This window comes from Scyliorhinus canicula, chromosome 12 (assembly GCF_902713615.1).
Source record: "Scyliorhinus canicula chromosome 12, sScyCan1.1, whole genome shotgun sequence".
NCBI classification, from domain to species: domain Eukaryota; kingdom Metazoa; phylum Chordata; class Chondrichthyes; order Carcharhiniformes; family Scyliorhinidae; genus Scyliorhinus; species Scyliorhinus canicula.
This window is the reverse complement of record NC_052157.1, coordinates 5,437,716-5,509,804: the sequence shown is the minus strand read 5'-3', so window position 1 is coordinate 5,509,804 and position 72,089 is coordinate 5,437,716. Positions and strand designations below refer to the sequence as shown.

Here is a 72,089-nt window from a genome sequence, read left to right as displayed (position 1 = left end):
TGACCCAACACCATGTAACCGCCTTTGTCTCATATCCCTTAATGCCTGGAGATTTGTCATTTTTTTAATCATGATTCTTATTTTGCTTATGGAGTCTTTGATTTAATTAGTTCCTTTGGGATGTCTGGCTGCTATTCTCTTTCTCCATTGCAAATGGTGATGAAGTAATTATCCAATATGTTTCATTGCCTTATTTTCAATATTGACTAAGGAGCTTCCAATGCTCCCCATAACCCTTTACCCAAATTAAAGCTGCATTGATATCTTTTGCAAATTTCTTCTTGTATTCTTTTTGTAGTCCTTACAACATGCTTTGTCATTCTTTGCATTTCTCTCTGTTGTCGGGATCTGCGCAAATGTTTCTTTTTTTTAAAAATAAATTTAGAGTACCCAATTCATTTTTTCCAATTAAGGGGCAATTAATTCCAATTAGCGTGGCCAATCCACCTACTCTGCACATCTTTGGGTTGTGGGGGTGAAACCCACGCAGACACGGGGAAAATGTGCAAACGCCACATGGACAGTGACCCAGAGCCAGGATCGAATCTGGGACCTCGGTGCCGTGAGACTTCAGTGCTAACCACTGCGCCACCATGCTGCCCTATTTTTCTATTTTTGTGTGGTTTTTCTCCTTTCAGTTTATAAAATATTCTCCAGAGATGGGGACAGGGGTGTAGGGGATGTGTGGAGCGGTAACACCTTTGGTAGTGCAGCGACCATCCCTGGGCTTTGGGTACTGCCACTGGCACGCACACGCAGCACTTAACTGTTACATGGTTCCAAGTAATTGCGAGGCATGACAGCGGCTTGGGTCACTGTCTGTGCAGAGTTTGCATGTTCTCCTCGTGTATGCTTTTCCTCCGGGTGCTCCGGTTTCCTCCCACAAGTTCTGAAAGACGTGCTTGTTAAGTGAATTGGACATTCTGAACTCTCCCTCTGTGACCCGAACAGGCGCCGAAGTGTGGCGACTCGGGGCTTTTCATAGTAACTTCATTGCAGTGTTAATGTAAGCCTACTTGTGGCAATAATAAAGATTCTTAACCATTTGTCACCCTCCATGAAATGGAAGAAACCAAGAGCTCTTTGGATCAGGAATCTAGAATTTTAATACCCGTTTCATGTTTCTCTCTGAAATCACTACATTGTACCTACTTGCATTATGCTGGCTATTAGATAAATAGTTGTGCACCAATAGAATTAACTAAAACTGGCTTATTACTAAATCTAGCCAAATCTATTGTTGGTTCTAGTACATGTAGGCATCTCCACCAGTCTGACATAAGTCAGTCTGTGCATCCCAAACTAAATCAAAACCGTAATGAAAAAAAAAATGAAAATCGCTTATTGTCACGAGTAGGCTTCAATGAAGTTACTGTGAAAAGCCCCTAGTCGCCACATTCCGGCGCCTGTTCGGAGAGGCTGGTACGGGAATCAAACCGTGCTGCTGGCCTGCTGTAAAAGCCAGCGATTCGCCCTGTGAGCTAAACCAGCCCCTTTAAATAGCCCTAACTATCTTAATTTAATAGCCCCTTAATTTAATAGAATTATTTATCGTGGTGGATAATGAGGTAGTTGATTCTAAGACTAGGGTGCTGAATCTCAATAAATGTAACTATGATGGTATGAAGCATGGGTTGGCTATGATGGACTGGGAAACATGAATGAAAGGAAGGACAGTGGACAGGCAATGGCATGCATTCAAGGAACGAACGGGTTGTTTATTCCTATTTGGCGCAAGAGTAGAAAGGGAACGGTGGCCAAACCATGGCTTACAACAGAAATTAGAGAGAGTATTAGATTCAAAGATGAGGGATACAAGTTAGCAAGAAAATGCAATCGACCTGAGGATTGGGAACAGTTTAAAATTCAGCAAAAGCAGACCAAGGGATTGATTAAGGGGAAAATACAATATGAATGCAAGCTAGCAGGGAACATAAAAACAGATTGTAAAAGTTTCTATAGGTATGTAAAGAGAAAAAGATTGATAAAACCTACCGTCAGAAACGGTGGAATTCATAACAGGGAGCAAAGAAATGGCTGAGGAACTAAATTCATACTATGCTTCTGTCTTCACAATGGAAGACAAGAAAAATGTACCAGAGGTTCTGAGAAACACATGTTTTAGTGAGGAGCTGAAAGAAATTAGTTTTAATAAAGAAATGGTTTTCGGAAAATTAATGGGATTGATGGCAAATAAATCTCCACGGCCTGATAATCGGCACAGTAGCACAGTTCCTTCACAACTCCAGGGTCCCAGGTTCGATTCCCGGCTTGGGTCACTGTCTGTGCGGAGTCTGCACCTTCTCCCCGTGTATGCTTAGGTTTCCTCTAGGCGCTCCGGTTTCCTCCCAGTCCAAAGATAGTTAGGTGGATTGGCTATGCTAAAATTGCCCTTGGTGTCCAAAAAAGGTTAGGTGAGATTACTGGGTTACGGGTATAGGGTGGAGGTGTGGGCTTAGGTAGGGTACTCTTTCTAAGGGCCAGTGCAGACTCGGTAGGCTGAATGGCCTCCTTCTGCACTGTAGATTCTATGATAACTATGAATCTTCATTCCAGAGTACTTAAGGAAGTAGCCCTAGAAATAGTAGATCCATTGGCGGTCATTTTCCAAAATTCTTTGGACTCTGTAATGGCTCCTACAGATTGGAGGGTAGCTCACACAACTACGCTATTCAAAAAGGGATGTAGAGAGAAAACAGGGAACTACTGACAAGGGAGCTGACGTCGTTAGTAGGGAAGTTGCTACAGTCCATCATCAAGGATTTCATAGCACAGCATTTGGAAAGCAGTGGTATAATCAGACAAAGTTAGCATGGATTTCTGAGGGGGGAAATCATGCTTGACAAATCTATTGGAATTCTTTCAAGATGTAACTAGGGAAAGTTGACCAAGGAGACCGGGTGGATGTGGTTTGTTTACACTTTCAGAACGCTTTCAACACCGTCTCACGTAGCAGATATTACTACACCTATATAGGTCACTTATTTTTGGTGTCCTTATCTGAGGAAGGATACACAGAAGATAGGAGGCGGCCTTTTGGCCCTTCAAGCCTGCTCCGCCATTCATCACAATCATCCAACTCAATAGCCTAATCCTGCTTTCTCCCCAAAGCCTTTGATCCCATTCTTTTCAAGTGCTATATCCAGCCACCTCTTGAATATATTCAAAGTTTTAGCATCAACTATGTCCTGTGGCAATGAATTCAACAGGCTCACCACTCTGTGTGAAGAGGCGTTTCCTTATCTCTGTCCAAAATGGTTTACCCTGAATCCTCGGACTGTGATCCTGGTTCTGAACACACCCACCATTGGTAGCATCTTTCCTGCATCTACCGGGTCTAGTCCTGTTAGAATTTTATAAGTTTCTATGAGACCCCCCTCATTGTTCTGAACTCCAGCGAGAACAATCCCAACCTAGTCACTTTCTCCTCATAAGACAGTCCCGCCATCCCTGGAATCAATCTGGTAAACCTTTGCTGCACTCCCTCGAGAGCAAGAACATCCTTCCTCAGAGAAGGAGACCAAAACTGCACACAATACTCCAGGTGTGGCCTCACCAAGGCCCTGTACAATTGCAGCAAAACATCCGTGCTTCTGTACTCGAAACCTCTCGCAATGAAGGCCAACATACCATTAGCCTTCTTTACCGCCTGCTGCACCTGCATGCTTACCGTCAGCAAGTGGTGCACAAGGACACCCAGGTCCCACTGCACACTCCCCTCCCCCAATTTACACCATTCAGGTAGTAATCTGTTTTTGCTTCCAAAGCGAATAATCTCACACGTATCCAAATTATACTGCATCTGCCATTGATTTGCCCACTTGCTCAACCTGTCCATATCTTGCTGTCGGATCCCTGCAGCCTCGTCACAATTCACCCTCCCACCTAATTTGGTATCATCTGCAAACTTTGAGATGTTACATTTTGTTCCCTCATCCAAATCATTAATATATATTGTGAATAGCTGTAGTCCGAGCACCGATCCCTGCATTACCCCTCTAGTTACTGCCTGCCAATTTGAAAAGGACCCATTAATGCCTACTCTTTGTTTCCTCTCTGCCAACCAGTTTTCTATCCACCTCAGTACATTTCCCCCAATCCCATGCGCTTTAATTTTGCACAATAATCTCTTATGCAGGACTTTTGTCAAACGCCTTCTGAAAGTCCAAATATACCACATCAACTGGCTCCCCCTTGTCAACTGTACTGGTTACCTCTTCAAAGAATTCCAACAGATTTGTCAAGCCTGATTTTCCTTTCATTAATCCATGCTGACTCTGACTGATCCTGCCACTGCTTTCTAAATGCTCAGCTATAAAGCCCTTGATAATGGATTCAAGCATTTTCTCCACTACCGATGTTAGGCTTACTGGTCTATAATTCCCTGCTTTCTCTCTACCTCTCTTTTTGAATATTGGAGCGACGTGAGCTACCCTCCAATCTGCAGGGACAGTTCCAGAGTCTATAGAATCCCAGAAGATGTTCTTGCTATGGAGAGAATGGAGCAAAGGTTTCGCAGATTTATTCCTGGGATGACGGGACTGTCATATGAGGAGACACTAAATCGGTTCGGATTATATTCATTGGAGTTTAGAAGTGAGGGGGGATCTCATAGAAACTTGCAAAATTCTAACAGGATTAGGTGGGCAGATTAAGAAAGAATATTTCCAATGGTGGGAGAGTACAGAACCAGGGGTAATAGTTTGAGGCTATGGGGTAAACCTTTTAGGACTGAGGAGAGGAGAGTGGTGAATCTGTGGAATTCACTACCACAAAAGTAGTTGAGGCGAAAACATTGTGTAGTTTCAAGATGGAATTATATTTGCTCTTGGGGTGGCAGTACTGCTGCCCATGGTGCTGAAGACCCGGGTTCGATCCCAGCCCCGGGTCACTCTATGTAGATATGGTGAGGGAGAGAAAAGGCTAGATCAGAGTATTGAAATTGATGATCAGCCACGATTGCAACGAATGGCGGAGCAGAATTGAAGGGCCGAATGGCCTCCTCCTGCTTCTATTTATATGTATGTTTAATGTAAAAGCAAAAAATTTCCATTAAAACCACTTTGCTTTTACTACATGCTCATCTTATCTCTGCATTGTACAATTGACTGCTTCATAGCTGCTAACACACAACCCATAATCTTAAATCCTTTTTCTATTTTATTTGATCCGTATAGTCTCCATTACCTGCTTACACCATCCTTAAATTAGTACGGCTACTAAATGCCGATCCCTAAATGCCATTTCCTTTATCCCCATTGCCTGTAAACCTGGTATATTTAGTTCCCAGGCCTGATCATCTCGCGCTACCACGAATACACACCAAACTGAATTTGTTTGTTATACTGTGTAAACAATGCTTATTTGGCCGTCACCCAAGCCTGCCCTCTCGCTCTAATATTTTATTTGCATATTTCTTATTTTTCTTTCCTAGTTTAAATACTTTTCACTTTACATGTAGTACCCAAGGTATAATTCTGATTGTTTTTGTAACCATCCTATATTTTTATAATTATATATAGTAACTCCCACCTGCAAATCTCCACACACCCCTCCCCCACTTACAGGTTTAAAGTCATCACGACCACCCTAATTATCCTTTTTGCCCAGTACAGTAGGTGCCAGCCCAATCGTAAACTTCCTTCCAAACCCAAAAGTGGTGTCAGCATCCCAGATAATGGAACTCCTCCTTTCCTACACCATCCTTTCGCCACGTGTTCACCTCTCAAACACCTTACCCCAATTTGTGTATGACTCAGGTCAGAATCTAGAGTCCATGAAATCAGGTTTAAGTTAGCCCCTAGCACTTTGCAAACAGAGTATTTTGCCCACGCTTTCCTATCTTGTCGGTCCCAACAATATCCTTTCAAGCCTGTTCAAGATATCCCACTCTGGCATTGGGTAGTTAACATGCCAACTTTTGATCTTATTTAGAAAGACTGCCCTCTGTTACAAGAGTGCTATCTAATTATTGAATCCCTTATGTTACACCCCTCCCCCCTCACTTGGATTCAGTTTACTCTGGATGTTATCAATCACATCAACCCTATTCTGATCCTGTACCTCTCAATGAAGTGTGATCAATATTTGGGGAAAATAACAGCTCAATGACAGAGCTGGAAAACATCTAATGCAGGTGCATATTTCAGGACATCATGTCATATTGCACATATCTCTCATATTGCATTCCAGACACAATACACGCTGTTGCATTTGAGTCCCTAATATTTATAATCTTTATTAGTGTCACAAGTAGGCTTACATTAACACTGCAACAAAGTTACTATGAAAATCCCCTCGTCGCCACATTCCAGTGCCTGTTCGGGTACACAGAGGGAGAATTTAGAATGTCTAATTCACCTAACAAGCCTGCAATAAGCATACAATTTTAAATACTTATTGTCTCAAGCTTATTCGAGCTATTAAAAATTATGGAAGCAAAATGCAGCAAACCAAATTTGCAACTCAATCTACCATTAGGTAACATGGCGAGTGGGAGCAGCACCTCAATGCTGTATACAAGGTTATTTCCGCTGGTGGACAGGTGGGGAACAAGGGGAACGATACTGAGGATTCGCTTTGCATGCCCAATTTCACACAAACTCCAATACATGGAGGAATGAGACACAGCGGGTAGGAGTTCATGTTGGCAGCAAGCAGAGGGCACTCCATGCTCCAAAGAGGAAATCACAGACTGGCTACACCAGTTCTTGCAAATGAGCAACTAAACTAGTGCCATTTACCTGTTTTCACCCTCTAACTCTTCTAACTCTGCAAAGTTTATCTCCCTTTTGATAGCCTTGATTGATTGTGCCTCCACCACATTTTCAGGAAGTGCATTCCAGACCGTGACCACTTGGCATGAGAAAAAGTTTTCCCTCATGTCACTGAACTGAAAAATCAGGTTACAGTTCAAGGTGCAGGCACCATCTAGTTTACACACATTTAACAGAATTCTTTAGCATACTTAAATCGATCCAAAGCAGTTATCAGGTACGCCTGAAGGCCAGTGCGCTTTTGTACCAATTAGATTTGTTCTGTTGCAGTTTATACGGACCACATATAGTATATATCAATGCACCAGTTACCCCCAATAAATAGGCATAGTGGTCTCTTCCAAATGTATCCCAAGTAACTTCAGATGTATGTGGCCCACACCAAGTGCCAGAATACTTTACCACTGTAAATTGAGTTTGATACCCTGACTCAAGAGCTATACAAGACCAGGTTGAAATACATTATTGATCAGAGCAATTCAAGATATAGAAAAAAAAAAATTTCCTCTGTTCTTTTGGAATGAATACACTAAGTAAACCCAGCAATGATAGAACTATTTAACAAAACATTTAAACCGCCCAAATAAACCTTGCATCTGGTTTAAAGAAATTCTATAAATTAATTTAATTACATTCCTCCTTTTCAAGGCTTTGTTTTTTTTCTCAGCTATAATTGCCCTGGGCAAATAAACCTCTGACCCTTACATAGATTAACTAAGTTACCACACATTCTTCACCCCTATAAACAAATAGAGTGACGTAATTTAGATCTGTACGTGCCTCCCTTTGCTCCATCATAAACTTAATTATCGGAGGGCAGTGTGTGCTGATAGAAGGACAGCAACACCCAAAGACCTCACCACAAACATTCAACAAGCACAACGATCACTGTGACTAAAAATTACATCACAGGAGCAAACTAGCCCAAAAATCTGGTCTCCTCTAGAGGACCGATAAATAATTGGTATTTATATAGCAAATTTGATCATCCTCAGCTATAAGTCAGACAAAAGATTGACACCGAGTCAGGAAAGAAAACATTAAAAAAGTGACCAAAAGTTTGGCCAGTGGCAGGTTTTAAACAGTATTCGAAAAAAAAAGAGAAAGGGAGAGCAAGACGGGGCAATTTAGGGGGAAAATCCCAGAGGTCGCAGCGCTGGTAATTGAAAACACAGCTGCCAAAGGTGGAGTGAAGGGTTTGGAGGATGAACGAAAGGTCAGAATGAAAGGAACGCTGAATTTGGGAGGTCATAGGGCTGGAGATGATTACAGAGGAAGAGTAGAGATGAAGCCTTGGAGAGATTTGAACACGAAGATAAGAATTTTTTTCTTTACAGGCAGCACCAGTGCAGAGAATCAATTTTGGTTAGCGAGCACAAGGATGATGGTGAGTGAACACACACAACATGCGATAAGTTAAATGGTGAAGCATGGCACTGCCACTCAACTGAACAGCAGGAACAAAGTGGAAGCTAGGATGACACCTAGCTAGGGAGATTTTCCCTCCCTCCCCCGAAAGACACAGTCCCACCAGAACCAACATGCTTCAGGGGAAGGCAAGTGCCTCGCCCTGGATTGGTGTCTGCACCAAGGAGGAGGTTATGTCCGGCCCCAGCGGAGGGGTTAGTGGTCTTGCTTGGCCCCTGTTGGTGTGGCCGGGGGGGGGGGGGGGGGGGGGGGGGTCCGGGGGGGGGGGGGGGGGGAACCGGCCCCTGTTGGTGTGGAGGGGGGGAACCCGGCCCCTGTTGGTGTGGAGGGGGGGGAACCCGGCCCCTGTTGGTGTGGAGGGGGGGAACCCGGCCCCTGTTGGTGTGGAGGGGGGGAACCCGGCCCCTGTTGGTGTGGAGGGGGGGGTACCCGGCCCCTGTTGGTGTGGAGGGGGGGGTACCCGGCCCCTGTTGGTGTGGAGGGGGGGTACCCGGCCCCTGTTGGTGTGGAGGGGGGGTGCCCGGCCCCTGTTGGTGTGGAGGGGGGGTGCCCGGCCCCTGTTGGTGTGGAGGGGGGGTGCCCGGCCTCTGTTGGTGTGGAGGGGGGGTGCCCGGCCCCTATTGGTGTGGGGGAGTGGTGCCCAGCCCCTATTGGTGTGGGGGGGGGGGGGGGGTGCCCAGCCCCTGTTGGTGTGGGGTGCCCAGCCCCTGTTGGTGGGGGGGGGGGGGGGGTGGTGCCAGCCTGCTGGTGTGGGGGGTGCCCCGCCCCTGTTGGTGTGTGGTGGGGGGGGGGGGGGGGGTGCCCAGCCCCTGTTGGTGTGGGAGGGGGTGCCTGGCCCCTGTTGTGTGTGTGGTGTGGGAGGGGTGCCCAACCCCGTTGGTGGGGGGGGGGTGGGGGGGGGGTGCCCGGCCCCTGTTTGTGTGTGGGGGTTGACGCCCGGACCCTGTTGGTGTGGCGGGGGGAGTGCCCGGCACCTGCCTGGTGCCCGTCTCATGGGGGGGGGCAGTCCGCCCGTTCCGTGGGGGGGGGGGGGGGGTTGCTAGGCCCTTGTTGGTGCGGGGGGGGGGGGGGGCTTGTCCAGTGCCGGGGTGGGTCCGTGGCTTCGTTACCTTTACATCCTCCTCCTCGTCCTCGCCTTCCCATTTGTACTCGGTCAACCGGATTGGCCACCGGCGCCTGGGTCTGGAGATCGTCTTCTGTAAAGAGAGAGCGGGCAGTCAGCCACCAGCGGGGAGGGCAGGGCCGAGAATAAATAAATAATAAAACAACAGCCAGCCGTCGCGCGCGCCGTGAAGGTCGAGGCCAACACAACATGCTCACCCCAGCCGGCCGATTCCGCCATCACCGCCGCCACCGCCTGCCCGCTCAGTCACTCCGCGCGGATTGTGGGATGGCTGGAGGACTGGGCATTGTGGGAGGCGGAGGATCGGGGATGTGGGGATACTGGAGGAGCGGAGAGTGCGGGGAGGCCGGGGTTTGTGGGATGGCTGAGGACCGGGCATTGTGGGAGGCTGGAGGAGCGGAGATTATGGGAGGCTGGAGGACCAGGAGTTGTGGGAGGCTGGAGGAGCGGAGATTGTGGGAGGCTGGAGGACCGGGATTTATGGGAATCGCGGAGGTCCTAATCTGGGAGGACCAGGGGGTCTGCCAGTTGCTGCTGCTAACCTGGTAGCAATGTCCAGGGCAATGTGACCCACTCTCTCAATGTTTTTCTGCTTTTGCATTTAAATAGTTTGTGCATTTCGTATATTACACTGAGCGTTTTATGAATTATTTATTTATGTGAAAACCTGGTGACGTTAGCAACCTGCATTTATAAGCGCCTTTAACAATCCTATCACAAGCGGGTGCAATTTGAGGCGGAGGGCATAGCCGCAGACAGGGGGGGCCAGAGTACCTGATGGTACGGGGCAGACTGGAGGGGAGAAGAGTGGTGCTGGTGAATATATATGCCCCGAACTGGGATCACGTGGACCTCATTAAAAGTGTGCTGGGGAAGATCCCGGACCTGGACTCTCGCAGGCTAATAATGGGGGGGGGGGGGGGCACTTTAACATGGTCCTTGACCCGACTTTGGATCGTTCGTGGTCCCAGAACGGGTAGACTCCCAGCAATGGCAAGGGAGTTGAAAGGGTTTAGGGAGCAAATGGGGGCAGTGGACCCCTGGAGAGCCAGACAGCCGACTGGAAAGGGCTACTCGTTTTACTCGCACGTCCATAAAGTATATTCTAGGATAGATTTCTTTGTGCTAAGCAGGATTGTATAGGGGAGGTAAAGAACACGGAATATTCGGCAATTACTATCTCAGACCATGCCCCGCACTGGGTAGACCCTGCAGATTGGGGGGGGCGAACTACCAACTGCTGTCGGAGGAGGGGATCTGTGAGAGGCTTCGGAGGTGTATGCAAAGTTTACCTTGCAGGTGAATGACAACGGGGGAGGTCTCAGTGGCGACCCTGTGGGAGGCGCTAAAGGCAGTAGTACAGGGGGGAGCTGATTTCAATTGGGGCCCACAGAGCCAAGGCAGACAGGGCAGAGATGGATAGATTGGTCAGGGAAATGTGTCGGATAGATGAAAAGCACGCGTAGTCCCCGGGGGAGGTTTTACTCAGGGAGAGACAGAGACTACAGGCGGAAGTGGGGGGCACTATCCACGAGTAGGGCCATGGAACAGCTTAGGAAGGAGAGAGGCGTGGTGTACGAGCATGGGGAAAAGGCTAGCAGACTGTTAGCGGCAGCAACTCAGGAAGAGGGAGGCGGCCAGGGAAATAAGTAGTGCTGGGATGGGGAGGGGCGCAAAGTGTAGGACCAGGCAGGATTGAATAGAGTCACTGATATTTATAAGGTGCTCATGAGGGAGGAAGGGTCCCAGACGGAGGAACTGAAACTTAAATGGGAGGAGGAGCTAGGCGGGGAATGGAGGACGGGCTGTGGCAGAGGCCCTGAGTAGGGTAAGTTCGACCGCAACAAGTGCCAGGCTCGGGCTGATTCAATTTAAGGTCGTTCACCGGGCCCACATGACAGTGGCTCGGATGAGCAAATTCTTTGGGATAGAGGACAAATGCGCTAGGTGCGCGGGAGGACCAGCGAACCACGTTCACATGTTTTGGGCATGCCATAAGCTTAGGGGGTACTGGGAGGGATTTGCGGGCGTCATGCCCCGGGTGCTAAAACAAGGGTGGCGATGGGTCCAGGGGTGGCAATGTTTGGGGTTTCGGAAGACCCGGGAGTCCAGGGGGAGAAAGAGGCCGATGTTTTGGCCTTTGCTTCCCTGATAGCCCGGCGACGAATACTATTGGCGTGGAGGGACTCAAAGACCCGAAGACTGATTGCGGCTTGCGGACATGTCGAGTTTTCCTGGGTATGGAAAAAATTAAGTTCGCTTTGAGGGGATCTGTACTGCGGTTCGCCCGGAGGTGGCAACCATTTATTGACTTCTTTGCGGGAGAGTGAGCGTCAGCAGAGGGGGGGGGGGGGGGGGGGGGGGGGGGGGGGGGGGGGTGGGAGGGTGTGTGGTAGAGTAGAGATAGGAGGGATAAAATGGCGGGTAGTACCGGTGGGAGAGGAGCGGGCTTGTGCAGTATGTTACGATTGAAGTATTGAATGTACGTGGATGTTGCAGATTTTTGCCTTTTTTGCTTTCTTTCTGTTGATCTCTGTAACTGTTTACAAGCCAAAAACTACCTCAATACAATTGTTATTTATTTATTTTTAAACATTGTAACCTTCCTAAGGCCCATCACAGGAGTGATTGTCCAACACAACTTGGCACAAAAGGAAATATTAGGACCCTTGATCAAGATGTAGGTTTTAAAGAGTAGAGGGGTCTAATGAGGGAATTCTAGAGATGCCAATTAACATTCTGCTCGGTGATTCTGAGTTGTCGCACGTCCTGAAGGCCGAGTCAAGCAGAAACTTATGGACAAGTTCCGCACACATGAGTCGGCCTCAACCGGGACCTGGGATTCATGTTGCATTACATTCATCCCCCACCATCTGGCCTGGGCTTGCAAAAAATCCAACCAACTGTCCTGGCTTGAGACAATTCACACCTCTTTAACTTGGGCTACCCCTATCTCTGCATCTGTAAAGATTCAATTACCTGCAAATGCTCGCATTCTAAGCATTGTCTGCATCTTTGAATTTGTCTATATGTAGTTTTCTGGAACATACCTCTTCATTTCACCTGAGGAAGGAGCTGCGCTCCGAAAGCTAGTGTTTTGAACAAATATGTTTGGACTTTTAACCTGGTGTTGTAAGGCTCCTTACTAAGCTTGCTTCAAACAGAGCTGATTAGTCCCATGACAACTAGTTACAAAAATAGCACCATCATTGACTTTCCATTCATCAAAAGGTCAGAGATGGTGATTGCACAATATTCAGTACTATTCACAACTCCTGAACAGCTACTGAAGCAGTCAGTGCCTGGCCTGCAGGACCTGAACAACATTTGGCTTAGACTTATATCCACAATTAACATTCATGCCACGGGTCACTGTCCATGTGGAGTTAGCACATTGTCCCCGTGTCTGCAAGGGTCTCACCCCCACAACCCAAAAAGATGTGCAGGCTGGGTAGATTGGCCACGCTAAATTGGCCCTTAATGGAAAAAAGAATTGGATACTCTAAATTTTTCAGAAAGACAATCTCGGCATTATGATCAGTACCATAGGTTGAATCTCCCATCTTTTATAGACTGAGACATGTGGGATAAATGTCCCCTTTGAGACTTGCAAGCACGGATTGGTTGAGTATGATTAGTGCTCCTCTAGTGAACAGGATGTTGCCAATCACGCCAATCTTATACCGGGTGGAGCTGCACGAATCCCAACTTTTACATTGATCTGTGATGGTGGGTTTGCAAAAGGCAGCAATTCAGAACCCACTGGCAGGTTGCTCAACTAGCAGTGGTCCATTTCAAAGGTGAATTTGAGCACAAGATGGAGCCCATTAAGGTGTTTAAGGATTGAAAGCCAACATATCATCGACGTATCATAAATATGCAAGGGGGTAGGAGGTGAGGGGTCATTCCGTTGAAGATGTGTTTCCCATGGAATCTGATGTAAATGTGAGCAAGCGCTAGGCCTAGAGGGGATCCCATGGCAACACCCATCTGTACATGCACAGTGTGTTCAAACCTGAACAAACTGTGATAGTTGCTGAGATTCATAAGTTTAATGAATACAGATTCAGACAATGGCAAGCGCATCTATATCAAGGCATGGTCGCCAATGATGCAACAATGGCAATCGGGGATGTGCAAGAGGCCAGAACCGGGTTGGAGAATTCAAAATATTCAATTGTTACAGCTGGAGAATTTAATCCAATCAGTAAACAATTCTTTATTAAACCACACAGAATTTCAATAAAATGTACAGGACCATCAAACAAAAACGGGACATGAGCAATACATCTCATATTTGGAATGTTTGTAGTCAGTTCAACACAATTACAAACTCATTTATGTAATGTTCAGCAAGCACACACAAGCAAAGACCAACACAATAAGATGGATTTCAATAGCTACAGATAGGCTTCTCCTCCTGAATGTGAAAGATTACAAACAACACACAGCAATATTCCAATAAAGCTCCCAGAAATAACTCCTCCAGATGATCTTCCTACAAACAGAGAACATTTAATTAATAACCAGCCACAATTGATCCCTAACATAGTTTAATTCATTATTTAATATCAATTTTTCATCGCAGGGCAAGGAAATAAAATAGACACTGAGGTAAAGGAAGAACTTGGGAGGGATAACTAGAAGCTCAGTCAAAGAGGTAGGTTTCAAGGGGAGACCTTAAAGGAGGAAGTAGAGGGAAATAGATGGGAGGAGGTTTAGTCCCAGCCCCGGGTCACTGTCCGTGTGGCGTTTGCACATTCTCCCTGTGTTTGTGTGGGTCTCACCCTCCACAACCCAAAGATGTGCAGGGTAAGTGGATTGGCCACGCTAAATTGCCCCTTAATTTGGAAAAATATTTTAAAAGCATTACGACATTGGTGTTTGTGGAAGATGGCTGTGTGTAAATAGGCTGCAGATGCATTTACATTACAAGAGCAATTAAACGTATAAGCAAAAGCATTTAATTGGGTGTAAAGCATTGTCGAACATTACAAGGGCAAGAAAGGATCTATATAAAATTGCAAGTTCCACTTTAATATCCTCCCATGATTTTGTTCATCAAGACTCAGAGGATGTATTGTATTTTTAATGTGAAATCTATTACGGCATACAATGTGCAGGCGGTATAATGCCGGCAGCCTCTTTAAATGTTGTCCACGGTAAACTGGAATTCAACTATCTTCTACTAACCCATTTTTTTCTCAGGAGCTGAAGATTGGAAGACTCTCTCAGTCACTCCACTCAGTATGCAGGATAGCACCACCTCACCACACTTATTCTAATTTTCTTGGTGTCTCCTCTACTCTTCTCAAATTAATGTCCTGTGCCACGGCCCCAGCCTGTTATCTGTGTACAAATTCAGTACAAAATCATTCAGACTGATGTTGATTTACCCCCAGCCAGGGGAGCAAACTCTGCCGGGAACCCTTTCATGGAGGATTCGTCCCCTCCAGCCCCCTCACCCAGTCAAAGAGCACCCTATTCCCTCCCCTCGTTCCGTTCAAGAAAACATGCACTTTTTAGTGCTACAGTGGCTTTCTCCTTAGGTTGCTTGCAGCAGTGACCTAGGGCGGGATTCTCCAGGAATCGGCGAGGCGGGCAGAAACGGCGCAGTGGAGTGGCGGGAAGCACTCAGGCGTCAGGCCGCCCCAAAATGTGCGGAATCCTCCGCATCTTTAGGGGCTAGGACGGCGCCGGTGGTTTGCGCCCTGCCGGCCGGTGTGGAAGGCCTTTGGCGCCGTGCCAGCCAGTGCCGAAGGGACTCCGCCGGCCGGCGTGGGTCCGCGCATGCGCGGGAGCGTCAGCTGACGTTATCCCCGCGCATGCGCAGGGGGGCTTACCTTCGCACCGGCCATTGTGGAGGCTTACACAACCGGCACGTAGGAATAGAGTGCCGCACGGCACAGGCCCGCCCGCGGATCGGTGGACCCCGACCACGGACTAGGCCACCGTGAGGGCAACCCCCCCCCGGGGCCAGATTGCCCCGCGCCCCGCCACCCTGCCCCCCCCCCCCCCCCCCCCCGGGAGGACGGCCACGGAGCTGGGTCACGCCGATAGAGACTTACCTTGATTTACGCCGGCAGGACCCGGCAAACACTGGCGGGAACTCGGCCCATCACGGGCCGGAGTATCGCCGGGGTGAGGCCGCCAACCGGCGCGGTGCGATTCCCGCCCCCACCAAATCTCCAGCGCCGAAACATTCGGCAGCCGGCGGGGGCGGGATTCACGCCGCCCCTCCACGATTCTCCGACCCGGCCGGGGGGGGGGGGGGGGTCAGATAATCCCATCCCCAGAGATTAATCTTTAATTCCTGGAGACTCCAGGCCAGCCCCAGAGAATTGGCAACCCTACTCCCTGCCTATTAAATCACTTCCATGCAGGAAAAGGATAACACATGGCTGGTGTTAGTGCTGTTCATACACTCTGGACGCAAAGGAGCTGACCCCACCCACTAATATGACATTCGGTGATTTGCATCATTTTACATTTTAAAAAAAAATAATTTAGTGTACCCAATTATTTTTTTTTCCAATTAAGGGGCAATTTAGCATGGCCAATCCACCTAACCTGCACATCTTTGGGTTACGCAGACACGGGGAGAATGTGCAAACTCCACACGGACAGTGACCCAGAGCCGGAATCGAACCCGGGTCCTCAGCGCTGTAGGCAGCAGTGCTAACCACTGTGCCGCCAGATTTGCATCATTTTCCGACACTCCAGGAGCATATCAGAACTTTCTTTTTCACTCTGGCCTCCAAGACATCCATTCTAATTGGGTGTCCCAGTTCCATAATAGAAAGCTGAACAGCCTCATTTCCAAAGTCCAATATGGTCACACTGGCAAAAACCCACATTGATAAATAATGTGCCTTTAATGTTGTAAAATGTTGTAAGGAATTCATTATTATTATTTTCAGGAGTGTTAACCACACAGAATTTGACACCAAGCCACATAAGGGGCACGATCGAACGGCCTGAAAAGCAGCTCGCCACGGCGTAACACGGGGGACGCCGCACCCGGATCTACGCAGCTCACAACACTGAGCATGTTTATCCGCTTGTTCTCGCCAGACGTTGCGATGTAAATCCCGCCCATTGTGCGCGGAATCATTTTGTGGCAAATCTGCATATTAGGGCGAGAGAGCTAGTCTCACTTTAATGTGCAAATTCCCGAGGTACCCAACACGTTGGGATCCATCCCCTTTGTCTCGGAATCCTCGGGCGAGCGGCGTTCAGTACTGGACTTCACAAACAGGGTCCAAATGGAACGGCAATCTTGGGGGTCTCCCAGGGGATCGGAGGCCCCCAGGTGCATGTCTTCTGGGCAGGATGGTACCCTGGAACTGCTGGTGCCACCTGGGCACCCTGGAAGAGCCAAGCTGGCATTTTCTGCACAGTGGTGATCGGGCTGGAGGTGTTGGCGGGGGCTGGTGTTGGAGGGGGCCGGTGTTGGAGGGGGCCGGCGACCTTCCCATTGGGGGTCAGGGATCGCGTCGAGGACTCCAGAGTTCGGACACCATTTAAAAATGCATCCCGATCTCTCGTTACACTGAAGAGTTGTGGCGAGCAGAGGTCCTCAGTGTACAGAACTGGGCTGTGCGCGACCTGGGCCGTACATTCCCCGCTGTGAATCTCGATCTAACCGGGATGCCGTTTCATAACGAACTCTGGGAAACAGGCAGATAAACATGCTCATTATGGGACTTTGTTCCCATTTAGTTAAATCCCGCCCAAGGAGATAGTGTTCACAAGTTTAGGCAAAGAGGATGTATTGAGGAGAATTTTTAAATGAGGAAAGAGGAGTTTGGTTATTTTCTACAAATCCTGGGGTGAAGGATTGAACTGGAGCTAATCTTTACACACTAATAGGCATTTATTTACAGAATTATGCATTGTACACATGCATCTTCCCACCAACAACCACAGGTTGTCTGTTCCTTAGTTTTATGGGGCAACAAAGCAAATCCCCAGTTAATGTCCATCACCAATTAAATACAACTAATTTACACTTAACAGGTAGCCAGGCAGAGGAGTTGAAGGAGGTTATTCCAAAGCTTATTATCAGCAAGACAGCTGAACGAATGAGTGCCAGTCTTGCAGCAGCAGAATTTAGGGAGACACTACAGGCCATAATTAGAGGCACACAGAGACCTCAGATGGTGGTGGGACTGAAAGGGGGTTCAGCAGTTAGGAGAGAAGGAGGGTTACGAAGTGATTTGAAAACAAGGATGAGAGAGTTTTAAAACTGAGGCATTGCCAAAAACTATTGCTGAAGGATGTAAGGTTCCGCAGGCACTTTGGACGTCTCAGCTCTGGGTCCATTAATACAAGAGTGCATCAAAGGGTGCCTCGTGTCAAGCTGAGTAGCCTCAACATATTCCAAAATCATTTAAATTTGAAGTTCATCTAATCATTTATCATCTGTTATCCATCGTCCACCATCATTACCAGCTCATTGTAACTTGGCAACACTTCTGGTAACTACACAATTAAATAAAACCAGGAAAAGCAAGTGTGGTAGTAACCACTGCTGTATATATTAGGGTATGTATGGTAAGGCCCTGTACTACAGGTACGGGGGTAGATCCCTGCCTGCTGGCTCTGCCCAGTAGGCGGAGTATAAATATGTGTGCTCCCCGTACAGCAGCCATTTCGCCAGCTGCTGTAGGAGGCCACACATCTTAGTGTAATAAAGCCTCAATTGTATTCAACTCTCGCCTTTGTGCAATTGATCGTGCATCAGCAAGTAGCAAAGAGGCCTTTCAATAAGTACATGTTGGAGAAAGGAATAGAAGAATACGCTGTTAGGGTGATAAAGTAAAGAAAGAGAAGGCTTATGTGGAGCATTAGCATAAACAAGTTGAACCGGAAGTCCTGACTCTGTTGTATATTTTCTATACCGGCAATGGGCCAGTGTTCTACCTCTTATGTCAATTGCTGTTTTGTGCCAAGACGTCAGGACCAGATCTAAAGCTTTCTTCTGAATGTCACCAAGTTCTTTCAACTGTGCCGGAGTCACAGCCACCGCCTGCTGATAATTAAACATATGAATCTGGGTGGGACTGAACACAACCTGCCACAGAAAGGAAAGAGGAAATTAGTAAAACAAAACAAAAAAGGAATCAATTATTCCGGTACATTTGGTGACAAATTGGCTGCCAGAAACCTTTATTTTAAAAAATGACATTTCATAAAATTGATCCTGGAGTTAAGAATAATGAAATGAAAATCGCTTATTGTCACGAGTAGGGCTTCAATGAAGTTACTGTGAAAAGCTCTTAGTCGCCACATTCCGGCGCCTGTTCAGGGAGGCTGGTACGGGAATCGAACCGTGCTGCTGGCCTGCTTGGTCTGCTTTAAAGCTAGCGATTTAGCCCAGTGAGCTAAACCAGCCCCTATAAGAGGGGTGGCGCAGTGGTTAGCACTGCTGCCTCACGGCACTGAGCACCTAGGTTCAATCCCGGCCCCGGGTCACTGTCCGTGTGGAATTTGCTAATTCTCCCAGTGTTTGAGTGGGTTTCACTCCTACAACCCAAAGATGTGCAGGGTAGGTGGATTGGCCACACTAAATTGCCCCTTAATTGGAAAAAAAAAGAATTGGGTACCGTAAATTTATTTTTAAAAAGGATAGAATTATAACCAATGACCCAGGTTTGAGCGTAGACCAGTGCTGAGCTGTTTGAGGCAGTACTCGGGGGCTGTTGCCTTAATGTCATTAGGTTACTTTGCAGAAATTGGCTCAATGTTTCTGTTCCCTGCTCATTAACCCTGCTGGGAATGTGTGTACTTGGCTGTAATATTTCTGGCCTTGGACAGCCTTCTAACTCACCATCTAGGTGAGAATCACCATGATGGATATCTGTAGAATGTAGTGTTCTGGCCAGACCGCACCTTGAACGCTGTGTTCAATTGAGGTCAATGAGACACTTGGAAACATTCAAATTAGTGGAGCAGTGTAGAATAGAGTCACAGGGCTGATCCTTAATGTAAAGGGCTCACTCGGGGGGACAAATTGCAGAAACATGGGCTTTTTAGCCTGGAAAAGGAGTCATCTGATCAGTAAGCTTATAGATGGATGAAAAATGGTATGGATAAGCTAATCAGAAATATTAAATGAAATTGTAAGAGCAGGACAAGGGGGTCATAGGGTCCAAATTAATCAAAGATAATTTAGGATTGCTATAGGAAAGAGATAGCAATGGTTGAAATACATTTCCAGATGGTAGGGTGGAGGAAAACTACAGGGATCACTTGATGAACAATTAGGTTCTGCAGTAGAGGACTGAAAGCTCTTCTGAATAGACAAAATGAGGTGGGCCAAATGGTCTTCAGCACCTGTAGTTATTTTGTAGGCTTGTGAAATCTCTTCCCGGCAAGCAGTCAACATCGTCAGGAAAGGTGGAAGGAAGGGCAAGCGAAGAAAAAGAGATTCTACGTTTTAATTTGCTCCATGGAAGGGACAGAATATCAAATGATAGATCCAGACAGGAGGAAAGTACCTGTGATAATTCCCACTTGATACACTTTGATGGATTCAAGGAGAATGTTAGACACTTACTGAAAATTTCTTTGGCGGGATAGTAGCAATCGCAACAGCGGTGAATCCTTCAATCTGTTCTTTAACCAGAGCTGATAGTACAATATCTGGCAGTCCAGCTGTTGAAGTGAGGAAAAGAGAGAGAATAAAATACGAAATGTAATAAAGTGCATTCATTCAAGCAGCAACTATTATGCCCGATTGCAGGTTTCCTGTTTGTTCTTTCACGATCCCTTCCCGACCCCTCCCTTCCCCCCCTCCCGACCCCTCCCTTCCCCCCCTCCCGACCCCTCCCTTCCCCCCCTCCGACCCCTCCCTTCCCCCCTCCCTTCCCCCCGACCCTTCCCTTCCCCCCCCCCTCCCGTCCCCTCCCTTCCCCCCCTCCGACCCCCCCCTTCCCCCCCTCCTGACCCCCCCTTCCCCCCTCCCGACCCCCCCGACCCCCCCTTCCCGACCCCCCTTCCCCCCTTCCCGACCCCCCCTTCCCCCCTCCCGACCCCTCCCTTCCCCCCCTCCCGACCCCTCCCTTCCCCCCCTCCCGACCCCGTCCTTCCCCCCTCCCGACCCCTCCCTTCCCCCCCTCCCGACCCCTCCCTTCCCCCCCTCCCGACCCCTCCCTTCCCCCCTCCCGACCCCTCCCTTCCCCCCTCCCGACCCCTCCCTTCCCCCCTCTCGACCCTCCCTTCCCCCCTTCCCGACCCCTCCTCCCCCCCCTCCCGACCCCTCCTTCCCCCCCCTCCCGACCCCTCCTTCCCCCCTCCCGACCCCTCCTTCCCCCCCCCCCCGCCCCCTCCTTCCCCCCCCTCCCGCCCCCTCCTTCCCCCCCCTCCCGCCCTCTCCTTCCCCCCTCCCGCCCTCTCCTTCCCCCCTCCCGCCCTCTCCTTCCCCCCTCCCGCCCTCTCCTTCCCCCCCTCCCGCCCTCTCCTTCCCCCCTCCCGCCCTCTCCTTCCCCCCTCCCGCCCTCTCCTTCCCCCCTCCCGACCCCTCCTTCCCCCCCCCTCCCGACCCCTCCTTCCCCCCCCCCTCCCGACCCCCCCTCCCCCCCCCTCCCGACCCCTCCCTCCCCCCCCTCCCGACCCCTCCTTCCCCCCCCTCCCGACCCCTCCTTCCCCCCCCTCCCGACCCCTCCTTCCCCCCCCCTCCCGACCCCTCCTTCCCCCCCCCCCTCCCGACCCCTCCTTGATGCGACCATCAATTCACTTGAGACGGAGAGTTAAAGTGAACAGTGGCTTTAATCAGCTAGAACTGTGCCTGCCTGCGACTGCTCTTCACTGAGAGCTTCCTGCAGGACAGCAGCTCTGTATACCTCCCCGAAAGGGGCGGAGCCCACAAGGGCACCAACATGATACAATGGGGTGTAATACAATACAATGGTCTATAGGTGGGGCCCACAATGGCAACACCATAGTACAATGCAATACAGTGGTGAATGGCTGCCATAATACATTCACCACACTCCTTTCCCCCCTCCCAACCACTCCTTTCCCCCCTCCCAACCACTCCTTTCCCCCCTCCCAACCACTCCTTTCCCCCCTCCCAACCACTCCTTTCCCCCCTCCCAACCACTCCTTTCCCCCCTCCCGACCACTCCTTTCCCCCATCCCGACCACTCCTTTCCCCCATCCCGACCACTCCTTTCCCCCATCCCGACCACTCCTTTCCCCCTCCCAACCACTCCTTTCCCCCTCCCAACCACTCCTTTCCCCCATCCCGACCACTCCTTTCCCCATCCCGACCACTCCTTTCCCCATCCCAACCACTCCTTTCCCCCCTCCCGACCACTCCTTTCCCCATCCCGACCACTCCTTTCCCCATCCCAACCACTCCTTTCCCCCCTCCCGACCACTCCTTTCCCCCTCCCAACCACTCCTTTCCCCCTCCCGACCACTCCTTTCCCCGGCTCTGTACATATTTAGAAACTGTTAAATCGCAAACTTCTTCCCATTCTGATAAAAGGTGATCGATCTGAAACGTTAACTCTGTTTCTCTCTCCACAGATGCTGCCTGACCTGCTGAGCAGTCTCAGCATTTTCTCTTTTTGTTAGATTCCCAGCACCTGCAGTACACATACACACAGACACACACACACACAGACACACACACACAGACACACACACACACACACACACAGACACAAAAGGGTGCGGATACTGAGGGTCAACTGAAACATCAAGACTTGGGATTGATAAACTTTTATTAGGCAAGTGCAGTGGTGAATATGGGTCAAGGACAGGGAAATGTGCTTGGGAGGCAGATCAGTAATTGAATGATGGAAGAGGCTCAAAGGGCTGAGTTAAAGGCATTTAAAGCTATAATTCTGTTCTAGCAATAGTGAGTATGCTGCTCTGTGAAAGGAAATAAAGAAGCTGCATTTATGTAGCATCCTTAAGGATGTTGGTAATTCCCAAAGCACAGTCAAGAAAATACTTTTCCAAAGTGTAGTCATTGTTTTAATGTAGGAAACACGGAACACAAATTGGTCCTGCAGGATCCCACAAATCGCAACATGATTAGGAGGAACTTCTTCACCCAAAGGGTTGTGAATCTATGGAATTCGTTGCCCAGTGAAGCAGTCGAGGCTCCTTCATTGAATGTTTTTAAGATAAAGATAGATAGTTTTTTGAAGAATAAAGGGATTAAGGGTTATGGTGTTCAGGCCGGAAAGTGGAGCTGAGTCCACAAAAGATCAGCCATGATCTCACTGAATGGCGGAGCAGGCTCGAGGGGCCAGATGGCCTACTCCTGCTCCTAGTTCTTATGTTCTTAAATCACCGGATAATCTGTTCTTTCAGACGGGGCAAGTTGCTACCCATGCTAATGCGTGTGAAAATCTGTCTTAGCATTTTATAAAGGCGGAATTTATGGTGTATCCAAGATAACCGAAACGATAGTGACTGCTTACCTGCAACAGAACCAATTTCAGCGAATTCTTCAGCTCTCCATTGGCTGACCTCTCCAAATGTCCGTGGATGAGTGACAAGTTTGGCCAGAGCTGTGAGCTGCTGCTCCTCACAGGATAGGATCAGTCTTCCAATCCACAGAACTGCCATACTGAGATATACCGGCACATTGTGCCAGGGCACATTGTGTGCAATTTAGGAATGAAGATTTTTTTTTAATAATACAAAAAACAGAAAAGATCAGTAAAATTAAAAATAGTTTGATCAAATGGAGGGACCAAAAGAATTCGACACAAACACAATAACGCGCTTGTTACTGATATTCAATAGTTGTTACTTAGGAGTACATAAAACATACAGCACAAAAACAGGTCATTTGGCCCAACTGGTCTCTGCTGGCGTTTACGCAAGCTTCTGCCCAACCCACTTCAACATGCCCTGTGGATTATGCGGAGACAGATCAAAGATAAACCATGATCTGAGTGGAACAGGCTCAAGGGGCTAATGGCCTATCCCTGCACAGACTGGAAATGGAGCCATGATCACAGGCCAGCCCAGCTTCCTTGTGTCTTGAACTGGCAACATGTGAAAACACAGGTAATGTCGGAATTCTGACTCACCTGTGCCAGATTCCCCATGCTATAATGTAACTTTGATGGGGCTTACCTGAATTGCATTGGGTCTATTGCAGATATGTCTGCTGGTTTGATACCACAGATGAGATGCCCCAAAGCCACCAGGCTGACAGAATCCAGCTGGTCGACCGTAAGCCTGTTCGCCCGTAGGAAGGATGTAAACAGTATGGTGAGCTGGAACAGAGATTAGATTATCCTTTAATTCAAAACCATAAGAAGTATTGTGTTTGAAGTGCAGAAATATAGTAATTTTTCGATATTTATCCATTGTGGCTCGAACTCCATGTCGTAGAATGTCACTGCAGAAGGAAGCTATTCAGCACATCATACCTGTGGCAACTCCTCAGGTGAGCTATCCTAATTAGACCCACTCCTCTGCTTTTTTGACAAAGTCGGGCACATTTCTCAATTGCAAGTAGTTATCCAATTCCTATTTGAGCATTCCTATTGAATCACCTCCACCATAGGGCAGCACGGTAGCATGGTGGTTAGCATAAATGCTTTACGGCTCCAGGGTCCCAGGTTTGATTCCTGGCTGGGTCACTGTCTGTGCGGAGTCTGCACGTCCTCCCCGTGTGTGCGTGGGTTTCCTCCGGGTGCTCCGGTTTCCTCCCACAGTCCAAAGATGTGCGGGTTAGGTGGATTGGCCATGCTAAATTGCCCGTAGTGTCCTAAAAAGTAAGGTTAAGGGGGCGGTTGTTGGGTTACGGGTATAGGGTGGATACGTGGGTTTGAGTAGGGTGATCATTGCTCGGCACAACATCGAGGGCCGAAGGGCCTGTTCTGTGCTGTACTGTTCTATCCTTTCAGGCCACGGGCATTCCACATCATAAGGAATATCTGAAAAGAGGAGAGAGTGATGGAGAGGTTAAGGGGGCGAGTCCCAGAGTTTAGGGGCTAGATAGAAGGCTTCCAATGGCAGCCTTTCAACTTAGTCTCAGCTGATGGACGTTGGAGCAGGATCCCAAGATCATCATCTCCCCACTCAGTGGGTTAAATGACAACTGTAACATCAACATTGCCAGAAATGTGCTCACTAAGGACAGGCCATGGATAAAATCTGGGGCCTCTGCTGGTCGATTGAGCTACAAGAGAAACCATACAAATGTAAATGCATGGTATTCAACAGCCTGAGTGCAATAATGGGCAAGAGTGCAGCTGGCACAATTGTCACATCATTTTAGAGACGCACATTAGTTAGCAGGATCCAGCCTGTTTGGGTGCATACCAATGAATTAGTCTTCATCTTGAGCACAGGTATCGGGTGGGATTTTTCGGCCGTGCCTGCCCGAGGTCAACAGACCTTTACACAGTGCCCGTCCTGTCCATGGCGATCTTGCGGCGGGCCCGGCTGAAACTCCAGCCCATTGTGTCAGTACAGAGAGCCACCTTGGCATTGTCAGAATGTCAGCCGTGACTCACTGGGAAGCACTCCTGAGATTTGAACACAGAAAACTAAGCTGACACTCCATTGTAGTACTGAAGGAGTGCAGCACTGTCTCGGATGCTGTCTTTTAGATGAGTTAATAATAATCTTTATTGTCACAAGTAGGCTTACATTAACACTGCAATTACTGTGAAAAGCCCCTAGTCGCCACATTCCGGCGCCTGTTCGGGTACACAGAGGGAGAATTCAGAATGTCCAATTCCTCTAACAGCACGTCTTTCGGGACTTGTGGGAGGAAACGGGAGTGCCCGGAGGAAACCCACGCAAACGCGGGGAGAACGTGAAGACTGCGCACAGACAGTCACCCAAGCCGGGAATCGAACCCAGGACCCCTGGTGCTGTGAAGCAACAGTGCCACCCACTGTGCTATCGTGCCACCCTGTTGTCATACCAACAGCTGCCTCAGGTGGACATAAAAGGCCTCTTGACACTATTTCAGTAAACAGCCTGGTGTCCTGGGAAATATTTATCCCTCAATCAACATCACCAAAACAAATCATCTCACATTGCCGTTCACGGGAGCATGCTGTTCACAAATTGGCTGCTAGAGTTCCTACATTTCAACAGTGACGACTCTTCATTGTAAGCACTTAATTGACTGTAAAGTGATTTGGGATAACTTGAGGACATGAAAGGTGTTACAGAAATGAAAGTCTTTATTTCTCAGTTTCACTGATCCACTGATGCAAGGTACCTCTCTTCTGTTCCACTCGGCAATTTTACCCAGAGCTGCCACTGCTCCCAGGTCTGACAGATGCAACTTTCTCAAATCCTTTTCTGTGAACTGGGTGGCGATGCGTCCAAGCTGCTCGATCACTGTGGGTGGCATCGCCGTCACCGGTCTATAAATCTGATAGAGCAGAATAATGCTGTTACGGTTCTGTAATAAAAGCTGCAAAATTTCCAAAACTGAAGAGCTAATACCTCGCAGAAAGACTGTGGCTCTTTTCTCTAGGAAACAGGGTGACTTGATCAAAGTTTTAAAACTTTACAAGGGGTTTGGTCAGGTAGACATGGGGAAGATGCTTTCACTCGAGACCAAAACACTTGGCCAGAAATATAATATATAAATTCAGTAGAAGTGGTGAGAATGTGGAACTTGCTACCATATCAGGTAGTTGAGTTAAATAGAACAAATGCATTTAAGGGAAAGCTAAGTACACGAGGGAGAAAGGAATAAAGGCTTCTTCTGTCCACACAAACCACATCAGCACCAGCATCAAAGCATTTCGCTTCCCTGATACCCTCGACTTTCATGATTTGGATGGTGTGGAACTATAATGCACGGAGTAAAACATCACCAGATTCAATGCCAGGCACTAGTACTCTGTGTTATCAGATGAAGCAACCCTTGGAAAACTACAACCAGCTTCACTACCTCCAAGGAGGACTAATATCAGCAATGTTTCCAATCCTGGCTGCCATCGATTGGAACTTGTAGATTTTGAGTTGGTCATGGGTGTGATATGGAAGAGCCACATGGTCTGGGTCACATGTGATGAATAGTTACCTGAGCAACTGAAGGACCAATGGGCTCCAAGGTGAGTCAGTATCATCATGAAGAAAGCAAATCACAAAACAACATGTGACCAAAGTGAAGCAGATAAACAGGTGACTCAGCCCAAAAGGTCCGTGCCAGTGCTTACACTCCACACGAGCCTCCTCCGGAACTGCTTCATCTAACCCGACCAGCATAGCCTTCTGTCTCCCTCAATTACATTACCAGCTTATCTTAAATGCGCTGAATTCCCATTTTTGATCTATACAACTAAATACCTCGCTGGGTAATACTGGTACCTGCTTAACCCTTTCCAGTAATTGAAACAGTTCGAATGGTTGGAAGTGGGGATCTTCACCAAACATCTCTAAGCAGCTGATGAAGTCGTCATTAGACATGCCAGTCAACAGGTCAATGGTCCAGGCAGAAGGAAAGGTGTTCCGAATAGCACTGCAGCTGAGGACAGGATCTAGCACAAAATGAGTGGTATTAGTAGCTGATACCTGCCTTAGTTTGATCTTATGCACTGTTTACAAAGAAAAAGGTCACCTGTTAACAAACTCAATCCTGTCCCCCCTTACGTGGCAGCGCAGTGTTGGGTCCAAAGAGACACTCAGACAGCAGAGCAGCCAGCCAGCTGCAAGACATGCATGGCCCCAACAGACAAAACTAGAAACATAGACACCTTTCCTTTAGGATAAATCCTGTTGCAAATTGCTACCCGAGTGCAGGGCCAGGGAGAGATGTCATGAGGTCTGATGCTTCTCCTGTTTGTACCCCCCCCCCCCACACTTAACCATCCCCCTCATATCCCTCCAGTGCCCAGAATTGGGAACCATTGCCACAGTGCGGTCAGAACCCTCACCTTCACATGGTCCATCTCAGACACTTCCCTTCCTTTCTTTGACCTCTCCAACCACATTTCTGGTGATAGGCTGACCACCAACACTCATTACAGGTCCACCGACTCGATGGCAACACATCACTTGCTGCCTCCTGGACAGACTCGTTTCTGCGCCTCCATCGCATCTATTCCGATTATGTCACCTTCAAAAATGGTGCGTCTGACATGTCTGCCTTTTTCCTTCACCGAGGTTTCCACTCCCCCACCCACCCCTGTGGCCCTCAATGGAGTTTAAAGCATTTCCCGCACCTCTGCCCTCACCCCTTCCCTTCCCTCCCACAACCATGTTCGGGTTCCTCTCGTTCTCACTTTTCGCCCCAGCAGCATCCACATTCAAAGGATCATCCTCTTTCGTTTCTGTCAACTCCAGTATGATGCCACCACGAAACACATCTTACCCTCAACCCCCTGTCAGCATTCCACAGGAACCGCTCCCTCCGTGACATCCTGGTCCACTCCTCCATCACCCCAAACCCCTCACCTCCTTCTCCCATGCAATTGCAGAAGGTGCGAAACCTGCCCCTTTAGCTTCTCCCTTCTCACTGTCCAAGGCCCCAAACACTGCCTTCAGGTGAAGCAACATTCCACTTCCACCTCCTTCAATCTACTGTATTGGCTGCTCCCAATGCATTCTCCTCTACTTTGGGGAGACTAAACACAGACTGGTGACCGATTTGTGGAACATTCTCACTCAGCCCACAAGCATGACCACAGCCTACTGGTTGTTTGTCAATTACATCAGTATCTTGCTCTCCTGCCTATATGTCCATCCTTGTCTTGTTGCAATGCTCCAGTGAAACTCAACACAAACTGGAGGAACAGCACCTCATCTTCCGATTAGGCACGACTTCTGGACGACTTAACAATGAGTTCAACAACTTTCGGCTATGGCTGTGCTCCAGTATCTTGACCCCCTCTTTTAATACCAAAACATTTTTGTCTCAAGGCAAAAATCCCTCCCCCACTGGGCCACCTGTCACTTGTTCTTTAGTTTTGATTTTGCTGATCATAGAACGTTACAGCGCAGTACAGGCCCTTCGGCCCTCGATGTTGCGCCGACCTGTGAAACCACTCTAAAGCCCATCTACACTATTCCCTTATCGTCCATATGCCTATCCAATGACCATTTGAATGCGTTTGGTGTTGGCGAGTCCACTACTGTTGCAGGCAGGGCATTCCACGCCCTTACTACTCTCTGAGTAAAGAACCTACCTCTGACATCTGTCCTATATCTATCTCCCCTCAATTTAAAGCTATGTCCCCTCGTGCTGGACATCACCATCCAAGGAAAAAGGCACTCAATGTCCACCCTATGTAACCCTCTGATCATCTTGTATGCCTCAATTAAGTCACCTCTTAACCTTCTTCTCTCTAACGAAAACAGCCTCAAGTCCCTCAGACTTTCCTCGTAAGATCTTCCCTCCATACCAGGCAACATCCTTGCAAATCTCCTCTGTACCCTTTCCAATGCTTCCTATAATGCGGCGACCAGAACTGCACGCAATACTCCAAATGCGGCCGCACCAGAGTTTTGTACAACTGCAACATGACCTCAGGGCTCCAAAACTCAATTCCTCTACCAATAAAAGCTAACACACCGTACGCCTTCTTAACCTGGGTGGCAACTTTCAGGTATCTATGGACATGGACACCGAGATCTCTCTGCTCATCCACACTACCAAGAATCTTACTATTAGCCCAGTACTGTTATTCCTTCCAAAATGAATCACCTCACACTTTTCTGCATTAAACTCCATTTGCCACCTCTCAGCCCAGTTCTGCAGCTTATCTATGTCCCTCTGTAACTTGTAACATCCTTCTGCACTATCCACAACTCCACCGACTTTAGTGTCATCTGCAAATTTACTCACCCATCCTTCTAAGCCCTCCTCCAGGTCATTTATCAATTTATCAATGACAAACAGCAGCAGCCCCAAAACAGATCCTTGTGTTTGATCTTCATCCTCCCATGAACACATTCTGATATCTTAGCGTATACCAGCCCCTCCGCCTGTCGTTAACACTTCCTGTCTCATGACCTATACATCTTTGTCGCAATTTCTCCTAGCTCCTACCAATCACTGTCCTTCTACTCTGTCCCAGTTCCTCCACATCCTCTTATACAATATCCAACATGTCTCCCGCTCCTTAGCTCTGAAGTGGAACCATACGGACCCGAAACATTAACTCTATTCTTTCTCTCCACAGATGCTGCTCGACAAGTTCAGTTTTTCCAGCATTTTCTATTTTCCGCTCCCGGGACTAAGTGCCCGCGCCATCGTGAATGCCGCCACGTTCCACGACGGCGCGAACAGGGCCCGGGCACGACCTATTCTGGCCCCCACAGGGGGCCAGCACAGCACTGGAGCGGTTCACGCCACTCCGACCTGGCGCCGCGCCAACCCGCGCATGCGCAGTTGGGGCAGCTCATTCCTGCGCATGCGCAGTTGGGGCAGCTCATTCCTGCGCATGCGCAGTTGGGGCAGCTCATTCCTGCGCATGCGCAGTTGGGCCGCGCCATCCTGCGCATGCACGGGGAACATTTTACGCGCGCCGGCCCCTCACCAACATGGCGCCGGGTTTCTGGGGCCGGCCGTGGAAGGAGGTAGGCCTGGCGGGGGGGGAGGCCGGCCCACCAATCGGTGGGCCCCAATCGTGGGCCAGACTCCATCGGAGGATCCCCCGGTGAAGGAGCCCCCCTTCCCCTCCCACAGGCCGCCCCCCCAGCGTTCCCGCACTGTTCCCGCCAGCAGCGACCAGGGGTGAACGGCGCCGGCGGGACTGTCATTATTTTCGGTGTGATTCTCGCGCCGCTGGTTTCGGGGGGGGTGGGAGAATCGGGTGCGGGTGTCGGGGCGGTGTGGTGCGACTCACGCGGCACCCCGGCGATTCTCCCACCCGGCGTGGGGGGGGAGTGGAGAATACCGCCCGTACTTTCTGGCTTTTATACTGTATGCCTCTATTTATAAAGCCCATTGAAATCTTAGCTTTTAGTATGATCTACTTTACAACTACGGCTTTGTGAGGCAATTACACACAACTTAGCCATTCATATTTTGCAACTAGTTCCACTTATTTGAACTTATTAACAACAACATCCAGAAGACTTTTTAATAAGGACACGGGGAGTCCATGTTGCATAAATAAAGAACTTTGATATATTTACAATTACGGTATGTACACTTCCCAGTAGCTCCCTACCAGGTCTCTCTCTGATCAGGACTTACTGGCAGACCTTTTATACAATGTTAAATGGAGTTCCCCCACCCTTCAGTGGAGGAGCTTGTACTCCGTGAAAACCACAGGGAAGATAATCACTCCCACACCGTTAATCATGTGCGGGATATTACAGACTTCAACCTCAAGCACCTCAAACAACAATCCCATGTACGAACGAGAATATCTTGAGCTAATAGTGACTTTTTCTATTGGTGCATGATTCCTGGTTTCAATTCCAAGTTTTGAAACCGCAAAACCTTCCAGTAAATTAGCACCAACTCGTTCACCTGCAATAATGCGCTACTGCTTTCTACACATGTGGGCATTGTTAACAGGAACATAACACTTACAAATGTCTAGCATGGAACATATAATAGAAGAGCAAAGTACTGCAGATGCTGGAAATATGAAATATAAACAGAAAATGCTGGAAATACTCTGCAGGCAAGGCAGCATCTGTGGAGAGACAAATAGAGTCAATGCTTCAGATCTACGATCTGCAACAGTTCCGGTAACATTTCCAACAGTTCCTGTTTCGATTGAAGCAAAAAGAACCCCTTCCTCCAGACTTCCAAAGAGCAATCAGACTCTTGTGAGCCTCTCATTCTCCTTCAGTAAAAAGCTACCTGGGATCGGTTTGGCACAATACCAGACACGAGAAAAAAGTTTAAGCTATGATTAAAAACATAAAGAACAATGTCAAACCACAAGCTGATAATTTTTTAAAATGAGCAAATAATAAAGGTGACCATTAAAAAGCGTCAAGCAGCAGAACTAACCAGTAAAAACGTTTTAAAAACTTTTTTCTCAAGAAGCAGAGCTAGAGGCAAACAGGCGATGCTCCAAGTCCTGATTATCAGGGAAGGGGGAGGGGACTGGATGAAGTGAAGGAATTGGTTTGAACTATCTCTGACCTTGCATTTGCCACTGGTGCTGCACACTACAAGCTGACCTTGGCAGAATTCATACTAAAGTCTGGTTTGGAATTCGGCCTGGATTTGTCTCTTCTCAGCCCAGTGTGCGGGCTTTTTTGGGGGAGTTCATATGTGTCCCAGCACTGAGAAATCTCTGGTGTATATACATGGGCGGCACGGTAGCAAAGTGGTTAGCACTGTTGCTTCACAGCGCCAGGGTCCCAGGTTCAATTCCCGGCTTGGGTCACTGTCTGTGCGGAGTCTGCACGTTCTCCCCGTGTCTGGTTGGGTTTCCTCCGGGTGCTCCGGTTTCCTCCCACAAGTCCAGAAAGACGTGCAATTAGGTAATTTGGACATTCTGAATTCTCCCTCTGTGTACCCGAACAGGCGCCGGACTGTGGCGACTAGAGGTTTTCACAATAACTTCATTGCAGTGTTGGCGTAAGCCTACTTGTGACAATAAATTTTTTTTTTAAATATGCGCACTTGGTTCCTCCCTCGGCACTCTCTCCAACTGTCCAAAGATTAGCAAAGTAAGCTTCTTCCCAAACTCGGGCCCTGGTGACTAGCACAATCTGCAGCCCCCTCTCCCAGGCCCTGCCCTAGTGTCCTGGCTAAGTGCAACATTACAGGCGGGATAGATCATTTTAAAGGAGGGAGAAGTGAAGAGGCCGAGAGGTTTAGGGAGGGGATCGCAGAGCAAGGCAGCTGGAGGCACAGCTCCCAAATACAGAGTGACCTGTTCTCACCATTCTTGGCCTTCAGTCGCCTGCTGTTGAGAAGTCCAGCTGAGGTTTGTAATAATATTTTCTGTTTCCGAAAGAGATCACCAAGATCAGAGCTCTCCATTTTCTGCTGGCAGGTAGAACCAAATTCACTTTCTTCCCACTGCTTCTGGCTGTTAAACAACATCTCGATCCTCTCCAAGATCAAAACATCCTGAAAGCACAGAATGGTGAAAGGGTTGGCATTTCCTACATACTCTTTCTGGCTGTTGACTCTTTGTGCCACTGTGATGAGGAAGCTTTAGTCAGTAAATAGGTACATTGGTTACAGACCAAAATGCTTTTGTCCTTCACCGAATACACCCTCTCCCTCCTCTCCGGAATCTCGCCGAATGACTGATTTGGATACACTCTCACTTCTATCCCCATTCTCCCAAACGCCACGATTGCTCTTCCCAAATGATCCAACGTCCTGCCATCCTTTTCTCAGTTTTGGCCGTACTTTTCCCACCACCCCTCATGCCCCCCTCCCCTAAAACTTTAGAAACGTACAATCCCCCATGGCCCCGAAGTTGTCCTCTCAACCAATCGATGTGGTGCTCCCTTCCTGTACTGCTACACGCATCGTCTACAACATACCTCCTATATATTTGCAATATCATGGCTATCACCTTCCTCTATCGTAAGACCATAAGACATAGGAGCGGAATTAGGCCACTCGGCCCATCGAGTCTGCTCCGCCATTCAATCGGGGTAGTACAGTAGCATTGTGGATAGCACAATTGCTTCACAGCTCCAGGGTCCCAGGTTCAATTCCAGCTTGGGTCACTGTCTGTGCGGAGTCTGCACATCCTCCCCGTGTCTGCGTGGGTTTCCTCCGGGTGCCCCGGTTTCCTCCCACAGTCCAAAGATGTGCAGGTTAGGTGGATTGGCCATGATAAATTGCCCTTAGTGTTGGGTGGGGTTACTGGGTTATGGGGATAGGGTGGAGGTGTTGACCTTGGGTAGGGTGCTCTTTCCAAGAGCCGGTGCAGACTCGATGGGCTGAATGGCCTCCTTCTGCACTGTAAATTCTATGATAATCATGGGTGATATTTTTCTCATCCCCGTTCTCCTGCTTTCTCCCCATAACCCCTGATCCCCTTATTAATCAAGATATCCCCTGAGCTTTACTTAGCTTTTTTTTTAATATAATTTTTATTGGAATTTTTTTACAGAAAATATAAAACATAACGACAAACAATGAAATGCAACAAAATAACCCATAATAACTGTAACACCCCCAGACCGTATGTATCACATCCCCCCACCCCCCCCCCCCCAACCCCAATGAACAACAAAAGAACTTAAAAATAAATTAAAATTAAATAAACAAACATAGTCATTGTCCGCCCCCCCCCTTTTCCCTCCCCCTCCCCCCCGGGTTGCTGCTGCTACTGTCCCCGTACCCTATCGTTGAGCCAGAAAGTCGAGAAAAGGTTGCCACCGCCTAAAGAACCCTTGTACCGACCCTCTCAGGGCGAATTTGACCTTCTCTAGCTTAATGAAACCCGCCATGTCATTGATCCAGGTCTCCACGCTTGGGGGCCTCGCATCCTTCCATTGTAGCAAGATCCTCCGCCGGGCTACTAGGGACGCAAAGGCCAGCACACCGGCCTCTTTCGCCTCCTGCACTCCCGGCTCCACCCCAACCCCAAAAATCGCGAGTCCCCATCCTGGCTTGACCCTGGATCCCATCACCCTCGACACCGTCCTCGCCACCCCCTTCCAGAACTCCTCCAGTGCCGGGCATGCCCAGAACATATGGGCATGGTTCGCTGGACTCCCCGAGCACCTGACACACCTGTCTTCACCCCCAAAGAACCTACTCATCCTCGTCCCAGTCATGTGGGCCCGGTGCAGCACCTTGAATTGGATGAGGCTAAGCCGCGCACACGAGGAGGAAGAATTAACCCTCTCCAGGGCATCAGCCCATGTCCCGAGCTTTACTTAGCTAAAACGCTAACTAGTATCTACAGCACTGAGATTTTAACCTTCCTGTAGATTGCAAGACTCAGCCATTCTATAGATTAGCAGCGCAACATCCTCAGGAACATAGGAACAGGAGGAGGCCTTTCACTTGACAATGTTCCACCATCCCAATTAGATTAAGGTTGATCAGTACTTTGACTCAATTTCCAGCCTTTGCTCCCTATTCCTGAATATCCTTCCCGAACAGAATCTATCTTGCTCAATTAAAATTTTTTTAACTGGCCCCAGTGTCCACTGCTTTTTGTGGGAAAAGAGTACCAGGTTTCTATAGTGAAATGTAAAGTGCTTCTTGACGTCACTCTTCTATAGCCCAGCTCTGGTTTTAAGGTTTTGCCCCCTTGTTCTGGACTCCCCATACCAGAGGCAATAGTTTTCCTCTATCTACCCCATCAAACCTTCTGTCTACACCTCCCGCTGCCTCAGGAAGGCAGACAGCATTGTCAGAGACCCCTCCCACCCAGGCATTGCCTTCTTCCCGACCCTTCCATCAGGCAGAAGGTACAGAAGTCTGAAGACCTGCACATCTAGACATCGGAACAGCTTCTTCCCCACAGCTGCCAGACTACTCAATGACTCCCCCTCGGACTGATCTGTTCCCTCGTAAGAACTAGTCACGATGCCCTATGCTGCAACGGGGCTGGTTTAGAACAGAGCTAAATCGCTGGCTTTGAAGGCAGGCCAGCAGCACGGTTCAATTCCCGTATCAGCCACCCGCACAGGTGCCGGAATGTGGTGACTAGGGGCTTTTCACAGTAACTTCATTTGAAGCCGACTTGTGACAATAAGCGATTTTCATTTCAGTTCATTTCATTTCTTGCTCATGTATTTGCTTTGTTTGGCCCTTGTTCCGCACTGTAACTAATCACTGTTTGTCAATGTACTTTGTCGATTATTCTTTTTGTCTACTGTGTGCGTACTGTGTACGTTCCCTTGGCCGCTGAAAAATGCTTTTCACTGTACTTTGGTACATGTGACAATATATCAATCAATACTGTAACTATATCATCACTTAATATTCTATAATCAAGAGGAAACAAACCACATTGATATAATCTGTCCTAATAATTTAACCCTTTAAGCCCCAGTCTAATTTTGATACATCTATGTTGCACCAACCCCAAGGTCGGTATATATCTTTCCTGAGGTCTGGTGTCTCAGCCTATATGCAGTTAGTGCAAATGTTCTTGAACCGGAAATGTATGCAACATTTTAATGATTATTAGGGATGCCTACCTTTGGGAGCTTCTGTATATCATCAATTGAAAGAAAAAATACTAGGCGGTCTACCTTGTCCAAAATCAGCGAGGTCCAATTTGTTGTAACACTGAAAAATTAAAATAAATGTTTGAATCACATTAATTTCAGTGTTACGTGGTTATGAACTTTAGGCAATTTTATGCCAGACAATAACATCAAACCTCTCAGGATTTCTATGAAGCTGGTTCCATTTTCCTAAATTGAAGTTTCAATATGGCTGGCAGAAATTCCATTCCGTAATACCTCAGCTCATCGTCTCCTGGAACCTCTGCCTTGCTTTTGTTACCTCCAGACTTGATTCTTCTAATAATCCTGACTGGCCTCCCATAGCCTACCCTCGATAAACCTGGGATCACCCAAAACTCTGCTGTCCATGTCCTAACTTGAACCAAGTTCTCTTCACCAATCAGCACGGTAGCATAGTGGTTAGCATCAATGCTTCACAGCTCCAGGGTCCCAGGTTCGGTTCCCGGCTGGGTCACTGTCTGTGCGGAGTCTGCACGTCCTCCCCGTGTGTGCGTGGGTTTCCTCCGGGTGCTCCGGTTTCCTCCCACAGTCCAAAGATGTGCGGGTTAGGTGGATTGGCCATGCTAAATTGCCCATAGTGTCCTAAAAAGTAAGGTTAAGGGGGGGTTGTTGGGTTACGGGTATAGGGTGGATACGTGAGTTTGAGTAGGGTGATCATTGCTCGGCACAACATCGAGGGCCGAAGGGCCTGTTCTGTGCTGTACTGTTCTAAATTCTAAATCCTCCCTGTTCTTGCTGACCTACACTGGCTACTTGTTCAGCAATGCCTCAAATTCTCATCCTCATTTTCAAATCCCTCCAGGGCCTTGTCCTTCCCTATCTCTGTAATCTCTTCCGGGCGGCACGATAGCACAGTGGTTAGCACAATTGCTTCACAGCTCTAGGGTCCCAGGTTCGATTCCCCGCTGGGTCACTGTCTGTGCGGAGTTTGCATGCTCTCCCCGTGTCTGCGTGGGTTTCCTCCGGGTGCTCCGGTTTCCTCCCGCAGTCTAAAGACGTGCAGGTTAGGTGGGTTGGCCGTGCTAAATTGTCCTTAATGTCCAAGGAGGGTTACTGGGTTAAGGGGATAAGGTGGAGGAGTAGGCTTGGGTGGGGTGCTCTTTCCAAGGGCCGGTGCAGACTTGATGGGCTGAATGGTCTCCTTGTGCACTGTAAATTCTGATTCTATCGCCACAAGCTCCAATATATCTGTGCTCCTCTAATTCTGGCTTCTTGAGAGTCCCCACCTTTGGCCGTATCTTCAGCTGCTCCGATCCCAAGCTCTATTTCCCTCCATAAATCTCTCCCTTCTCGATGTAGCATTTGTCCTTTCAGATGTCTCTTCAACCTACCTCTGACTAAGCTTTGGGTGGTGTGTCCTAATATGCTTTGGGGCAGCAGGGTAGCATGGTGGTTAGCATAAATGCTTCACAGCTCCAGGGTCCCAGGTTCGATTCCCGGCTGGGTCACTGTCTGTGTGGAGTCTGCACGTCCTCCCCCTGTGTGCGTGGGTTTCCTCCGGGTGCTCCGGTTTCCTCCCACAGTCCAAAGATGTGCGGGTTAGGTGGATTGGCCATGCTAAATTGCCCGTAGTGTCCTAATAAAAGTAAGGTTAAGGGGGGGGTTGTTGGGTTATGGGTATGGGGTGGATACGTGGGTTTGAGTGGGGTGATCATGGCTCGGCACAACATTGAGGGCCGAAGGGCCTGTTCTGTGCTGTACTGTTCTATGTTCTATGCTTAATCTTGTTTTATAAGGCCCCTGTGAAGTGGCATGAAATATTTTATTACTTTAAAGGCATTATATAAACATACTGTTGCTGTAGCAAAGCTGAATGAAGTAAATTCCTTTGCTAATTTAACAACAGCAATAACCCATTTATTATGGGTTCATATACAAAAGACTTCAACTCAAACATACCATCGGATCATCATAAAATCAGACTATTTTTAGTGGTAGAATATCTGGAAGACTATTATGACAGAGCAGCCCTGAATATCATTATACTACAGGTACAGTTTTTATGGTTCTACAATTTATGTAGAATATATTAAAATATTACATCGTCATATTATTCCTGTCAACTTCCATTAGAAGTTCCTCAGTCCATATTTATACCAGAAGTCGCCTACATAAGCGGAGTCTGCAGTAACAGCCTCCGCCAGGTGGTGGTGCTATGCTTCTTAGTTTTGTGCCTCCATTTCTCAAGCTTGTCCCAACCAACTCCACTATCCAAACAGCATGTTTTGCTGTTTAACTACTGTGTTAAATACATATTTCAGTATGATATAAACAATAAGACAGAATGTGTGATTTTAAAATGACCGACCTACGTTTGTGTGCACTGGTTTAATTATTATCCACTCTCACACCTCCTCCACCACTAAATTAGATCATAGCTAATGTGTGCCTTACTCTCTCTGCAATAGCTCCATATCCCACAATATCCTTACCCAACAAATAGGTATCATAAGACCATAAGACATAGGAGCAGAATTAGGCCATTCGGCCCATCGAGTCTGCTCCCCATTCAATCATGGCTGATATTTTTCTCATCCCCATTCTCCTGCCTTCTCCCCATAACCCCTGATCCCCTTATTGATCAAGAACCTATTTATCACCGTCTTAAAGACACTCAGTGATTTGGCCTCCACAGCCTTCTGCAGCAAAGAGTTCCGCAGATTCACCACCCTCTGGCTGAAGAAACTCCTCCTCATCTCTGTTCTAAAGGATCGTCCCTTCAGTCTGAGATTGTGTCCTCTGCTTCTAGCTTCTCCTACAAGTGGAAACATCCTCTCCACTCTATCCAGGCCACACAGTACCCTGTAAGTCTCAATAAGATCCCATCTCATCCATCTAAACTCCAACGAGTACAGACCCAGAGTCCTCAACCGTTCCTCATACGACAAGCTCTTCATTCCAGGGATCATTCTTGTCAACCTCCTCTGGACCCTTTCCAAGGCCAGCACATCCTTCCTTAGATACGGGGCCCAGAACTGCTCACAATACTCCAAATGGGGTCTGACCAGAGCCTTATACAGCCTCAGAAGTACATCCCTGGTCTTGTGTTCTAGTCTTCTCGACAATCTCTACCCAGTGAGCTTCAAGTGAAAAATGAAAATCGTTTATTGTCACGGGTAGGCGTCAATGAAGTTACTGTGAAAAGCCCCTAGTCGCCACATTCCGGCGCCTGTCCGGGGAGGGTGGTACGGGAATCGAACCGTGCTGCTGGCCTGCTTTAAAAGCCAGCGATTTAGCTCAGTGAGCTAAACCAGCCCCTATTAAATCACTTATTGTCACGAGTAGGCTTCAATGAAGTTACTGTGAAAAGCCCCTAGTCGCCACAGTCTGGCGCCTGTTCGGGGAGGCTGTTACGGGAATCAAACCGTGCTGCTGGCCTGCCTTGGTCTGCTTTCAAAGCTAGCGATTTAGCCCAGTGTGCTAAACAGCCCCTGTGACCCCAATCATCAATATTTTAGGAAAGAGTTTTAGATTTCAACTTTGTATTATTTTATTTGAAAAGTTGCTTCATTTTAACATTCCGATTGAACTAGCTCTAATTTTAAGATTATGGTTCCGTTGTTGGTGACTCTCCCATGACAGAAAGCAGTTTTTCCCATATCTACTCCATCAAATGCTTTTAACATGTTAAACACCACAATCAGATCGCTCCTCAATCTCCTCTACTCAAGGGCATACAGTCAAGTTTATGCTTGTTTTAATTTGGCTCTATATTGTATGGACACGTTATTCTGAAACAACTGGGGGGGAACTTCTAAAGTAAATATTCTTAGTCTTAAATATTTTCACCCAAATTGAGTACTGACACTGCTCTGTCAGCCATGGAATTTGTAGCAGGATGGAACTCACATTAAAGTCAATTCAAACACAATCCCTATGAGGCAAAGCAAATAGTCTGCAGAGTCCCTTTACAGACAGTCTCTATGAATTATAGGAAATGTAACTCTTCAAAAACTGCAGCAAAGTCTCCTATTAAAAGTAAGGTGCTTACTCCAGCAAGTTCAGTGATTGGAGGATAGTTGCATAATATAAATATGCATCAAATCAATCCCAGTCACTTACAATAATGCAGTCTGCAGGCGTGGTTTTTATTTATTTAGTAAACTTAGAGTACCCAATTCTTCCCCCCCAATTAAGGTGCAATTTAGCAATCCACCTACCCTGCACATCTTCGGGTTGTGGAGGTGAAACCCACGCAGACACAGTGAGAATGTGCAAACTCCACACGGACAGTGGCCTGGGGCTGGGATAGAACCCGGGTCCTCTGTGTGCAGGCTTGATTTTTTTACACTATTGGTTCTTGGGATTGCTGGCTAGACCAGCATCTACTGTCTACCCCTAACTGTCCTCGAGTCGCTGGTGATGAGTCACCTTCTTGGACCTCTGTAGCCCACTTGATGTAGATACATTCAGGGTGCCTTTTTCTGAAAAGTTTGGTACAACTGAGTGGCTTGCTATGGTGTTTCAGAGGGCAGTTAATAGTCAATTATGTTGTTGAGGGTCACAAAGAGACCTAACAGGCTTTCCTCCCCTGATGGACATTAGTTAACCAGATGAGTTTTAAATGATACAATTTCATTATTAATAAGAATAGCATTTTACTCAGGTTGTGGGATTTGAAGTCAGGCATCCAGAACATTAGTCCAGGTCTCTGGATTACTAGTCCTGTAACATTATCAGCATGTTATCATCCCCCATGGTGGCACAGTGGTTAGCACTGTTGCTTCACAGCGCCAGGGTCCCACGTTCGATTCCCGGCTTGGGTCACCGTGCGGAGTCTGCACGTTCTCTCCGTGTCTGCGTGCGTTTCCTCCGGGTGCTCCGGTTTCCTCCCACAAGTCCCGAAAGACGTGCAGTTAGGTAATTTGGACATTCTGAACCCTCCCTCCGCGTACCCGAACAGGCGCCAGAATGTGGCCACTAGGGGCTTTTCACAGTAACTTCATTGTAATGTAAGCCTACTTGTGACAATAAAGATTATTTATTATTATTTATTTTAATGTAAGCCTACTTGCAACACTAATAAAGATTATTATTATTAATTACTCAATCATCTTCATTCTGGCCGGGACTGTGGTCACTATATGTAGCCTTTTTAAAAATCTGTCCATTTAATACGACATATCCAACATCAGTGACTCTCAGGCTTGTGACGCTACCTACCCAAACATGGTGTCTTTAGTTAACATGTCCCCCAGCAGAAATTTCTTTTGACTGTCAAAGCAGTAATCTTTAATCTTCAACAGATTGGCCTTCATCACTGTTCGAGAGATCGCCATGAATATTTCATCAGAAACAAAAGCTAGCGCAGGCCCCAGAAAATCAAACTCCCCTTCGGAAAGCGTTCTATCATATAAATCCTGAATATTAAAAAAAAGGTATACATTTGAAAATCATCAGCGTCAGCTCGGCCCGATATGAAATTTACACAGCATTTTTTAAGATGTAATTTATCAGAAGGTTAATTCATCTCAATGTACTAGAGAGGCAGTCAGAAATATTGAGGAGTTTTTTTGGGTGTAATGTGTTTAAAATTCAAGTGCATCTTTGATAAATGGCTGGTCGCGCCAAAACTCTCCACCCCAAGAGATGATTTCTTCTCCTTCACTGTGACACTACTTCAAGGGTGGCACAGTGGTTAGCACTGCTGCCGCACAGCATAGGGACCCGGGTTCAATTCTGGACTTGGGTCACTGTCTGTGTGGAGTTTTCACGTTCTCCCCCTGTCTGCGTGGGTTTCCTCCGGGTGCTCCAGTTTCCTCCCACCTGTGCAGGTTAGGTGGATTGGCCACGATCAATCCAGGGATAGGGCGGGGGAGTGGACCTCGGTAGTGCTTTATCGGAGAGTGGGTGCAGACTCGATGGGCTGAACGGACTCCTTCTGCACTGTACTATGGAAGTCTGCTAATTAGATCCATATCGAGACTTCCCTTGGGAGTTTTGAACTTCGCCTAGTGATGCTGTGCGGAAATATCCAATCTTTGAGTGGGTTGTCCGATATAACCCAATTACCAACAGTTTACTTTCTAAAACAGAACTCTTTTTTACCTCTTGTTATTTCTGTAGCTATTGATTATTGAACTGTCAGTCCCCGATCAGTGGGCAGAACATTTGCCTTTAAGCCAATGTTTGTGGCTTCAAGTCTCACTCTAGGGACGTGAACACTAAATCCAAGCTGTGCTAAGGGAGTGGCGCACTGTTGGATGTGCTAGGCTTTGGACAAAACATTAAATAATAATCATCTTTATTATTCTCACAAGTGGGCTTACATTAACACTGCAATGAAGGTACTGTGAAAAGCCCCTCGTCGCCACATTCCAGCGCCTGTTCGGGTACACAGAGGGAGAATTCAGAATGTCCAATTCACCTAACAGCACATCTTTCGGGGCTTGTGGGAGGAAACCGGAGCACCCGGAGGAAACCCACACAGACACGGGGAGAACGTGCAGACTCCGCACAGACAGTGACCCAAGCCGGGAATCGAACCCGGGTCCCTGACGCTGTGAAGCAACAGTGCTAACCGCTATGCTACCGTGAAGTCTGTCCACTCTCTCAGGTGGATGTAATATATCCCATGGCACCATCCTAAAGAGCAGGAAAATGACAGTATTTAACCAATATCACTGTAACAATTATGCTCATTCTTGCATGCCCGCACAGGCACACACACACTCCCTGTTGATCTATTCAGCCCACCCAAGGTATGACTCCCATCAAGAAAGTTGATCTGAGGGCGGACGGTGGTTAGCACTGCTGCCTCACGGCGCCGAGGACCCGGGTACGATCCCGGCATCGGGTCACTGTCCATGTGGAGTTTGCACATTATCCCCGTGTATGTGTGGGTTTCACCCCCACATTCCAAAGATGTGCAGAGTAGGTGGATTGGCCACGCTAAATTGCCCCTTAATTGGAAAAAAAAAATTGGGTCCTCTAAATTTACTTTTAAAAAAGAAAATGGATCTGGGAAAACCCTCCCACACAGGACTTGCAGAAAAATACTTTTCACTGTACCTCGGTACATGTGACAATAAACAAATCCAATCAATGCAAATTTCGCCTGGAAAAATGAATGGGAATCTTTGGGCATGACAATCAAGTTCCTGGTCTCAAATCCAACCCAACAAAAGCCAGATTTTACCCTTCCAAGAAAAGAGTGGTCCACTCTCAACAAGTTCAGGACCAGCCACGGCCCCTGCCTGGCCAACCTCCACACATGGGGCATTCGTGCCAGCTTCCAACGTGCCCATGGGTGATCGCATTTTATGCACCTCATCATTGAAGAATGTCTAATCGGCAGACTTAGCGCACTATCCGTACTCAACACGGCAGGACTAGAGGAAACTGCTTGACTGAAGGACTTTGCATTTGCTAAATAAATATAATAGTTCAATGTGGCACTTGCCTATCTCGGCGGAGCAGTAACAGCTAGATGGTCATAAAGTTCTCCTTTCCTTAAAACCCACTATTTGCCCAAGATTCTGGTCACCTGCCCAAATATCTCCTTCAGCTGTCTCAAATTCAGTCCATGTTCCTATGAAGCTTTACTATGTTACAGGTATTATATATAAACGCAAATCGCTATATATATATTAAAAAAAATAATTCCAATTGAGGGGCAATTTAGCGTGGCCAATCTACCTACCCTGTACATCTTTTGGGTTGTAGGGGTGAGACCCACGCAGACACGGGGAAAATGTGCAAACTCCACATGGACAGTGTCCGGGAACGGAATTGAACCTGGGTCCTCGGTGCCGTGAGGCAGCAGTGCTAAGCACTGCGCCATCATGCAGCCCTTAATGCAAATCAGTATATCCAAAGTTTTGTTCAATATAAGTTTGAAATGGACAAATAGGTAAACCCTGTTTTCCTGTTATACCGAGATATTACCAAGGGCTGACAGAGTTCACATCTTACCAGTACTTGCACAATCCAGTCCACCATGAGACTCTGCTTCGAACTCGGGATCTTTAAGAAAGGAACTGGATTTTCCACCAGGGTTTGTAGCAATTTCTGTGTCATGGCGATGGAAAATCTTCTAATTTTCAATAACCTACAACAAAAATCTTAACAATTTGAAAGATTGAAGAGACCAAAGCTCCTTTCTCGAGACGGCTGAGGGGTGACCAGGTAGAAGTCTTCAATATTACAAACAGGATTGATAGTAGGCAGACGTAGAGAAGATGTTTCTACTTGTCGGCAAGACCAGAAGTTGAGGGGCCGTATACATAAGACAATCACCGACAAATCCAGTAGCGAATTCAGGAAAAGTTTCTTTACCAAAGTGGTGAGAATGTGGAATTCATCAACACAGACAGTAGTTGAGGCAAATAGCATAGATATATTTAAGGGGAAGCTCGATAAATACATGAAGGAGAAATGAATAGAAGGTTATGTTGATGGGATGAGATGTAGGAGAATGTGAGGAAGCTGTTGTGGAGCATAGATACTGGCTTGGTTCCTATACTGTAAATACTTTGTTATAACCATTTTGAAACTTGGAAGAGGAGAAGACACCTCTTCCAAGTTTGAAGCCCCCGGGAGACCATATTCAGGGTGTCGGACCAGCCGGGGTTGGAAACCGGTGCGGAGACAGATGTTGTAGCCATCGCCTCGTTGATCGCCGAAGGCCGATCCTGATGGGATGGAGAGCAGCCTCTCCATCCTGTGCCCTGGCGTGGCGGGGGGAACTGTTGGAATTCTTGACTCTTGAGAAGGTCAATTTTGAACTGAGGGGAAGGATGGAGGGGTTCTACAATTCATGGGCGTTATTCATTCTGCACTTTCGAGAATTGGATCACATCGAACATTAGGGGAGGGGTTGGGAGGGTTGGGGGGAGGGGGGCTGTATGTGTTAATGGTGACTATGGGTGATTCCTCATTCCTTTTTGTTATTTATTTATGTTAACATGCGGGCTAATGTCTGGGGATTTGGTGGGAGGATGGGACCGTTGTTATTGAGGTTACGATTGACATTATATTTGTTACTGATTATTGTTTATTGTTGGTGGGTGTAAATGTGGGAGAAAATGTGAAAAAGGAGGAGAATAAAAATATTTTTAAAAAAATAACCATTTATAAACCTAATTCAAACGTCACTTCCACCATCTCCAATTGACTGTGAGCGGTTACTTACTGAAGGTCAAAGAGCAGTTGCGGTTTCATGCTCTGCATCGTCTCCATGGAAAAGGCAAACCTGTTCATTGCTTCCAAAATGCAATTTTTCTGTTAAAATAAGGACATGGAGTTGCTTTCAATGTTTAGGCATTACCGTTATTAACAGCAAATATTAAAATAAGTGAAAATATTTCCATGTTTGATTAAAGAGAGTATTCACTCTACTTCAATGCATAGAATCAGAACCGCACTGCTCCTCTGGTTACTGACCCTCCTACCAGTCAAACCAGTTTCTTTTCATCTACTCTATCCATAATCCTCCTAATTTTGAATACCTGTTAAATCTCCCCTTAAACCCGCTAAGGAGAACAATCCCAGCTTCTCCCCAAAGGGTAGTCCCTCATTGTCATTACAATCCTAGTGGACCTTCGCTCAAAGGTTCGGACAACCTCTGCAAAAAGTGGTGCGTAGAATGAGGTCTAACCAGCTTGTAATCCATATCTCTAATTATAAAGCTAAGGGTCCTGTCTGGTTCTTTTTTACAAAATTTTATCAACCTTCAAATGTGTAAGTGCATCTCCACATCTTTCTGTTCCCCTTTAAAGGATACCCTTTAAACCTGTACCAAATTAGGAGGAATATGGGTCTTCATTTTTGACAAAGGTAGTACGATATTTTCTTCACATAACAAGTTGCTGTAACTGGAATATCCTAGTAAGAAGTCTTACATCACCAGGTCAAAGTCCAACAGGTTTGTTTCGAATCACTAGCTTTCGGAGCGCAGCTCCTTCCTCAGGTGAATGAAGAGGTGGGTTCCCCAAACACATATATAGACAAAGTCAATGATGCAAGACGACACTTTGAATGCGAGTCTTTGCAGGTAATTAACTCTTTACAGGTCCAGGCGAAGCAACTGGAGAGAGGGATAATCCCAGGTTAAAGAGGTGTGAATTGTCTCAAGCCAGGACAGTTGGTAGGATTTCGCAAGCCCAGGCCAGATGGTAGCGGGTGAATGTAATGCGACATGAATCCCAGGTCCCGGTTGAGGCTGTATTCATGTGTGCGGAACTTGGCTATAAGTTTCTGCTCAGCGATTCTGCGTTGTCGCACGTTCTGAAGGCCGCCTTGGAGAACGCTCACCCAAAGACACATGAGTACGGCCTCAACCGGGACCCTGGATTCATGTTGCATTACATTCACCCCCCACCATCTGGCCTGGGTTTGCAAAATTCTACCAACTGTCCTGCCTTGAGACAATTCACAGCTCTTTAACCTGGGATTATCCCTCTCTCCAGTTGCTCCGTCTGGACCTGTTAAGACTTAATTCCTACAAAGACTTGCATTCAAAGTATCGTCTGGTTTAGCACAGGGCTAAAGAGCTGGCTTTTAAAGCAGACCAAGGCAGGCCAGCAGCGAGGGTTCAATTCCCATACCAGCCTCCCCAAACAGGCGGCGGAATATGGCGACTAGGGGCTTTTCACGGTAACTTCATTTGAAGCCTACTTGTGACAATAAGCGATTTTCATTTCATTTTCAGTTTTGTCTTGCATCTTTGACTTTGCCTATATATATGTTTCTGGAACCCACCTCTTCCTTCGCCTGAGGAAGGAGCTGTGCTCCAAAAGCTAATGATTCAAAATAAACCTGTTGGACTTTAACCTGGTGTTGTAAGACTCCTTACTGTGCCCACCCCAGTCCAACGCCGGCATCTCCACATCATGGGAATATCTAGGCAATGGAAGCAGATTCAATAATAACTTTCAAATAGGGATTGGGTAAACATTTGTGTGTGAGGGGAAATCACAAAGCTATGGGTAAAGAGCAGGGGAGTGGGACTAAATGGAAAGCTCTTTCAATGGGCTGACACAGGTCAATGGGCCTGGTCGCCTCATTCTGAGCAGGATCACTCTAAAGGTAGCATAAAAGTGATTACAGTTCACAGGAATTCAAAGGAACTTGGCGAGAAGCTTCTCAAACACGATGAGGCATGCTGTAATTTTGGCTAATGTGTGAACACTTACTATTTGTACAAAGTCAGGATATGCTCTAGATGAACCATCCTCCATCCTTCTTCATCACACACTGTCAATAACACTTTCTATTTCTTGCTCCTTCGTGTATCTAGTTTCCCCTTGGTAACAAGATTCACATTCCTATCACTCTCCAGGAGATTCACCCGAATTCCTTATTAGATTTTTCTTTTATTTTAATAACTCGTTTTTTGGTAATTGACAGAAGATTTTCTCTTCTTCTGAAATTCCAGGATAAATCTAATTAGCAACGTTACACTGTCATTGACCAGGAACATGAACTGTTTCTCTTTCCACCGATGCTGCCAGATCTTCCAAATATTTCCAGCATTTTCTGCTTTTACTGCAGGTCACCAGCATCGGCAGTATTTCGCTTTTGACAAATCCTCTTCTCACCTTCCACTCTCCGTGACTTGAGCTCATTCAAAATCTCTGCCATGCGTAACCTAACTCACACCCAAGTCTCATTCATCCATCACCCACCCCTGTGCTCACTGACCGATGTTGGCTCCAGGTCCAGCAACGGATCAAATTTAAAATTCTCATCCTCTTGCACAAATCACTGCCTGGCCTCGCCCCACCCTAACTCTGTGACCTCCTCCAGCCGAACATCTCTCCACGATCTCAGCTCCCCTCCACGTCTGGCCTCGGCAGCCTCCCCAATTTTAACTGCTCCACCATTGACAGCTCAGCCTCCAGCGGTCCGTGGCCCTGTGGCATTCCCTCATCTCTCCAACTTTCTCTTTCTTTCAGACATTCCCTCAACTGAACCCTGACTAAGCTTTTAGTTACCTGTACTAATAGCTCCTCTGAAGAGCATTCAGACGATTTACTGGGTTGAAGATGATAGATTTGATGTTACTGTTCTAGGGGTATTTGTAGCCGTGATCCACATCCGGCCAATTTCACACAGTACAACTCAGCACTGAAACCTCTGATTGAAGGATATCATGCGATTTAAAAAAAATTCATTTATGGGACACCAGGTCAGCATTTATTGCCCATCCCTAATTGCCCGTGAGAAGGTGGTGGTGAGCTGCCTTCTGGAACGGCTGCAGTCCTTGAGGTGTAGGTACATCCACAGTGCAGTTAGGGAGGGAGTTCCAGGATGTTGCCCCAGCGACAGTGAAGGAACGGCGATGTATTTCCAACTCAGGATGGTGAGTGACTTGAAGAGGAGCATCCAGGTGGTGGGGTTCCCAGGTATCTGCTGCTCTTGTCCTTCTAGATGGTAGCGGTAATGGGTTTGGAAGGTGCTGTTTAGAGAGCCTTGGTGAGTTACTGCAGTGTATTTTGTCGATGGTACACAAGGCTGCCACTGGTCATTGGTGGTGGAGGGTTTGAATGTTTGTGAAAGGAGGAGCAACCAAGTGGGCTGCTTTGTCTTGGATGAGGTTGAGTTTCTTCAGTGTTGTTGGAGCTGCACTCACCCAGGCAAGTGGAGAAAATTCCATTACACTCCTCACTCGTGCCTTGTAGATGGTGGACAGACTTTGAGGAGTCAGAAGGTGAGTTACTCTCGGCAGGATTCTGAGCTTCTGACCTGCTGTTTCAGCCACGGCATTTATGTGGCTAGTCCAGTTCAGTTTCTGGTCAATGGTAACTTTCAAGATGTTGATAGTAGGGGATTCAGCAATGGTAATGTCATTGAATGTCAAGCGGCGGTGGTTAGATCCTCTCTTTTTGGAATAGGGTGGTAATGGAAGGATACGGACTCTGTAAGTGCAGACGGTTTTAGTTTAGGCAGGTACCATGGTCGGCACAGGCTTGGAGGGCCGAAGGGCCTGTAGAACCACAAAGTGTATCATGGAGTTCACCTGACCCACAAAGTTTTATAGATTGTGGTATGGGGAGCACACGGCCCACTCTACAGGTGTGGGACAGCAGAAATGGAAAAGTATTTTTAAAGCAAAACTATGTTTATTCTATGAACTCAAGTTAAGCTTTTTAAAACATACAGTGAACATCTTAGCAACCATCAATTTAAATACAATCCTCAAAGACTACAACACTAAGTAATCCTTAACATCCATACGACTTAAAAACAAAACCTTTAACAGAAGCACATCAGGTTAAAGTCACTACTGAAAACATTTATAATTCTGAATTCACCAAATGATCAGGAGATGGTCTTTTGATGGCAGAGAGATCAACAGTACACCTGCTCTGTCTGGCTCCAGCGCCAACACTGAAAACGAAACTAAAACACACCCTGCAGCAAACAGTCTAAAACAAAAGTAAAAAGCTGACAGACAGCCCAGCTCCACCCACACTCTGACATCACTGGCAAACACTCGTTTCTTAAAGGTACATTTCTTAAACACCCATTTCTTAAAGGTACTCTCACTTGACAGTTTACAGAGTCGGGCCCAATCTCGAGCATCCTGGACCCCCAGATACCAGAAGCTGGATCTGGACAAGTAAAAGGGAAGTACCCCCCAGATTGCCTTCATTCCCCGGGGTTGCTGACCGGAAAATAGTCGCTCTTCTCCAGATTTAATTTGTATCCGGAAAAGGACCCAAGGCTCTTCAGTATCCTCATTGTATCCCCCATGGTGGACAGAAGATCCTTCACAGATAACAAAAAGTTATCTGCATACAGGGACACCCTGGGCAGAATTCTCCAAACCCAGACCCCGAAATTGGGATCGGCGATCAGGCGGAGAATGACTTCCGACGGCAGAATCGGGTCAGGCACCGGTCTGTGATGCTCTGAACACCCTCCAAACTGGCGCCATCGGCACAGTGTCCAGCGCTGCCACACTCGGCCGGGATCCGTGCCGCTGGCTAGGGAGCTTCTGGTAGGGCTGGGGGGAGTGGTGGGGTGTGTAGAGGGCAGGCTGTGGGGTCGGGGTGGGCGGGTGCGCGGTCCAGCACAGCCGGCGCCATGTTTCCCGGTGCAGCTGGTCAGCCCTGCGCATGCGCGACCCAGGACTTGGCAATTCTCCAGCGAATTTCCGTGGATGTTTCACGGGGTAGCCCCTCACTGGTACTGGGATCGGTGAGGGGCACACACCAATTTTCCCATCGATAAACACCCATAAAACAATAAGACATAGGAGCACAATTAGGCCACTCGGCCCATCGAGTCTGCTCCACAATTCAATCATGGCTGATATTTTTCTCATCCCCATTCTCCTGCCTTCTCCCCATAACCCCTGATCCCCTTATTAATCAAGAACCTATCTATCTCTGTTTTAAAGACACTCAGTGATTTGGCCTCCACAGCCTTCTGTGGCAAAGAGTTCCACAGATTCACCACCCTCTGGCTGAAGAACTTCCTCCTCATCTCAGTTTTAAAGGATCATCCCTTTAGTTTGAGATTGTGTCCTCTGGTTCCAGTTTTTCCTACAAGTGGAAACATCCTCTACATGTCCACACTATCCAGGCCTCGCTATATCTTGTAAGTTTCAATAAGATCCCCTGTCATCCTTCTAAACTCCAACGAGTACAGACCCAGAGTCCTCAAATGTTCCTCATTCCAAGGCCAGTACATCCTTCCTTAGATACGGGGCCCAAAACTGCTCACAATAGTCCAAATGGGGTCTGACCAGAGCCTTATATAGCCTCAGAAGTACATCTCTGGTCTAGCCCTCTTGACATGAATGCTAACATTGCATTTGTCTTATTAACTGCTGACTGAACCTGCACATTAACCTTAAGAGAATCGTGAACAAGGACTCCCAAGTCCCTTTGTGCTTCTGATTTCGGAAGCATTTCCCCATTTAGAAAATACTGTATGCCTAAATTCCTCCTTTCAAAGTGCATAACCTCACACTTTTCCACATTGTATTTCATTTGCCACTTCATTGGCCACTCTCCGAGCATGCCCAAATCCTTCTGCAGCCCCCTTGCTTCCTCAATACCACCTGTCCCTGCCCGCGGATCCTCTGTTGGCGCCGGTACTTAGCCTCAGGAATGGAGAATTCCACCCCCTATGTTCCACTACCCCCTAACTATCCTCTCCACTTCTGACTTTCTGATGGAAGGGAGGTCATTGATGAAGCAGCTGAAGATGGCTGGGACTATGATACTATCCTGAGGAATTTCTGCAGTGATGTCCTGGAGCTGAGATGACTGACCTCCAACAACTATAACATTTTTCTTTGTGCCACGTCTGACTCTAGCCAGTGGAGAGTTTTCCCCCTGATTCCCATTGACTCTATCTTGCTCAGTCACATTGTTGAGGGTGATTGCCCTTGACATCAAAGCAACATCAAATGCTGCCTTGATGTCAAGGGCAGTGTGATGAACGGTATTAATAACTGCCATAAACGGTACCTGACCTTTAATACCCCTTTAAGAGGCTTGGAACCCTGGGGGACTCCGCCTCTGGCTACGCCCCCAGGAAACGGTATATAGGATAAGGCTCCATGTGGTGAGCACACTTCTCTCGGATGCTGTTCAGTTCTCTGTAGATTAAAGCCTTTTGATTACCGACCTCGCTCTCATGTCGTAATTGAGGGTACCTCAGGCAGTCACCTTGAACTCAAGGTCAAGGGCAGCACGGTAGCATAGCGGTTAACACAATGGCTTCACAGTGCCAGTGTCCCAGGTTCGATTCCCGGCTTGAACGACTGTCGGTGTGGAGTTTGCAAGTTCTCCCCGAGTCTGTGTGAGATTCCTCCAGGTGCTCTGGTTTCCTCTCACCAGTCCCGAATGACGTGCTTGTTAGGTGAATTGGACATTCTGAATTCTCCCTCCGTGTACCCGAACAGATGCCGGAATGTGGCGACTAGGGGATTTTCACAGTAATTTTGACAATAAAGATGGTTATGTTTTGTCCATATTTGAACCAAGGCTGCAATGAGGTCAAGAGTTGAGTGACCCACAATGGAAGGATGCAAGGCCCCCAAGTGTGGAGACCTGGATCAGTGACATGGCAGGATTTATAAAATTGGAAAAGGTCAAATTTGCCCTGAGAGGATCAATACAAGGGTTCTATAAACGATGGCAGCCTTTTCTGGACTTCCTGGCTCAGAGATAGGTAACTGGGTCAATAGCAGCAGCAACCCGGGGGGGGGGGGGGGGGGGGGGGGGGGGTGCATTATTGTAGTGTTTATTCTGTAACTTTATAGTGTGTTAATATGCGTTGTTGTTAAAATGCTGAGTTGTTCATGGGGATGGGGCGAATGTATATGATTGTTAATATTATTGTTATTTTCAGTATTTTACTAAGGTGCGTCAATGTTGTATAAAATCAAAATTTCTCAATAAAAATTATTTTAAAAAAAAAAGAGTTGAGTGACCCTGGCGGAACCCAAACTGAGCATCAGTGAGCAGGTTATTGCTAAGAAAGTGCAACTTGAGAGCACTGTTGCTGACTCTTTCCATCACTTTACTGATGATCAGGAGTAGACTGATGGGGCGGTAATTGGCCTTGTTGAAATTATCCTGCTTTTTGTGTATTCAGATGTATAAAATTATGAGAGGCATAGATAAACAAGGAGGCAGGAAGAAGCTTTTCCCCTTGGTGGAGGGATCAATGACCAGGGGATATAGATTTAAGGTGAGGGGCAGGAGGGTTAGAGGGGATGCGAGGAAAAACATTGCACCCAGAGGGTAGTGGGAGTCTGGAACTCACTGCCTGAAAGAGTGGTGGGGGCAGAGACCTTGGTACCATTTAAGAAGTATTTAGATGTGAACTTGCAATGCCAAAGCATCCACGACAATGGACCAAGAGCTGGAAAATGGGATTAGAATAGTTAAGTAGCTGTTTTTGACCGGCACAGATGCAATGGGCCGAACGGCAAAACTGGAGAAATTTGTTTGGACCAGTACCGAACGAGTGAGAGTGTTTGGGAGTTAGATGACTATGAAAACAAAAAGGAGAGCTGGTGAGGTGTAACAACAGGGATACCCCTGGCAATCAGGGAGCTTATTCAGTGACAGGCATATGATACAAGCAGAGGACATATAAACTTACCAGGGGTAGCGGCAGTTCATTCGGCATGTCCCGGAAAAACCGTAGGAGTTTTAGGAGAGTACTGGGTGTAACTAGGCGTTTCAGAGTCGGACAATCGACACCATGTGCCACAAATCCAAGAGAACTGAAGGATACACAAAAATGTTAAAATAATCAATGTCATCAATTTCTGCTGTTTATGTATAAAACCAGCATTGTAAACTGGGGGATGCACCCAATTAACACAAAGTACTTACATTTACTGCATATGTAACCCCTATCCAGCGAGTATGTGCAACTAGTTGAAGAGATTCCTCAATAGCTTAGTGTGTAGATAATGCCCCTGACCAGTTTGGTCCCTGTACCCTGTACCAGGGCAGCAGTGGGAGCTCTGCAACTGCCCTCAGTTGCCACAACTTCTGGAAGGGAAGAAACTGCTAAAATCCCCTCTTCTGAATTGTAGGCAGTAGAGGTTTTCGAGGTGTTAGCCACGATATATTCAGCAAAACAATCTAATAACTGGGACCATCTAGAAGCTGAGACATAGAAATATAGAATTTACAGCGCAGAAGAAGGCCATTCGGCCCATCGAGTCTGCAGCGGCCCTTACAAAGAGCACCCTACTGAAGCCCACGTGTCTACCCTATCCCCGTCAGCCAGTAACCCCCACTTAACATTTTTTGGACACTAAGGGCAATTTAGCATAGCCAAACCACCTAACCCGCACATCTTTGGACTGTGGGAGGAAACCGGAGCACCCGGAGGAAACCCACGCACACACGGGGAGAACGTGCGGACTCCGCACAGGCAGTGACCCAAGCCGGGAATCGAACCTGGGACCCTGGAGCTGTGAAGCAACTGTGCCAACCACTATGCCATCACGCTGCCCACTATGCTACCGTGCTGCCCATGGTCCTATGGCATAGTGTCAGGTCTTCAATACGCTCTGTGGATCAGTGTATTGTACGTTTCATCGCTAAAAAACAAACCAACTTGGAACTCACCTGAAAAGATCTTCAGTCATGTTGTAGTCATTTGCATCCAAAATTTTCCCAAAGAGCATCTGTGCCTGCAACACGGGAAGAAATCTCGTGAAGCTTCAAATGACGCAGAAGTAACTACTCAGTTTCCATGTACACCCCTCATAAACAAACTAAGCTTTTTTAAAAAAAAACTCAATTTTATCACCTCCTGAAGTATGATTTTTGTTGGTTCTAGTTTCGAAGACACCTCCCACTATCCCAATCTTCACAAGCGGGTCCAGATAGTGAAGGCCACAGCAACAATTTTGTGCATAGTGGTGGCATCACCACCAATCCAATCTTGTCCGCCTCCAAAATGCAGAGGCGCACACATACTTACAGCAGGAGCTTCCAGGCAGGGCTCGGGAAGCAGGGACTCTGTCAATTTCTCCCTCCTCAACCCGGAAACCTTATACTAGTGAGAGACGTTTATTTATGCTTTGTTACAGGGCTTTAGAGAGAGTTAGTCAAATGATCATCAAGATTTTACCTGTTGCACAGACCACTTCATCTGGGCTGTGTCATTAGCATCGGACAGCAGCATGTTGACCTTTGACCTCAAAGATATTAGAGGAATGTATTTTACCAGAGAATCTAATCCTTTGATCCATTTCATGTTGCCAGAATCCTAACAAAAAGCAACGTTACAAGTTAAAATATATTACTTTAAAAATGAAAACACATTTTGCCTGTTTCGCACCATTCTAAAATGCACACCTCTGGACTTAATATTAGCATGCTCAGTAAAATGGCATTGACATCGCAGTGGTGGAAAGCATACAGTTTGACTGCAGTTTAACTGCATTAGGTCACCACCATGCATCAGGCATGGAATAACCTGAAGGACTCGCACCGTGCCTGACAATGTGGAGGGGCTTCAACAAGCCTCAGCATTTTCAGTATTCACTAGAGAGAGGGACCTTGTTGCCCACGAGAACAGCGTGAACCAGGTTAATCGACTTGAACAGGTTGATATTAAGGAGGAGGATGTGCTGGAAATTTTGAAAAGCATCAGGATAGATAAGACCCCTGGGCCTGAGGTGATATACCCAAGGTTACTACGGGAAGCGAGGGAGGAGATTACTGCGCCATTGGCGATGATCTTTGCGGCCTCACTCTCCACTGGAGTAGTACCGGATGATTGGAGGGAGGCGAATGTTGCTCCCCTATTCAAGAAAGGGAATAGGGAAATCCCTGGGAATTACAGACCAGTCAGTCTTACGTCTGTGGTGAGCAAAATATTGGAAAGGATTCTGAGAGATAGGATTTATGATTATATAAAAAAACATAGTTTGATTAAAGATAGTCAGCATGGCTTTGTAAAGGGCAGGTCATGCCTCACAAGCCTCATTCAATTCTTTGAGGATGTGACGAGACACATTGATGAAGGTTGGGCAGTGGATGTGGTGTATATGGATTTCACTAAGGCATTTGATAAGGTTCCCCATGGTAGGCTCATTCAGAAAGTCAGGGGGCATGGGATACAGGGAAATTTGGCAGTCTGGATACAGAATTGGCTGGCCGAACGAAGACAGCGAGTGGTAGTGGATGGAAAGTATTCCGCCTGGAGGTCGGTGACCAGTGGTGTCCCGCAGGGATCTGTTCTGGGACCTCTACTCTTTGTGGTTTTTATAATTGACTTGGATAAGGAAGTGGAAGGGTAGTTTAGTAAGTTTGCCAATGGCACAATGGTTGGGGGAGTTAGAGATAGTGTTGAGGATTGTTGCAGGTTACAACAGGACATTGACAGGATGCAGAGCTGGGCTTAGAAGTGGCAGATGGAGTTCAACCTTGATAAATGTGAAGTAATTCATTTTGGAAAGATAAATTTGAATGCTGAATACAGGGGTTAAAGGCAGGATTCTTGGAAGTGTGGAACAGAGGGATCTTGGGGTCCATGTACATAGATCCCTCAAAGTTGCCACCCAGGTTGATAGGGTTGTTAAGAAGGCGAATGGTGTGTTGGCTTTCATTAACAGGGGGATTAAGTTTAAGAGCTGCGAGATTTTGCTGCAGCTTTATAAAACCCCAGTTAGACCACACTTGGAATATTGTGTCCAGTTCTGGTCGCCTCATTATAGGAAGGATGTGGATGCTTTGGAGAGGGTAGAAAGGAGATTTAGCAGGATGCTGCCTGGACTGGAGGGTATGTCTTATGAAGAAAGGTTGAAGGAGCTAGGGCTTTTCTCACTGGAGCGAAGAAGGCAGAGAGGTGACTTGATAGAGGTGTACAAGGTGATGAGAGGCATGGATAGAGTGGATAGCCAGAGACTTTTCCCCAGGGTGGAAATGGTTGTCACAAAGGACATCATTTTAGGGTGATTGGAGGAAGGTATAGGGGAGATGTCAGAGGTCGGTTCTTTACACAGAGAGTGGTGGGTGCGTGGAATGCACTGCCAGCGGAGGTAGTGGAGTCAGAGTCATTAGGGACATTTAAGCGACTCTTAGACAGGCACATGGACAGCAGCAAATTGAAGGGGTGTAGTTTAGGGTGATCTCAGATTAGGATAAATGGTCGGCACAACATTGTGGGCTGAAGGGCCTGTACCGTGCTGTACTGTTCTAATTCTAAGGTTAGAGATGAAGTCCGGTGTTTCTAATTACTATCCAGTGACTATGAATGTCATATGAGGAAAATAATGGTTTTGGTGGTGATGTTACCCAAGGTCAGTACTCACTGCCTCAGTTTGTAAATGTAGAACTGATAATTAGAAGAGTTGAGCTGAGATGAGTTTGCTGGACTCTACAGAACCATGAGGTAAAGACAAAAGATTTTGATTTCCCCAGAGCTGTTGGCAACCGTGCCACGTTCCAAAGTGCTTTACAGCCATCGGAATGCTCCTGAATTGTAGTTACTGTTGTAATGTCTGAAACACAGCAGCCAATATATGCACAGCAAGCTTCCACAAACAGCAAGATGATAATGCGGGCGGCATGGTAGCACAGTGGTTAGCACTGTTGCTTCACAGCGCCAGGGACCCGGGTTCGATTCCCGGCTTGGGTGACTGTGCGGAGTCTGCACGTTCTCCCCATGTCTGCGTGGGTTTCCTCTGGGGGTTCCAGTTCCCCCCCACAGTCCAAAGGGGCTGGTTTAGCTCACTGGGCTAAATCGTTGGCTTTGAAAGCAGACCAAGCAGGCCAGCAGCACGGTTCGATTCCCGTACCAGCCTCCCCGGACAGGAGCCGGAATGTGGCGACTAGGGGCTTTTCACAGTAACTTAATTGAAGCCTACTCGTGACAATAAGCGATTTTCATTTCATTTTCATTTCATTTCATTTTCAAGATATGCAGGTTTGGGTGGATTGGCCATGCTAAATTGCCTATAGTGTCCAAAAAAGGTGAGGTGGGGTTACTGGGTTATGGGGATAGGGTGGAGGTGTGGGCTTGGGTAGGGTGCTCTTTCCAAGAGCCGGTGCAGACTCGATGGGCTAAATGGCCTCCGTCTGCACTGTAAATTCTATGGTTCTATGAATGCCAGGTAATCAGGGTTTTTCTTTTAGTGATGCTGATTGAAGGAAAAATATTGGCCAGGATGCCGGGGAAAACATGCCAGTTCTTTGTCAATTTATATCCACTGGAAGGACAGGCAGGGCTTTGGTTTAACGTCTCAGTCAAAAGATGGCATTTCCAACTGTGCCGCACTCCCTTAGGTGCTGCATTCTGCAATAGCCGAGATGTTTGTACTCAAGTCTCTGGAGTGGCACTTTGATGATCTTCTGACCCAAGAGTTTAGAGTGCTTGGCACGGAGTTGCAACTCCTTTGTCCCAGTGGGAAGCTGCACCTGGAGGGAGGATTAGTCAAAACCTCTGCTTACTCTGTGAACTTCACTCTCTTCAAGCATGAGTGTAGCATTCTGGAGTAAACTCTCCTATCCAGGAAGCACGATTGGAAGGGTAAAATTGGAGGAAAGCAGGAGGAACTGAGTAACATTCTGAATTAAACAACAACTATTTGAGGGGAAACATCGGTAAAACAGTATCCAACTGGAAACAATGAATAAACATAATTTAATATAATTAAGGCAATGACATATCCGCCTGATTTAGGAGACTGATTTCTATGGTCATGTTACCAAACAGTCTACCATTACTGAACTCTGCCAACTGCATGGCTCAGGTTGCTGTTTTACTGTACACTAGAACGTGTTCTTGGCTGAGGTCCAGGTAAGGTGTCTGAATACCTTAACCAGGCATACATCTCCATCAGTTTCAAGTGTCATTCCTGAATGAAACTTCACACTGCCCAAATCCCTTTACAAACGTATCTATTATTCAGGGTCCATTCAGCCATAAAGCCCTTTGCTCTGCGACACATTTATCAACCCATGCTGCCTGATAATATGATCGAATATTATTTTAAAGTGTTAATTCCCTCATGTGATTGATATGTCATCACAATCATTGCCTTCTTGCCACATGAAGGTTGGAATTGAGAAGGAGGAGGTCTGAGTTCTCAGAAACAAAGATTAACACTCAGTCTCCTGTGGCTACACTAGAGACTGCAGAAGCTCTGGGGCTGTTCTTTCTATGTTCCTGGGATGTGTGTGTTGCTGGCTTGGCTCAAACTGAATTGCCCTCGAGTAGGTGACGATTAGCCACCTTTTCGAATGACTGCAGTTAGATAGAGAGTTCTGGGATTCGGATCCAGCAATAGCGAAGCGGTATAGTTCCAAATCAGGATGGAGTGTGGCTTGGAGGGTAACTTGCAGGTAGTGGTGTTCCCATGCACCTGATGCCCTTGTTCTTCAAGGTGGTAGAGGTCACAGGTTTGGAAGTTGTTGTCAAAGGAGCCTTGGTGAGTTGCTGCAGTGCATCTTGTAGAGACAAATCACCGCTGCCGCTGTGCGTCGGTTGTGGAGGGAATGAATGTTGAAGGTGGTGGATGAGGTGCCAATTAAGTGGGCTCCTTTGTCCTGGATGGTGTTGAGCTTCTTGAGTGTCTTTGGAGCTGCACTCATCCAGGCAGGTGGAGAGTATTCCGTCACACTCTTGACTTGAGAGTGACTCTCCTTGGAGCACAGAGAATTAACAGGAGGTTTTACAGTGGTGTTTAAAATCAAGGATGGTTTTGATCACGTAAATAAGGAGAATGGGCGGCATGGTAGCACAGTGGTTAGCACTATAGCTTCACAGCGCCAGGGTTCCAGGTTCGATTACCGGCTTGGGTCACTGTCTGTGCAGACTCTGCACGTTCCCCCTGTGTCTGCGTGGGTTTCCTCCGGGTGCTCCGGTTTCCTCCCACAAGTCCCAAAAGACGTGCTTTCTGAACTCTCCCTCTGTGTACCCGAACATGTGGCGACTAGAAGATTTTCACAGTAACGTCATTGCAGTGTTAATGCAAGCCTACTTGGGACACTAATAAAGATTATTATAAAAACTGCTTCCAGTGGCAGAAGAGTCGGTAACAGAGAGCCCAGATTTAAGGTCAGTGGAGGAGAGGCTTATTCAGGCAGCCAGTTGGTGAGATGTGGAAAGGGTGGTGCCTGAAAGGGTGGTGGAAGCAGGATCAGTGGTAACTTTGGAAAGGAAATTCAATAAATACTTAAAGGTAAAAAAAATACAGGGCTATGGGGAAAGACCAGTAGGTGTATGGAATTAATTGAATAGCTCCACCAAAGAGTTGGTACAGGCTGATGGAACCATCAATTCACCAGACACTTGTTTCCGATATGAATCTAGGCTTTAATCGACTTACTTCAGAGCCAGCCTGTTACCTGTCGATGAACTCGTAGTGACCCAGGCTGACTCTGGACACGGATACTTATACAGCTGCACTAGGGGGAGGAGTCGAGGGCGGAACCAAGGGTGGAGCCCAGTACAAGTTCCTAAGTGCTCCCAGCGCTACTCCCCCTAGTGGTAGGATGGTGCTACTGCGCTTACAATAACAGTGTGAATTAGTATGTACATTCATATATTACATTCGCCACACAGGCAAGGTGGACTGGGCCCCAAATGTTCAGGGTCCTATGGGATCACCACTTTCCTTAAATAACATTGTTTCCGCCAGCTTTCGGCATCCCTATCCACCATGTTTAAAAGTTTGACTTAGCGGCTGCACTCCTGTCTCGTGATCAGGTTGTGGGTTTTTCTCCCAATCTGAGCACATCATCTAAACTGGCAGTGCCGTGCAGTAAAGACTGTCTGCCGAATGAGACATTGAACTATAATCCAGCCTTCAGATGAATGTAAAAAAAAAACAGACGGCGTGGATTAAAGAAAAGGAGGGGAACTGTCCCACCATTACTGAACTCTGACAAATGCATGGCTCAGGTTACTGTTTTACAGTTCACCCTGCAATCGGCAACACCAAAACAAATGGGAAGTGATGTACCATCAATTGAACGCGAGACGAGTTGCTGAACAAAAGTATGGCTTTAATTTTTTTTTTTTTTTTTTATAAATTTAGATTAGCCAATTATTTTTTCCAATTAAGGGGCAATTTTAGCGTGGCCAATCCACCTACTCTGCACATTTTTGGGTTGTGGGGGCGAAACCCACGCAGACACGGGGAGAACGTGCAAACTCCACACGGACAGTGACCCAGAGCCGGGATCGAACCTGGGACCTCAGCGCCGTGAGGCGGTTGTGCTAACCACTAGGCCACCGTGCTGCCCTAAGTATGGCTTTAATATACTAGATGTTAAGCCCTGCGGTCGATTACAGTAGAAGGAGGACCGCCGGGAGTACTGGGTATTTATACCCCACCCTGGAGGCGGGGTTAACTCAGCCTCTCGACCAATCGGGGAGCCGTCACATGACTGGTCTCAACCAACCGGTTGAGAGGCACATGACCAACCAGGGCCAATGGTAAGCCGGTGTTCTGCACCAATGGCAGGCAACTATGCTAATCATACCACCACAGGATGGTTACTCTTGTCCACTGAACCATCTAAATCCTGGAAGCCCATTATCGTAACGGACATGGAATGAAATGTGATAAATAATTGAATACCGAAACTGGGATTGCAACCATCTAACTTGAAGGGGAATGCACAGAAATAAATGAATAAAATGGTGAGCAACTATGCCCTTGTTCACGATTCTGTTAAAGTTCAGTTGGGAACGCAGATGCATTCTCTTGAGAGGGCTAGAATACAAGATCAGGGATGCACTTCTGAGGCTGTGTAAGGCTCTGGTCAGACCCCATTTGGAGTATTGTGAGCAGTTTTGGGCCCCATATCTAAGGAAGGATGTGCTGGCCTTGGAAAGGGTCCAGAGGAGGTTGACAAGAATGATCCCCGGAATGTACGAGGACCGGCTGAGGATTCTGTGTCTGTACTCGGAGTTTAGAAGGATGAGAGGGGATCTTATAGAAACTTACAGGATACTACGAGGCCTGGATAGAGTAGACGTGGAGAGGATGTTCCCACTTGTCTGAAAAACTAGAAGCAGAGGACACAATCTCAGACTAAAGGGATGATCCTTCAAAGCAGAGATGAGAAGGAATTTCTTCAACCAGAGGGTGGTGAATCTGTGGAACTCTTTGCCGCAGAAGGCTGTGGAGGCCAAATCACTGAGTGTCTTTGAGACAGAGATAGATAGGTTCCTGATTAATAAGGGGATCAGGGGTTATGGGGAGAAGGCAGGGGAATGGGGATGAGAAAAATATCAGCCATGATTGAATGGCGGAGCAGACTGGATAGGCCGAGTGGCCTAATCCTGCTCTTATGTCTTACGGTCTTATGTTCCAATACCTACCCATAGCTTATTTACAATGATCAGCTTCTGGACAGGACTCAGTTTAAGTTCATACTTTGCCATACTGGGCAAGGCGTGCACGAGTAAAGCTGTCGGAATGACTTGGAGAATCGATGGGCTGAACCCAGTTACGACCGACCCCAGACTGCTCAGTAACTCCTCTGTAATCTGCAGGGCCACAGAGAGAAATGGACTGTCAGCAAAGTTTCAAATCAAATTCACAGACCTTCCAAATTAATTCAAATTGTGCAATACTTACAGATCCATCCTGAAGTATCTTGTCAACTACTTCCCTTGCCTGAAATAAACGTTATAAATATTAACCCTTTAAATTCAAAGACATCCTTTCACTGGAGTTGTGTTGGGATCACTGAATCACCATCGGGCTTTACAAGCAATAAAGAGGGGCCCTGCATCAAATCAGTCCGAGCGAACCACTCCCACACCTTTGTGGCCGTAAAGATTTTGTTCCAAATGCACTAAAGTATAGATTTTCCACTCACACAAGCTGGCGCCCAGGAAATCCAGGCGCTGATTACGTTCACCAGAACCAAAAAACAGATGCTGTTTCTGTGTAAAAGGAATCGCACACTCACCAGTTAGGGAAATGCACCAGGATCCTTAACTAAAGTAAACGTGTCAGTATCATGAACAGATATGAAGAGCTCCCTCACAACTTGATCTGCTGTTTAAAAAAGTCACCTCCACAAGGTGTAGCCTGACCAGGTCTATCTTGCCCATACAGACACGGCCCAAATGGATTTCAAGTGACGAATCATCGAAGTAGCTTCCCAATCTCTCCCCATTCACTGATCGGTAGTGAAACATTACACTCTCAATTAATCTCTTCTGCCTTGGTCCTTGCCAACAACTCAACGGACTTTATCTTTCCTACTCCAACTCTATTTTCCAAGTCAAGGGGCTGGATTCTCCACGCCGATATCGCAATCGGTGCGGGGGCCAAGAATGGGCGTCAACGACGAAATCCGGGTCGACGCCGCTCCCGCGATTCTCCGGTCACCGAGTTCCCGGTGACATGGTTCAAACCACGCACTGCTTGTCGGGAACGGCCAGTGACGGCTGCAGACTCAGTCCGCGGCCGCCCTAGTGGGGCGGCGGGGGGAGCCTTCACCGGGGGGGGGGGGGGGGGGAGGAGGGGGGGGGGCAAGCGATAGGGCGGCACCGATCCACGGGTGCACACAATCTCGTGGGGACCTACTTCTTGGACCAGGGTCCGCGGTGTGAGTCCGCCATGTTTCTCGGGGCTACCGCCACACACAGCCGCTGTGCGCACGCGCGGACTCCCGAACGGAACTGCAGGGCCCTGTATCGGCAGCCGGAGCTGCGAGGACCACTCCCCGGTCCTGCTAGCCCCCTGCAGGTAGGAGGATCACTCTGGACTTTCTAAAGGAAGGTCCGGAGTGAAACGCCCGTGTTGCTGGCGTGGGGACATAGCCCCATTATTGGAGAATCCCACCCAAGATGTCCCCTTTATTTCTGTCCTCTGCCCAGGCACAGATTTGGAAGCAAGAGTTAAAAATAATGGTAAATACACTAGGATCTGTATACTGAAGTGTATCGAAGGAAAGATTACCTGGGCCGGAGAGAAACTCATTGCACTGAGCTGCGGGAGTAGTGCTTGTACTTGTACAGGTTTAAGCTGTTTTATGAAGGATATTCCGAGGATTGGAAGAAGTCCAGCCATACTCGATAACTCTTTTGTCACCGCTTCTTGGTTGATGACGCTGGTTTTTCCGACCAAAAACTCGGTGAGCTGTACAGTAGAAAAAGGAAGAACTCCTAACATTAGCCGAGGTTCCAATGCAATCTACTTCAAACATATTCTCATAGGTTGTTCGATCTTCTACGGCGTCGCTCACCGTTATTCGGACTGCAAGTTGTTTTGTAACACGACACAGATGGAAATGTATGACAAGTAAAGTGTGACAGGAAGTAAGTGTGATGCTCGTTACTAACAAGACCTTTTAGTAACTCTCCAGAGGTGTGGCTCAGGTTGAATCAGAGGATAAGCTGCCCTGCTAGTGTTGTAACCTACATGAACGAGACCCACATCGCTGGGTGGATTAGATTCCCTGTGAGACTCCTGGAGTACAAGCTTCCCTGCTGAGAGGCGGAGCTCTCTCAACAACGAAAGGGCAAATCAGGATTCAAAATCCCTGGTCCGAGTGTGGGCTGGACGCGGGGTAACCCTTTCTGGGGCCTGTGTACATAAGAGTTTTTGTTCTACTGTAAATAAATCTTTTGTTTCTCACGCTTCTTCTGTGGCAGCTTCCTTGAACGCAACAGCTAACTTTGTGGTCAGGTAGATGATCACGAGAGCATCTCTTCCTGATGAGCGTGACACATTCTATGCTCGCTTTGAGCAGGAAGCTAATTAATTAATGTGATCTGCTCCAACAGCTTTGGAAAGATTTATAGCTATACCACCAGTTACAGCCTCAGACGTCAGATTGGCCTTCTCAAAAGTGAATCCACAGAAAGCTATGGGTCCTGATGGAAGTCCCTGGCCACACACTTAGATCTTGCATGGAGCAGTCGCTGGGTGTGTTTGCAGACATCTTTAACCTCTCCTTACTCCATTCGCAGATTCCCACCTGCTTTAAGAAAACTACCATCAGACCAGTGCCAAAGGAAAATCAGGCAGTGCGCCTGAACGGCTATCGGCCGGTGGCCCTGACATCTATTATCATGAAGTGCTTCGAGAGGTTAGTGATGAGGCACATCAACTCCAACCTTCCAGATTGCCTTGATCCACTGCAATTCGCTTACCGCATTAACCGGTCTACAGTAGATGCTATTTCCCTGGTGCACTCTGATGCACTATCAATTACGACGAGACGAGAGTAGAGAGTAATCGAGGCTTTATTACACAGAGATGTTTTTGAATTTATTAGAACGAGTTCTCAAGCTTTAGTATCTTCTGCCCGATGGAAGAATTGGAAAAAAGGATAACCAGGATGGGAGGGGTATGTGATTATGTTGCCCGCTTTCCCAAGGCAGCGAGAAATATAGACAGTCAATAGATGGAAGATGGGCTTGCGTAATGGACTGAGCCGTGTTCACAACTCTCTAATCGATCTTGGGCAGAACAGTTGCCATACCAAGCTGTGATGCAACCAAATTGATCGCTCTCTATGGTGCATCTTTGGAAATTGCTAAGAGTCAGTGTGGACCTGCCGAATTTCTTTAATTTCCTGGGCAAATAAAGGCGTTGTTGCTCTTTCTTAATCGCAGCGTCGATGTGGGTGGACCAGGACAGATGATTGTTGATAATATTCACACCTAGGAACTTGAAACTGTCAACCGTCTCCACCTCAATGACATTGATATAAACAAGGGCAGGTACTACACCTCACTTCCCGAAGTCCATGACCAGCTCCTTTATAGTCCTAATAATAATGTTTTATTATTGCCGAATGGCTGGCGAAATGGCTGCTGTTCGGAGAGCACACACATTTATACTCTGCCTACTGGGCGGAGCCAGCAGGTACGGATCTACCCCAGAACCTGTAGTACAGGGGGCTTACCGTAAAACGCATATATACAATATAATACAACAGTGGTGACTACCACACACTCATCTTTAGAACCTCCCGATAACAAGGACACCTATGTAAGGCTCCTGTTTATTGACTATAGTTCTGCTTTTAATACCATAATTCCAACCAAGTTCATATCCAAACTCCAAAACCTAGGACTTGGCTCTTCCCTTTGTAACTGGATTCTCGATTTCCTGACCTACAGACCACAATCAGTAAGGATAGGTAACGACATCCCTTCCACGATAGTACTTAACACCGGGGCAGTGCAAGGCTGCCCTCTACTCTACTCTTTATACACACATGATTGTGAAACAACATTTGACACCAACTCCATCTATAAGTTTACTGGTGAGGGGGCGGCTTGGTGACGCAGTGGTTAGCACTGCTGCCTCACGGAACTGAGGACCCAGGTTCAATCCCGGCCCCGGACATGCTCTGTGAGGACTTTGCACATCCTCCCCGTCGGAATGTGGCGACTAGGGGCTTATCACAGTAACTTCATACTTGTGACAATAAAACATTATTATTAGGACTACAAAGGAGCTGGTCATGGACTTCGGGAAGTGAGGTGTAGTACCTGCCCTTGTTTATATCAATGTCATTGAGGTGGAGACGGTTGACAGTTTCAAGTTCCTAGGTGTGAATATTATCAACAATCATCTGTCCTGGTCCACCCACATCGACGCTGCGATTAAGAAAGAGCAACAACGCCTTTATTTCCCCAGGAAATTAAAGAAATTCGGCAGGTCCACACTGACTCTTAGCAATTTCCAAAGATGCACCAGAGAGAGCAATCAATTTGGTTGCATCACAGCCTGGTATGGCAACTGTTCTGCCCAAGATCGTAAGAAATTAGAGAGTTGTGAACACGGCTCAGTCCATTACGCAAGCCCATCTTCCATCTATTGACTGTTTATATTTCTCGCTGCCTTGGGAAAGCGGGCAACATAATCACATACCCCTCCCATCCTGGTTACCCTTTTTTCCAACTTCTTCCATCGGGCAGAAGATACTAAAGCTTGAGAACTCGTTCTAATAAATTCAAAAACAGCTGCTACTAGACTCATCAATGGCCCGTCTATACATTAAACTGATATTTCTATGCATTTGTCTTTTTTTACAGTTTTATTATTTTTTTGTATGTTATATGTAATATATATATATGCATGGAGTGATCTCGCTAGGTCTGTACACAGAACAATACTTTTCGCTGTAACCTTGGTACATCTGACAGATTTTATCAATAACCAAGAAAGATTGGCCTTCTGTTGCAAGTGTCATTGTGGCATCCACAGTGATGTGGATGTTAACAAAACTGAAAGTCTATTCAATATATGAGGGTGATAAAAATAAAGATTTTAATTTAGTTAATGATGCGCTGGTTATTAATGTGCAAATCAGCCAACAGGTTCAAGGGATGGAGAGTTACTCCACGAGTTACAAATCCTCAGAACTTGTTGGCCGATTTATGCTATTTGGATGTTCGCTCTGCACATCTCACTCTTAACCTTTACATTATTTTCAAGATCTTCTTGGAATCTGCCACAAATTTCAGTGTAAATGTGTTAAATTGATCATACTAGATATCTGACATGTCACAAATATGACATTAGTTTTTCCAGGCGAGAGGGGTTGTTCGCCAGTAATTATGAATTTAGCGCACCAGATTGTACATCAAAAGCTTACTGTAGAAATTGGAGCTAAAGTTTATCATAAGCAGCCTTCAGAACAAAATGATTGCCACGTCATGCCCAATGACTTTTGTGGTTTTTCTTCCGATCCTGTCTCAGTTGACCTTCCTACTCAAGCCAGAGAGAAGGTCAGTGTCTCAGGTATGTGGATAGGACTTGGGGTGTTGGGGGGGGGGAATCGAAGGTCTGGGAGCAGAGAACTCGTGAAGTTGGGGGTATCGGATCTCAGGAGGGGACATGGGGAGGGGTCAGATCGGGTTGTGGGGGGACGGGGATTGAGCAGGTGTGAGGATGAGAATATCGGGCCCCTGGATGGGCAGATGGGGGTGGGGGTGGGGAAGAATCATGTCCAGGTGGTATATTCCCATGGGGGTGAGGGGTGGAGAATACCATGGTGGGCAGTTAGTAGCGATATTGGTGTGCCCCCTCGATGGTCAGGGGTAAAGGGGGGGGTGCAAAAGGAGTCTCATGGGGGTTCGGGGGCGGGCGGTCTGGGTCCTTACAATAGTTACCGAAAAGTTAAAAGAGGTTTTAATTCTTCTAACGTTTTCTGAGTAACATTTAGTATAACCCTGTCCGAACCATCTGGAGTTTGCGATTTAAATCACATCTTCAAACGCATCCTGGTGCAGAGCAATTGCCCGAGGAAGGTTGCATTTCTGGACAATTGCCATGCAAATGCTGACCAATGAAGTTCCGAGAGGGGTTCGCCAGCCCATGTTTGGGATTAGCCCCCAACCGACCCTGGGTAGTTTGGCCCATTGTTAATGCACAATTACTCAATCTCTCTGGCTCAGAAAAGGAATCATTTAAACTGTGCAAGGGTCCTCCTGTTTATCCCTTGTTTTTACCCTTTTTAATTTATGTTATTCTGCTATTTTAATTTTTGTACATGAACAATTTAATGTGCCTATGCCTTTAAGTTGGACTGCACCTTTAATTTGAGTGGCTGATAAACTGAGGATTGATTTATGACCTCAGGGAAGGCAGGTTACAAAGAGTGGTTTATATGTTGGATCAGCAGATTCAAAGGAGATCAATGATGTTACATCTTGATGGACTTGGCTGTCGGTCAATGGACTGTTTCAAATTGCCCCATCAATGGCCCCTGCCGATTGAACAAAGAAAAGTACAGCACAGCAATAGGCCCTTCGACCCTCCAAGCCTGCATCGACCATGCTGCCTATCTAACCTAAAGCCTTTTACACTTACAGGGTCCATATCTCTCTATTCCCATCCTATTCATATATTTGTCAAGATGCCCCTTAAACATCACTATCGCCCCTGCTTCCACCACCTCCTTCAGTAGGGAGTTCCAGGCACCCACTACCCTCTGTGTAAAAAAACTTTCCTTGCACATCTCCACTAATCTTTGCCCCTCGCACCTTAAACCTATTTCCGCTAGTATCTGACTCTTCCACCCTGGGGAAAAGTCTCTGACTATCCACCCTGTCTAGGCCCCTCATAATTTTGGAGACCTCTATCAGGTCGCCCCTCAACCTCCGTCGTTCCAGTGAGAGCAAACTGAGTGGTTTTGTCGGCGTTTTCTCTGGAATGTTCTTTCCTCTGTGTGACTGTGTTTGCTTTTACTTTCATTTTGGTCAGGAGCTGGAGGGGCACAGCCCTTATCTCTCTCGCCTAATGGATTATTTCTAAGGATCCAAAGTAAAAAACTTTCTCCCTCCACCCCCAAACTGAACTGCAAGAAAATCCAGTTCAGCAGGGTCAGTTGCTTAAAAACATTTTAAAATCTTGTGTGGGAAACTGTTCTTACCTCAGTAAGGAAGTTGGTGGAATTGCAAACAAGAAATAATTAAACAGGCTTAAGGCTGTTCCTTTGAGTGAAAGCCAAGATTGGTCAAAGTTAAAATGCCTCTGCAGAGGAAAACTTATTTTCTGGGAGTACTGACTGAGTGCTCCTGCCGGGAGACCATCTCTAACTATCCACCGGTGGCTTTGATCCCTAAGTATCCTGGAGGACAACCTCCTGCAATGACCTTGACATCGGAAGCAAGGACACTTATCTTTCATTTTTCATTTTTATTCCTATTATTTTACCCCTCCCTGTGTGTGGATCTGCCTCGTGTGTGCTTAGGTAGAGGGTGGGACAGTAGAAGGGCGGGGGGATAGTAGATTAGTTGGCTGTTATGCCGTTATAATTATTGCATATTTCACCTGTGTCTGTTACAAATAAAGTTATTGTGTTCAACTTATAAATCTGGTGGCTACAACTTAATAAGCAGTCAAGGGGCCAAAGATTCTGCAAATGTTCTACAAATTATTGGTTAATTCACTTGTGTTCCGAGGTGACACAGTGACGCAGTGGTTAGCACTGCTGCCTCATGACACTGAGGACCTGGGTTCGATCCCGGCCCCGGGTCACTGTCCGTGTAGAATTTGCACATTCTCCCCGCAATATGTGCAGGGTAGGCGCATTGGCCATGCTAAATTGCCCCTTAATTGGGAAAAAAAAGAATTGGGGGGTACCCTAAATTTATTTATTTTTAAAATTCACTTCTGTTGGGACTCCGGGGTCTGCGGCTGGGATTGACCACGTGCTAGGCCAGCATGTTGTAACAACTGAGAGTCTCACTTTCTGCAGATTGTAAGTTGCTGTTAGTGATTTTTTTAAAAGTCAAATTTTAAACCTTTTCCTACTTTTCTGTCTGTTTTCTTCCCCTCTTGATCCAGTCTTCCCCTTCTTTAGTTCTGTTTCTGATTTAACTAATTTGCCTAATTCACCCAATTTCCATCTCTGTTATTTCTCAATCTCCTGAGTCAAGGAGAAAAGCTGTCAGCTCCATCATTCTCTAAGATCCCCAATCCACCCCATTGCCCACGCAGCATGGTTATCAGCTCACACCTCTGGCAAGAATGCTATTTGTACAAAGTGAACTCACCAATTCATTCGAAACAAAGATTTGTTCTCCAATACAGTTGAGCAGCTGTTTCTTGATTATGTCAAACACTTGCAGATTCTGTCGGTAGGGTATCAAGTCCTGGGTGACTGCAGAACATATCGTTCTGCCCAATCTGAAAATGGTAGAAAACAGCAGTAAGAGAGACATGGATAATTAAGGAGGGAAGAATGCACGTTTATTTTTCCAATTGCATGCAATACTAATCCCCCTTCCACTCCAAACCAGAGAACAATTGTGGAGGAAGAAGTTCAAGAAAATCAAGGACTATGATTGAAGCTGGTGTGCCTGGCTCCTTGATGTTCTACATTTGTTCCTCCCTAGTTTCACCCAGGCTAATCAAACTTTGCCTGCCTGTGTTGCTCCAGCACCCAATTCAAATTTAGTTTTGACTAACCTCGAGGTCTATTATCCTGATTTATTTTCAAGTAATACTCAGAGTTTATCTTATCTAAGCCACTGAATATTTTATATATTGCAACAAGTTTTCTTTATAGCCTGGAAAGATCAAGGTTTTTAACCATTCCTCCTGGCTCAATGAAATGACAATCGCTTATTGTCACGAGTAGGCTTCAATGAAGTTACTGTGAAAAGCCCCTAGTCGCCACATTCCGGCGCCTGTTCGGGGAGGCTGGTACGGGAATCAATCTCCACCAATCTCCGTGTTCTTGGAAACTCACTCGTCATTCATCTCTCTGAGGTTTCCAAAGCTAGCACCCAATTTGTATTAATTTCCAGTGAAAAATTGTTGAGTTCCTTGAGACATCGCACAACTCACCTCTCAAAGTCAGAAGGTGTCATTGCCTTTCCCTCTTTTAAGATGTTGTATATGACGAATCTTTCCTGGAGTGCGGTTAAATTATTCGCCAGAAGCACATCCAGTGAGTTGAGCATCTGGAAACACGTTGGTGAGAGAGAGAGACAGAGAAAGGAAAGCAGCTAGCTCAAACACTACCAGCATATCAGAGATTTGTAACCGATGCAAACGTTTATATACCACAAATGTGCTTCAAAGGCTAGCTCACTCATACAGCTTGCAAACAACTGATAGAAACTTTACAGCAAATCATTCCTTGATGTTCCTACATTGAAAAAGCATTTGCACAGGGGAAGGAATGACATGTGGATAAGTAGGAGTGTTTGTACGGAGGGGAAAGCATTTCCACGGAGAAAATCACCCATTGTTTTCCAGCTAAACTCACGTCAAAACCCAGGTCACTCACAAAAGATACCACAGATTTTTATTTTCCAAAATAAATCCATCCCATCGGCATCTGAATGGACCACCTCATCCCGAGGAGCCGTTCCATAGGTTTTCCATGCTCACTGAATAATTGGCCGGAATCTCTTTCTGATCCCTTGGGCGCGGAGAGGAAAATATTGGAAAATCCTGTTAGGGCCTAGCCACAGCTCAGAGGGGTGCCACCCCTGTCTCTGAATCAGAGGTTTGTGGGTTCAAGTCCCAAGCCTGAGACTTGAGCACAGAAATCTCAGCTCATACTCCAGTGCAGTCGTGATGGAGTGCTTCCTACCCCAGCTGCCGAATTTCAGATATGACTTTAGACCAAGGCCTTCTCTGCTCTCTCAGGTGGATGTAAAAGATCCCATGTCACTATCTTGAAGAAGTGTAAGGAAGCTGTTTAATCTGTCATGGCCTATATTCATCCCTCAACAAAATCAATATGCTTCAACTTATTGGTGCACACAGGGGCTTCTTGTGTGCAAAATTATAATGCACTTTGGGGTTTCCTAAATGTTTGAAAGCAGCCGCAGAAATTCACATTCTTTCTCTTTTGTTAATGTTATGCATTGTAACCAATGCCCTTCTTTTTATTATGTCACATGATTATGTGGTGCACCATCGGAGGCACTTGGGAGATTTCCCTCGCTTCCACCTTAGACTGATCGAGCAACACCTCTGTAAATAAAGTCTGACAGCTGGTTAAGTCACCTATGGTGTGGCAACCTGGTTATCCTTTGTCTCTGCTGTGAGGTAACGCCAACAGGCCTTGAAACATAATAGTCAAGTTGTGCGGTACCTGTAGACGGGACAGAAGCTGGAACTTTTCAAATGGCAGGTATGCCAGCAGGCTACCTACACGATGCAGAAACACCAAAGGCCACGCAGTGACATTGCTATAGCCCCCGGAATCCACTGCCCACCGGGCAAAGGCCGCTCTCTGGTCATTGGACAGTTTCCCAAAGCTAAGGTTAACCATGGACAATCTGAAATTTAAAAACAAAACATATATAATTGTGAGCATGGAGGGTATCGTAATGCAGGCGGTCCTTGATATCATTCAGTAACTCAGTAACAATTTACAGAGCATGATATTAACAAAACGAGTGACTGCACTTGATACAAATTCAAAGGACAATTCTTTCTTAATTGACACTCAACTGGCCCATCTGACACGAAGGGTCACAAAAACTGCAACTGTTGTATGTGGTAGGAAGTTGTGATTAATGTAGGAATTTCAGATATATTGTACTATATATATTTGGTGCAGTAAGGGTTAAAAGCTTGGGTAGTGTGTGTATGACTGCTGCAGTAGTGTTTTTTTTAAATTCCTGGTTTGAAAGGCAGGCAGGTGTTGTGGCTACATGAGGTGCAATTAAAGCATCATAAAAGTTGGGCTAATGGCGTTTTGTTTCGTAAAAGAGGGTTCCCTGGGGAGTTGACAATTAGAGACATTGAGTTCAGCTTAGGAAGATGATGTACT

At 47.0% G+C, this 72,089-nt stretch overlaps 2 protein-coding genes across 2 annotated transcripts in view; both read right to left on the bottom strand.

Moving 5' to 3' along the window:
• LOC119974819 (eukaryotic translation initiation factor 3 subunit J-like) overlaps positions 1-9,412 on the bottom strand; it is a gene marked incomplete at its 5' end in the record, with an annotated part of 34,973 nt that extends 25,561 nt beyond the window's left edge. The window contains one exon of the mRNA XM_038814089.1: positions 9,314-9,412. Coding sequence (XP_038670017.1) covers positions 9,314-9,412 — 99 coding nt within the window. The remainder of the gene's footprint in view (positions 1-9,313) is intronic.
• Positions 9,413-13,521: 4,109 nt separating this feature from the next.
• Positions 13,522-52,617, bottom strand: LOC119974651 (stereocilin-like). Its single transcript, XM_038813723.1, has 13 exons — positions 52,495-52,617; positions 44,558-44,646; positions 43,339-43,474; positions 40,588-40,784; positions 35,374-35,464; positions 32,134-32,323; positions 26,647-26,816; positions 25,544-25,699; positions 23,434-23,576; positions 22,770-22,918; positions 19,889-19,986; positions 18,253-18,403; positions 13,522-13,825 (listed from the first exon to the last, which is right to left on the bottom strand). The coding sequence occupies exons 1-13, from the start codon at positions 52,519-52,521 to the stop codon at positions 13,728-13,730; spliced, it is 1,695 nt and encodes a 564-aa protein (XP_038669651.1). The 5' UTR covers positions 52,522-52,617; the 3' UTR covers positions 13,522-13,727.
• Between the last annotated feature and the right edge of the window lie 19,472 nt (positions 52,618-72,089).

Bases quoted from the DNA above. Each gene is read 5' to 3' on its own strand.
- LOC119974651 (XM_038813723.1), bottom strand. From the start codon at position 52,521: ATGCCGAATGAACTGCCGCTACCCCTG. The intron at 35,465-40,587 runs GTAGGTAGCGTC...TTAATTTTTCAG, and splicing joins ACTAAAGACACCATGTTTGG to TGTTACAACAAATTGGACCT. The intron at 18,404-19,888 runs GTAAGTGTCTAA...TTTCTGTGGCAG, and splicing joins TCCCGCCAAAGAAATTTTCA to GTTGTGTTCAGTCCCACCCA.